The sequence below is a fragment of the Podarcis raffonei genome, chromosome 15 (genome assembly GCF_027172205.1).
Source record: "Podarcis raffonei isolate rPodRaf1 chromosome 15, rPodRaf1.pri, whole genome shotgun sequence".
NCBI lineage: Eukaryota > Metazoa > Chordata > Lepidosauria > Squamata > Lacertidae > Podarcis > Podarcis raffonei.
Genome location: NC_070616.1, coordinates 30,407,778 through 30,479,866, shown reverse-complemented (window position 1 = coordinate 30,479,866; position 72,089 = coordinate 30,407,778).

Genomic DNA, 72,089 nt, shown 5'->3' with positions numbered 1-72,089 from the left:
TAGACACTCTTCTTCTATACAGTGGTACCTCGGGTTACAGACACTTCATGTTACAGACGCTTCAGGTTACAGACTCCGCTAATCCAGAAATAGTACCTCAGGTTAAGAACTTTGCTTCAGGATGAGAACAGAACTGTGCAGCAGCGGCATGGCAGCAGTGGGAGGCCCCATTAGCTAAAGTGGTGCTTCAAGTTAAGATCTGTTTCAGGTTAAGAACAGACCTCCAGAACGAATTAAGTTCTTAACCCGAGGTACCACTGTAATGATACAGTGGTACCTCAAGTTACAAACGCATCAGGTTACAAACTCCGCTAACCTGGAATAGTTACCTTGAGTTGAGAACTTTGCCCCAGGATGAGAACAGAAATCATGTGCACAGTGGCAGCAAGAGGCCCCATTAGCAAAAGCACACCTCTAGTTAAGAACAGTTTCAGGTTAAGAATGGACCTCCGGAACGAATTAAGTTCGTAACTAGAGCTACCACTGTAATAATAATTTATTATTTATACCCCACCCATCTGACTGGGTCTCCCCAGCCACTCCTGTTATCTACTCCTTGGCTGCCCACGTGGGAGGAATCAGATTCCCTAAAGCCTGACACCTTGAATGGAATAGTTACCACCACATCTGTTGCTCTCACTCTACTCCAGAAAACCCACCCACAACATTAGGCTAGCAAAACATTATCAGTCATTAGAGGTGAAACCGAGCAACCCAATTCTATCCTGCTTCAGTCTTGCTGCCACTCAATCATACTGCCATTCCAACCTGTTTTGTGCAGATTCTTTTAAATAACACACAAAACTTCTGCATTTAGATAGTATGCATTTTGTGGGCAGCTTTCAGAGTATCCCCAGTCTAACCTGAGAAGGTCTAGGGCCAACTTGGGCCAACTCAAATCCAGGTCCCAAACCAAACTGGAGACCTTGTGCAGGATTTAATTAGGGCATTAAACCATAATTGCCTCACACATTACTTGGAGTGGCATGGAGTAAACCCCAGAGGTGGCAAGAACAGCACCACTGAAGTTAACATATAAACCAGGCCAGAGGATGTGATTTTCAAGGGCAAATTACCTTGAATTTCTGCAGTCATGTAGGCTTCTGCCTTCCTAGTTAAGCCAGGCAGACTTTTCATCCATCTACTCTGAGCAGGGGGACCTGTCTAGGACTTCAGAAATAGATCTTTTGCATTATCTTCTTTCTGATCCTTTTAATTGGACCTGTCAGGGATTGAACCTGGGATGCACTACATGCAACAGTTGCACTCTGCTGTTGAGCTATGGTCCTTTCACCTTCTTTAGAGGAGAGCACAGCTTGTCTTCCTCCGCCTTCCAAAACACAAATCACTATCCAGTGTGGAAGGTTAGGTGTCAACTCTTCACACCTCTCTTACCCTCCTACATTAAGAAGAATGCATACAATAAAACAGATCTCCCATGATCTGCTCCTTTTTCCTCCTGGGATATTTCCCCTTTCATAAGAGTTTGGTAATGAGCCAATGCGGGACTGTACAGTCTCAGGTAAGGCTTGGATGAACTGTTAAGAATAACATCAAACCACCACCATGAACATGAAAGCAAGCAGCTCGCTAGTTCCCAAGAGCCTGGATGAGACATACTGTTCCTTGGTTTTATTTTACAGATGTCTCTGCGCTCACCAGGCTGATCTCTAAAATGTTAAAGCACCACGAGAAATGATGTTCTGGCAAGATTTTGATATCTGGGTGTTTTTCCCCCTCCAGTCCCAAGTGGTTTGAAATAACTTTCTACGTTTCTTCTTCTTTGGGTGTACTGCCAAATACTCCCAGTCCCCCATGGGGCTCACCAGACAGTTGTTCAGAGTTTTACTGGAATGCATTTCAACTTCTATAGGTCAGCTATTGCACCAAGCAAGCAGACATTCAAGAGAAATTTATGACACTCCCTGGCCCCAGTTGGACTGGGCACACAACGGAAATAGGAATAAACTGGTTCTTCATCTTTAGAGACGTGCAGGTGAACCTGTTGTTCAGGTTGTGAACAAGTCATTTCATGAGTAGTGGAGCTCTTGAAACTCTTACTTGGTCAGTCTTAAGAACATAAGAAGAACCTACTGGACTGGGCCAACGGACCATCAGGGCAGCATCCTGTTCCCATATTGGCCAACTAGATGCCTATGACAAGCCTCAGGAAGTCTCTCCACTTATGATTTGTAGCAACTGGCATTAGGGCTGGCCCCATATAGCCAAGATGTCTCAAAAGCTAACCTTTCCCCCCTGAATCTGAATTGTTTGTGTGCCTAGTCTGACCATGCAGCCAAACTCCATCATCTTTGCACATACTCAAATGTTGTGCATTTTGTGACTCCTTAGCTGCTGAAATAAATGAAAATGTCAGCTGTTTGCATAGGCTCAGCAATATTTCACATTAACCCTTTTGTTACTCTTGGCCAAAGAAACCAACCTGTTTAAAAGCTTGGATCTAGAACCAAGAAACAATCATTCATGATGGAAGATTCTGACACCTCTTGTTCAATGTTTCTTTCTCACTCATGGATAGACCTTCTTTCCCCCACTTTGTGGCTCCATGTCAGTCTATCACTGTAAACAAAGTATGTGTGATAATGACCAACCAGAGAAGGATGAGACATGACATTGTGATGCACAGGGTGGATAAAGAATGTCCGATTATGCATGACACATTCTGGAGGTGCACTATGGTAACATTCATGGATAAAAATTCAAAAATGCTTTGAAAGGTCATCATGCAGGAGAACTGTCATCCAAGTTTATTAATATTAGGCTTGCGAACCAGCTGCCAGATTCTGAACCAGAGCCCTGAAATTTGGTACATGTAAACTCCAAGATGGGACGCGGGTGGCGCTGTGGGTTAAAGCCTCAGCGCCTAGGACTTGCCAATCGAAAGGTCGGCGGTTCAAATCCCCACGGCGGGGTGCGCTCCCGTCGCTCGGTCCCAGCGCCTGCCAACCTAGCAGTTCGAAAGCACCCCCGGGTGCAAGTAGATAAATAGGGACCGCTTACTAGCGGGAAGGTAAACGGCATTCCATGTGCTGCGCTGGCTCGCCAGATGCAGCTTTGTCACGCTGGCCACGTGACCCGGAAGTGTCTTCGGACAGCGCTGGCTCCCGGCCTCTAGAGTGAGATGAGCACACAACCCTAGAGTCTGGCAAGACTGGCCCGTACGGGCAGGGGTACTTTTACCTTTACTTAAACTCCAAGATACCGTGATAACCAAAAGCATCAGAACGGGGGACATTTATGTCATAAACAGACAATGAAAAATGTGATTGGGATTGGGAAACCTCCTCCCCATTTGCCACCACCACAAGAAGCTCCCATAAAAATCTTTTTTAAAAAAATGATTTAAAAAATCAGTACAATAATACAAAAACAACATACAAACCAACATGTATATTACATAAGCATGCTTATATAGATAACACACACACACAAAAGAAAATGAAAGAACCACTGTGGGACACAGTAAGAAATTACACTGTCCCACTTATGTTATCTCACCTCACTAAAAGGAAACATGAGAGACAGATGGCTAAAGTCCTCCCAAATTGGAATTAATATACGAGAGACAAAGGATGCGGGCTTCATGAAACTGGTCACTTTTTATTTCAACTTTGGGTAGTTTATATTGCTGGGTAAGTTTGACAGAGGGATGCAGGTGGCGCTGTGGGTTAAGCCACAGAGCCTAGGACTTTGCTTATCAAAGGTCAGTGGTTCAAATCCCCGTGACAGGGTGAGCTCCCGTTGCTCGGTCCCTGCTCCTGCAAACCTGGCAGTTCGAAAGCATGTTGAAGTGCAAGTAGATAAATAGGTACTGCTCCGGCGGGAAGGTAAATGGTGTTTCTGTGTGCTGCTCTGGTTCGTCATGCTGGTCACATGACCCGGAAGCTGTACGCCGGCTCCCTCGGCCAATAAAGCGAGATGAGCGCTACAACCCCAGAGTCGGCCACGACTGGACCTAATGGTCAGGGGTCCCTTTACCTTTCACCTTTAAGTTTGACAGATAAAGTTTCCAGCCATACCGGGTCATACCATCATTGAAGGGTAGGTTGTTATTCATGTTCCCAGGAAATGCAGTCTTCATTTGTGCAGTTGTGAAGAGATGGATAGTTAGCAATTTACAGAGAATACCTTTATTTGCTCCTCACACAAATAAAGATGATGGAACCTGTCCCAAATCTAGTTCAACTTCAAAGTGTAAAATATCAGAAATAAGTCTTAGAACCTTATCCCAAAACTTACTATCCTACACTCCCACCAAAGGTGTATGTGTATACCTTGCATAACAGCAGAAGCTCACTTTTGAACTGAAAGGGTTGTCTAGAAAAGGTTTGACTCAGCCTGAATTAGAAGTGGAGCCATGTTGCTGTCAAGGGTTAAATGTCACCCTGGAACTACTCCTTTAAAGCTTTGCAAGGGATCCTGCAGTGTACCACTGGCTACTTCAGATAACACACTGTAGAAAATCACCCATTGGCTTATTTTTTTTAGCTAGTTTCCCTGACCTGCAGAGTAACCTGTTTATACTGGGAATGCAAGCCATGGTTCAATGTGGATTGAAAGTAGATTCAAGTAGATTCTTTGAATGACTCTGAATGCATTAAAGGGCATTAAAGGGCTGTAGCTTTGCATGCCGAATGGCCTAGGTTCAATCCCAAGCATCTCCAAATAGGGATGGGAGAGACTTGTTTGAAATCCTGGAGAGTTTCTACCTGCCAGTGAAGACAATACTGAGCTAGATGAACCCTTCATCTGATTCAGTATACGGCAGTTTCCTGTGAACCTTTGGACCTGGGGTCCTAGGTTAAGCTCTCTAGATCTCCAACTTGTTTATTAAATAAAAAAAAAGCAAAACCCAAGCACATATCAAAACCTGGCTCATAGCATTCTGTTGTCCTTATTGGAATTCATTATGCATGGTGCTAGAGGATTATTGGCACCGAAGGGAATGAGCACGTAGTTGATACATTACTGTGGCTCCCTGTGGGATACAGCTGCTACCTTCAGCTCATCGGGGATGGTTTAAAAGCCAGCAAAGGACTATGTCGTAGTGTAACATAACTCCTGCAGCAGGAGCCTGCAGGGTTGATTACCACCTCCTTCTTCCCCACAAGGTTGCTCGTCGATGCTGACTCAGCACTTTTGAACTTAATGATGATGTCCCTGGGGAAATCAGCACAGTGATTGATGGGGATCTTGGGTGGGAAAGGGAAGAAAGAGATGCCTGCCCCATTCATCGCCTCCCCTTCCCCCTCCCGCCTACTTCTTCACTGCATCACATTCCTGACTAAAGGTTGCGGCTAATGATTCAGACTCTGAATTCATTGGCCTGGTTGTACAGTGCCAAGGGAATCAATGAAAGTGTTCTGGGAGCCTTGGCTCAAGGCAACAGCAGGAGGGATAGCCAGAGGAAGGAACTGCATAGCCCTTCAAGATATATCAGGCAGAGCTCTCTCTGGGCAAGACCTTTCTTAGGCAAAGCCAGGTGCTCAGGAAGAATCAGTCGCTCCCCTGTTCCTTGCCTGAAAACTCCTGGGCCTGCTGCTGTTGCTCTTAGGTGTGAGCCATACAGCAAGGGTAGTCAACATGCTGCCCTCCAGACAGTGCAGGCTAAAAACCCCTCAGCCACAGCCAGCTAGCTCAATGGTCAGGTGATGGGAAGCAGCACATGAGCTACCACTGTCATATAGGGTAGCCAAGTGGCTGTCTCTCAGTGACAACTGAACAGTTCACCTGGCTCACCTTCAGTCAGTCTTCAGTGCCTTATGCATTCTTTCTCCTGATGGGCTGTCCAAGACAGTTCTGTCCTTTGAATGTACCATTTTGGCTACCATCAGACTGCCTGAGCACTGACTGTGGGACTTCAATTTGCTCAATTGCGTGATGCCATTGTGACCTCAGGTGATTAGCAGGTAAGCAACCCTGCTCATCACTCAAATTTGGCTTGTAAAGATAGATCCTGATAACGAACTGGCATGTGGAGCCCAAAAGGTTCCTCACCCCTGATCTAAAGAGGAGTCGCACACACCTTGCAGAGAAAGAGGGAAAGCTCTGAGAAACCCTGTAATGGAGAATCTTCACTTACCCAGTTGCACTGCTATGCTCCCTTTCCCAATAGCTGTTCTGGAACTCCTGAGAATTGATTGCTGCCTTGGAACGTGACTTCCATCAGTTTAGAGCTTTGCTTTTGGCCTGCTTGGATTGACTGGCAGATCCTGCCGGGTCCTGTTCTGGAGCCCCACTGTGTAAAGTCTCAGCCTTGCCTGACAGCCTGCTACACACACCTGCTCACTTGATTACTATTTGTGGCCTCCTCTGCCTCTTCTTTGCTAGTCTGCTTCTCCTACGGGACTCAGCTGAGACTGCGGGACATAGGATGCTGGTTCTGTTTCAAAGCTGCAGACAGAAGAATGGAGAGCACTGGCAGGATGGATGCAGTGGGTGTGGTGCTCAAGCACTGACACATTCCATTCTGCTTCCTCTATCCCAGGGATGGGGAACTGAGGCCCAGGGCTGAGTGAAGCTCTCCAGGCTTCTCTATCTGGCTCTGAAGACTCTTTCCAAGACACACCTCTTTCCAGGACATGCCCCTATCCTCAAACTGCACCCCTCAATGGCCCAGCTCTGCCCCCTCCTCAGTGTGTTGAACACGTCCTTGATCTGTGATATCATACTCTCCAAAATTTCCCCAATGAAAATAGGGATGTCCCATTCCATAATGATAATTTTACTATTTATACCCCACACATCTTACTTAAGCACATCAAAGTGCAAGTAGATAAATAGGTACCGCTCCAGCGGGAAGGTAAACGGCGTTTCTGTGCGCTGCTCTAGTTCGCCAGAAGCGGCTTAGTCATGCTGGCCACATGACCCGGAAGCTGTATGCCGGCTCCCTCGGCCAATAAAGCGAGATGAGCACCACAACCCCAGAGTCGGCCACGACTGGACCTAATGGTCAGGGGTCCCTTTACCTTTAACTTTTACCCCACACATCCTACTGCCCAGCCGCTCTGGGCAGCTTCCAACATATATAAAAACATAATAAAACATTTAAAAACCCTTCCCTGTGCAGGATTGCCTTCAGACAGCTTGGGGGTTGGATAACGCCATACATTTCTCCAATGAAAATCCTATCATACCCTCCAACATTTCGCCAATGAAAACAGGGACATCCTAAGGAAAAGTGGGACATTCTGGGGTCAAATCAGAAACCGGGATGGCTTCTCTAAATCAGGGATGTCCCTGGGAAATAGGGACACTTGGAGAGTCTGTGATATTGCCTCTTGCTTGCTGGATGGAGGCTAGAAAAGTGGCGGTTCGGGGTGTATGTAGAAACCTCTGAATTTTACTATTCAAAGGTGACAGGTGCACCTCATGCTCTGGCCCAGCTCACCACTGCCATGTGGCCCCCAGAAGGCTGCCTATGAAACAATGCGGCCCACAAGCTGCAAAAGATTCCCCAGCTGTTTTACTGCATTAGAACCAGAACATTAGAGCCATTCTACCCATTAACTAAGGGATGTGGGTGGCGCTGTGGTTTAAACCACTGTGCCTCTTGGACTTGCCGATCGGAAGGTTGGCGGTTCGAGGCTCTGCAACGGGATGAGCTCCTGTTGCTCAGTCCCTGCTCCTGCCAACCTAGCAGTTTGAAAGCACACAGTACAAGTAGATAGATAGGTACCGCTCTGACGGGAAGGTAAATGGCATTTCCGTGCACTGCTCTGGCTTTGCCAGAAGCGGCTTAGTCATGCTGGCCACATGACCAGAAAAGCTGTCTGCAGAAGCAGACAAACACCAGCTCCCTCAGCCTATAAAGTGAGATGAGTGCCACAACCCCAGAGTCGTTCGCGACTGGACTTAACTGTCAGGGGTCCCTTTACCTTTACCTTTACCTTTACCCATTAACTAGAAAGAGGAGGCAGCAGACTGAGGCTGTAGAATACTGCAGTGTACTGTTTCAGCTCCAAATAAAGGAAGGCCATATTTTTAATGGCCTGAAGATGGAATGCTTCGTGCATGCCTTAAAAAGCATGTCAAGAAGCAAAGCCTTGGGACACATACGCCCTCCCAGAACTTTACTCCAGTCTTCTACCACATTTTGCCAAAGTGCTAAGAAATCACTCTTATCAGGGGAAAGGGCAGGGAAATGAAATGCAGATGTGCCCCTTCGTAAAAAAAGCAAAATAAAAACCCAACCCCTCTACTTATTGTTGTAAATAGGACTTAGGGAAGTGAGGAGAGCAATGTACAGTGGTACCTCAGGTTAAGTACTTAATTTGTTCCAGAGGTCTGTTCTTAACCTGAAACTGTTCTTAACCTGAAGCACCACTTTAGCTAATGGGGCCTCCAGCTGCCACTGCGCTGCTGGAGCACGATGTTCTCATCCTGAAGCAAAGTTCTTAACCCGAGGTACTATTTCTGGTTTAGCAGAGTCTGTAACCTGAAGCGTATGTAACCTGAAGTGTATGTAACCCGAGGTACCACTGTATATCCTCCAACATGTCCAGCCCAAACCCAGGATGCGTGTCTTCCGGGCTACACTCCCAGACAAGTCATTTGACCTATGCAAGATCACGACCTTGAAAAAATAGAGGCTTTTTTTTCAGGGTGAGATTGTGGCACCCAAAATGGCTGTTGTGCTCTCATGTGAATAAACAAGATGTCCCAGCTTTCCTGGGACAGTTGTGGGGTATGACAATGATGTGTTATGTCCTTTCCATTAAAAATAGACTGTTTTACATGGCCGCTTTCTTCTGTTGTTTAGTTGCCCCTGCCACTTTGGCGTGCCTCAGTTTACCAGATGGCATCGTGGATTTAACTTGGCTGACCCCATAGGAGTAGTTGCTGCATAGCCTGATTAGTTAATGTTTTATAAAGTGCCTCAAAACCCTCTGTCGGAAAGCAGTCTTCATAATTAGACCATATTAATCCTTTCAACGACCCACTGTGCCGTGCATTCAGCTTCTTTTCCGGGATAATGAAATGGGTGTGTTTTTTTGCTCTGCCTTTCTGAAGTGGCTGGAAATTGCCACAGCCTGTTAGGAATACATTTGCCTCCTTCCTCCTCCCTGCTCCCCAATCTGCCTGCTCCCTTGCCCTTCAGAACGAAGTCCTGAAGCATATGCCTGTCCTCCATGTTTATGTGTACATTTTTTTGAACAGTCAAAACTGTTTCTCAAGGAGCATTCCCTGTGGCTTGGAAAGCAAGATTAATCAGCCCTTCCTGGAGAGGTTCCCTCATCTGTGCATTCGCTACAAAACACCCCTCTCTCTCGTGAGAGCCAGTGTTTTGTTACATGCAATTAGGCCACACACGCAATGCTGCATGGGAGCTCTTAAACTCACATCGGGGGATTGTGGCCTGTTCTCCAGGAGGGAAAGACATAGCGGTTGAGAAGACAGCTGGGGATGCAGATGTAGGCTGAGCGAACTTCTCTGAAGACCCACTTATAGCCCCAAAGAGTCTCATCCCAGTGGGAGTTTTGAGAGCTGCAGCTGCAAGGCTAAACAATCAGGGAGGACTGCTTATGCAAGAGCTGCTGAAGTGAGCTAGCATGCTATCTCTGTTCTGAGGTGGGTGTTCTGAAATCCAAGTAAGATCTACTGATTAACATCAGGTGCCTAGTACCACAGCTCTCCCTATGTAATAACAATAAAAATTAGTAATTGCAGCCTTTTGCACTATGTAAATACAGTGGTACCTTGGGTTAAGAACTTAATTCGTTCTGGAGGTCTGTTCTTAACCTGAAACTGTTCTTAACCTGAGGTACCACTTTAGCTAATGGGGCCTCCCTATTCATTCTTGCAAAAGTGAAAGCGTGTCTGTATTTTGGAATGGTTAAATTTTGCAAATAGGGTGCCAAAGTGTCAAAATGACTAGGTGGAAAATAATCATACCATGGGCAAAATTTCCTTATTGTGGTCAAATGATTCTGTCACTCAGTATCATGTCTAAGGAAATTATTTGCTTTACTGAAACCCAGTGTTCATAACTGTTGTGGTGATAAACCAGAAAAGTAAAGTTTTTGGTTGACTATTTTAGTCCAAGTGCTCTCATGACAATCTTGCGATACTAAGGGTAGTAGACCAGTGGGGTTTAAATTTAGGCGAAGCCAATAATTAAACGTCCTACACCAAATCTGTAATTCAACAGAGGGGAGATTAGCCTCTAAGTGTAATGAAGCATTTGGAACACAGGATGGAACAGGAAAAAAATTGCCTTAGGAACTTAGATGGAACAGCTTCTGTAGATCCAAGGTGAGTGCCGGTCCAGATCTGAGCCCCATATAATAACGGTGCTAGGGGTTTAGCTTAAACACTTCAAGTGCTGATGGTATGTGATTGCCACCTTTTGTATAAAAAAGCATGTCAGAATTTTTGGATGTGAGGGTGAACTGGCTGCGACATCTGTCATCCCATTGATTGCCAGGGTTGATTCGGCTGATCTGGCTGGCTTGGTGAGTGTCCAATTCCTTCCTCACCGTTCCATGTGTGTCCCTTCCAAAGCTGTGCGCTTGGTGGAAGAGGACGGCCACCCCAGATGGAAGGAGTATACCGTTCTGTGGTCAAGGGTATACGATAGCTGCGCTCTCCTACTAGTACCTCCAAACTCCAGGGTCAATCCATGGCAATTAAAAAGAAAATGATGTAGAGTGATTATGGGAAAAACTTGTTCCTGATACCCTAGAAGTGTTGGTGGAAGTGGTGGCTGGTGCATATTGGGACTAGTGGAGTAGAAGGCTGGAAGCCCAGACAGTAGGTGATGCCAGAACCCATGACTGGCAAAGCCAAATAATTCTAGTTTTGTTCCCATCTTCTCTGTGGAGTTCTACAAAGGCAACACTGAAACTAAGGAGGAGGAAGAAATTGAAGGCAGTGCCACCCCCTGGACTGGTTGTAAGTAAGAAGGCAGGCAGGTGGGAATTGGCCGAGGGCAGACTGTGGTTTTTGGAGCACTGCTCCATTTGCCTTAATACAGCAACCTCCACTGGGATGGTCAGAGTAGACAATACCTAGAGAGATGGGCAAGTAGCCAGGCGTAAGTATCCGGCAGCTTCCTCAGATATCTAACAGACATTGCTCTTTAGGCTTAGGGCCAGGGAAGGGGAAAAGGAAATACAAATACATTAAACACTAGGGACTGCCATGGGATGGAGGGAATAAATTTAGCTCACATTTAAAGGTGAACCTACCCAATCAGCACTTTCCAAAACAATACAGGAACTGAAAAACACAAATCCTTCAAAATTTGCCCTTCCCCCAATTTTGCTGTGTAGTTTTCCATCCAGGTAAGCCAAGTAATGTATACAAAAAAATGCATATACTAAGGTAAAGCTTCTTGCACAAAGCCCCCTGTCCTTTGTTCTCTTAATGGTCCATCACCCAGGTAATCACCTCAACACACAAGCTAGCCTGGATTACTATATTTTAACACTTGCTGGATCCAGGGATTAGATGGATCTCACTTACAGCCTACTTCTCCCTTCTCAGATTGATAACAATAAGATCCGAGAACTCAGTGCGTGTGTCTGATCCACTGAGCATGCTCACATGCTCTGAATGTAATATTACTGCTTACATTTCTATCCCATCCTCTCTCCAAGAATCATAGAATAATAGAAATGTAGGTTTGGAAGAGACCCTGAGGGTCATCTAGTTCAACCTCCTGCAATGCAGGAAATCTCAATTAAAGGGGCAGGGCAGCATAAAAGATTTTCTCTCTTACACCCTCCATTATATCGTCATAACAACTCTGTGAAGTGGGTCAGAATGAGGGACTTACTGAGGCATTCCTGCTCCTAGCTTCAAACTCTTAACTACTTCACTACAGTGACTTCCACATCCAAATACGGCAGTATGATAATGCTCTAGGCTGGATCCGTCTTGGTGTCTCAGGACTTTCCCATTCCATTACAAGACCTTTGCAGGAGATGCACATACCTGCAGCTGTTGTTCTCGAGTGTTGTCACAGAGTTCATTTTAATGTTTTCAGTGCTATTTTTGGTCCTTTCACTGTTGTGGTAGATCTATGAGAATGCCTGAAACGTCCTTGACAGTGGAAAGGTGTCGTATGCGTTGAATATACAGATAAACAAAGATCCTGTTTATACAAACAGCAAAAATGGAGTGGCAAAGTTTTCATCCACTGTATTATCTCAGTTGTAGCGGAAGTGTGGGTGGTTGCATGCAGTGAAGGCTCTGGGTTTTGGAAGGGCTGGCTTGGATGAGAAACCATCAAAGGGTCCCCTTCCCTCAATGAGCCAAGCCCCCTCACTACCATCGTCACTGGCTGCTTCTGCTGCTCTTCTTCATCATTACTGATAGCACCTGCTAATTTACCATGTAGAGAATCAGTGAACAAGCAAGAACTCTGCTTGCTCCCTCTTTGCAAGAGTGAGGGGTTGGTTCAAGAAGCAGCCTGTGAGGGTCCAGAGGGCTCTCGACAAATACCTGATCATGCTGACTTGTGAAAACCCCATCAGCATTTGAAAAATAGAGCATTTGGATGCAGTGTGTGGTGGAGCAAAGGTCTCTGGTTCAACCTCCAGCATCTGCAGCTAAGGATGGGGGATACCTATAAAGTGGTACCTCTGTTTATGAACTTAATCTGTTCCAGAAGTCCGTTCTTAAACCGAAACCATTCTTAAACCGAGGTGTGTTTTCCCTAATGAGGCCTCCCACCACCAGTGCCCTTCCACTATTTGGATTCCGTTCTTAGACTGAGGTAAAGTTCACAAACCGGGACACTACTTCTGGTTTTGCGGAGTTCGTAAACTGAATCGTTCGTAAACAGGACTGTTCTTAAGTGTCCTGTTCTTAAGTGTCCACTTTATTCCCTCTTAAAAGAATAAAGACATGAGAGTAAAGTAACAAAAAGTTTACTCACATTTCAGTTCACGATATGATCCCTGAAAGGCAGGCTTTACTTGGTAGTTACACAAAGAAACTGTGAGTTAATCTCATAGGGAGACTGAACTCATGTGCTGCTGGCTGAGAGCCAGCAGACAGCAAAAATTACATTAATAGAACACAAAATGGCTGCAGGAGAGTAGCATGGCAGCAAAAGATAGAACAAGACAACAGCAGTATCAAGTCGAACTGGAGACTGAGAAAATGGCTGCATGACTCAGCTCTTTTAAGGAGTCAGGCAGGGCCACGCTCATCTCCCAGATCACATGCAGGAGGAGGAAACTCCAGACCAGTGGAACAGGAAGTTACACTGACTGGATGTCCCCCTGCCTGTGCCCACTCTAGGGATATAAGGAATGTTGCATTTGACTGCACCAATAGATTACATCTCACAGTATTTGTACGTGCAGAGATCTTTGGTCAAATGAAAGATTTTTTTAAAAGTTTTTTTTAAAAAATGCAGCCACTGACTTGCAGCCCAAAGTGGCCATTCCACATCACTTGATTTGGCTAAATTTCTGAAGTTGCCCTAAGCCACAACCAATCAAGCCACATGCAGGCAAAGAGCATTCTGTTCACTGTATCCTTCCTGAGAGACATCATATTTCCCCCCGGTACGTGATAGATTTTTGTCCTAGCGTGGGTCACCGGAAGCCCAACACTGACGGGTTTCATTTAATTTCAATTACTGGCCATTGAAACATTTGCTCTTATGCACCAAGCCTTTTCCAAAAAGCCATCAATGACAACCCATTACAGTGTCATTATTTATTGCAGAGCACGTTAATTTTACAAGACCACAGGCCAATGACTCTCGGCTTGGCTTTAGTGAAAGGAATAATTCATTGGCTCTTTTATGTTCGCCGACATAACAAGCACCTGTGTTCAGCAACCTCTGGCAGGGAGGACTCTTGAGTGAGGTTTGAGTGCAGGGAAGAAATGGACAGATATGCGTAGACAGTGATTGGTGCAGCGGGTGATAATCACAATGATGAGATGTTTACTGGAAGACAAGGTGTCATCTCTGATGCTCAGATTCTGATGGCAAGGGGCATCAGAGAAAACATTCAGATCTCACACTCTTAGGAAAAAGAAAAGCCTGAGATTTCCTAACAGGTGTGGTCCTTCCTGTTTTGCTACCTGAGGTGAAGCAGGAATTGTCATCTCCTGCCCCCACCCCGATTCTGCTGCCGTACCTCCACCAAATTTGGCGGGAGCCAGGATGTTCCTTAAATCACTGCCACTTGCTCAGCTTCTCTGTCTGAGGCGATGAAAACGAGTGGCAGTGATGTGTGGCGGAATACCATGCACTGGAATGCCTCTCTCGGCTCTAGAAGAGGGACGGGCAGAGCCCTGACTCTTTCGCTTCTACCACTGAGGCACGCACTTCATCCTGCCTCATGGGTAGGCTGCTCTGTCTCCCAAGAACATAAGAGCCCTGTTGAATCAGGCCAAAGGCCCACCTAGTCCAGAACTCTGTTTTCATAGTGGCCAACTAGATGCCTATGGGAAGTCCACATGCAGGACCTGAATGTAACAACACTCTCCCCATTTTCCAGCAACTGGGATTCAGAATAGGGCTGGGGGGGATGCATTTTAAGGGAGCCAACTTAAAGTGATAAAGGAATTCTGGGAAATGATATACGTTGAATTGAAAAAAAAATGTTTATTTTTTAAAAAATTCTTTTTATTGAGTTTCAGTTAAATCATCCAAGAAAAAGAAAAAAACCAAAAGAAAAAACAAAAAGCGAGACAACAGTTTCAGAAAAAAGAAAAAAAACAAGAAAGAAAAAATATCCATACATCACACCCCAAAAAAAGCATCAATTTCTGTTACAGTTCTTTATCTTATTCTTTAAATCTTTATATCTTTAGGTATTTAGATCTTTCTTCTACGCACCTATTGACCTCCTTCTCTCCTGATTTCAGGCTTCTTAATACAAAGAGATTTTCTTTTTCTGCAGCTAATAATTTTTGATGGTTTGCGCATCGTAAGGTTTATATCAAACCTGCTATAGTTCTTAAGTTTCTGTAATTTTCTTCAATATATACCATAAATTTATTCCAATCACTAATAAACTTTGTATTTTTTTGGTTTCTAATTTTTTGTGTCATTTTTGCTATTTCAACATATTCAAATAATTTTATTTGCCAATCTCTAACCGTTGGGGTATTCGAACTTTTCCAATTTTGTGCAATTAGTATTCTGGCCGCTGCTGTCGAATATTGAAATAATGTCCTATCTTCTTTTTTAATTTCATCCCCAATAATTCCTAGTAAAAAGGCCTCTGGTCTTTTAGGAAAGGTATATTTAAATATTTTTTTTAACTCATTGTAAATCAAATCCCAAAATTTCTTCATTTCTTTGCACATCCACCACATATGGTAGAAGTTGCCTTCTTTGATTTTGCACTTCCAGCAGGCCTTATCTCCTGTTGTGTACATTTTTCCTAATTTAGCTGGTGTGATGTACCACCTATACATCATCTTTTCTAAATTTTCTCTGAGTGTGACACATGCCGTGAATTTCATTCCATTTCCCCATAATTTCGACCACTTTTCATATTCTATATTGTATCCCAAGTCCATTGCCCATTTTGTCATGACCTCCTTTATTTCTTCGTCTTTAGTATCCCATTCCAATAATATATCATACATGTTTAAAATAACGTTTGTTTAAAAACCAGAAGCCTTTTTGTTAGGAATTGTAGGTGCAGAGATACTGAAGGAACTGAAAAGATTGTTTATGAATGCTACAACAGCTGCAAGGATGCTCCTTGCCCAGAGATAGAAAGATGACTAGGGCAGACTGGCAGATGAAATTATTGGACAATGCAGAGATGGCAAGATTAACCAGGAAAATCAGAAATCAGGAGGATCAAAACTTCAACAAGGAATGGAATAAATATATAATGTACTTGAAAGACCACTGTAAACACTTGAATTCTTTGGCAGGCTTCAAATAACTCTTGCAATTACGCATAGACTTTGGATACAATGGAGGATGATAAGCTAGACAGATCCATGATATGCAGTTTAAAAAGTTAGTTAAAGAACCCACGAAGAGGAGGAGGGAAGTCTTGAGATTCGAAAGAATCTTGGGTAGAGTTTAATATTTTTGATAATACTACTTGTGTGAATGAATTTGTAAAAAATGAAATAAAAATTATTTCAAAAAATAATAATTAAGGGAGCCAACTTAATTCACACTTTCTGAAACAATACACAAAAGGAAACACAGCCATACTTTTCTCAGTTTTGTAACACAGTAGCCCCACCAAACATTGCATACAAAAATGCATATAGATGCTAAAAAATGTATATGTGACTGAAAACAGCATACAAAATTGCATTAAAGTGAAATTGCATTACGGAAATGTTTAGACTGGGCAAGATTGCATAGCAAATTGTGTCTAGTTGGAGAAATCACACTAAAATCATGATGAATTTTCATGAGGACTTTTTAAGAAAGGAAAAGGCAAAATACAGAAAACTAAACTTAGGACTAGAAACATGAGAAACTGAGAGAAACCAAACTTGACAGATTCAACCATCTTGAATTCAGATGTATGCTGTCTCTGATGCTGGAGGTAGAACACAACCATCAAAACTTGTACCCCTCTGATATTCCCTGTAGTCCTGGAATCTGTAACCTTCTAAAGATTGTTTCAGAGTCATCCTGACTCTGCTGATACCAAGGGTATCTATAAATAAGTCTGAAATTAAATAATTGTAACAAAAGGGGGGGGAAACTGCTATGGAAAATCGCAAATATTTTTTGTTGCTCTCCATCACCATCTGGTGTTGCATGTGAAGAATGAATTCAAAATGCTGTTTTTTGACTAATATGGCTGAGTCCCAAGTCAATTAATCATGGATGCCTGGTAGATGTACTCATGAGATCCATGTGTTTGCCAACATATTTATCACATTCATGCTTTACACTTGAAATGCCTTAGGGCTATAGCTGAAAGTGTAATGTGCAGACCCAAGATTTGGCACTGTTGAGAAGGTGTTGGGGTCCAATCTTGCCCAAACCCCCATGCTGAGGGAATCCGGAAGCACGGGGAAAGCAAGACAGACACACACACCCCCAGAAGACCATAGAATTGCCCATGCTTCCAATGAACCGACTGTTCTTGCAGAACTTCCCAGCCTTGATGTATTAATCATAGTACTGGAGGCCTCCACACCAATTGCATGGCTCCCAGCCAGAACTTGCCCCTGAGTCTGGGCAGCACATCTGAAGTCTTGGGCACTTGCTAAGCTTTGTTCTCCTCCCCTGAATGCTGCTTTGGATCTTGACTATTATCTCATTTGACTAGACCATTTCTTTTGGCCCACATGGACTGACAGCCAGTTCCCCACAGATTCCAGAATCTGCCTGCCTGGAGCTTGACCCTTATCAAGGTTTGACATTTCCCCCAGAGCCCATCTAGCTTCATAACAAGCAAAAGGGAAGATTGTGCTATGGATATAAAGCCAATGCTGGACTGCACTCCCTGATGACCACCCATAGTGCTGAGCATTGATTGGCACCTGGCAGGCCTAACTGAGTACTAATGTCCTGTCTATCTAATGGAGAGCATTGGGAATAGCCAGCCATTTTACTTTGTTAGTTCCGCTTTCCACTATGTAATGCTTTGTTTATGGGATAATATAAGTTCAATTAAATCAGCCCAAATGGAGTACAAAATGTACAAAATTGGATTTTGGGAAGTGTGCCAAAGGTGGGAATAAATGGAGATGATGCACAGACTGAAACAAGGTCAGAGATAAGGCATAAGTTAAAGTCAGAGGAAACACCTGTTAATTTGTTTAATTCCCCCCCCCCCTAATATTTATACATCTTGGAGGATCTGATCCCTGACTTGCCAGCCTCTTCCTCTTGGTCTAGGAGGGCGGACTCTGACTGACCAGCTATGAAAGCTGAGGTAGCTGAACAGACTTTTGGGTTGGGGTATTGTTTAGCTCCTGGTGAAAAAAGTTAGAATCGTAGAATTGTAGAGTTGGATGGGGCTGCAAGGATCATCTAGTCCAACCCCCTGCAATGCAGGAATCTTTTGCCCAACATGCGGCTCAAACTCACAACCCTGAGATTAAGAGTCTCATGCTTTATTTAGAGATGCCTCAAAATACTCTGATGCCATCCCATTTACTACATGATTCCTGTCTGGTTGGCATTACCCATCCAGAAAGGAGGGTGTCCTGTCCTTCCCTGGCTGAGTTCAGAGGTCAGAGGGAAATGGGCTACTCTCGTGGTATCTCTTAGCATGGCGGCATAGCAACAGATGTGGCAGAGTCACGTTCAGGCCAGGCAATGTCACATTGAGGTGAGGCAAAGTCAGAACTCTGAGCAGAGCACTGGTTGCTTTCTTCAGCAAGCTGCAAAATGAACTGCGGCCATTGCTGCTTTGCCATGGGGATAATGAGGGCAGCCCTGGAAGTGAGGCTTCTGAATCTGAAGAGAAAGCCATGTCTTTTGGTCTGGAAAGATCTGGTAGCGGAGATGGAGATTCCTCATCTATGTCATCCTCTGAGCAAGTTATGACCTCACATTGAAACCGGCATCTATTCAGTGCAACCCTAATTCTGTTATTCAGTCAAATCTGTTTTTAAAAATGTTGTTTTCTAATCCCTGGGGACATCAACCAGAACTTTAAAAAGTGAAGTCTCCCATCCTGGTTGAGGTTTTTGACATATAACATCCATCCTACAAAGGGAGAACTCAGGAGCTCTTGGCCGAAACATCACGATGGAATATAACAACACTAGTTCTCAAGCTGTGAGATATGTCTTCTTTTTTTCCCCAGACGCAGGTGGTAGTTGCTAAGGAAGGCATGAATAGGGGTTGAAAATACAGGTTGGGAAGAATATAGGTCTTGAAGAAGGAAGAGGGAAAGAGAGGGAAAATAACAGCCTGAGAAAATGAGATAATGTTCCTGAGAGCGTATGAAAGTCACTTCTCAGAGTATATTTGGTACTGAATTCAGCCTATTGCAGTATCAAGCTACCTGCCTAGTGATCTTTCCTCCACTAAATCAGGTTGCATTCATATGGAAAATTGTCAGAGAAGCTTTGAATGACCAGAAAGGTGGGGATAACAGGAAGCTCAATGGGCCTCTCTCATCCTCTTTGGACCTTGTTTTCTCGACTGGGCAGGAAGAAGGTGATCTGAAAGTAGGGGATATTGACATCAGTATCTTGTCATGATCAGATCACTTCCTGTTGAGTTTTAGGCTTTCAGCACCTTTTTCTCTCTGTAGAGGTGGGGGATCTATTAGTATGGTCTGCCCTTGGAGGCTGATGAATCCAATGAATTTCTAGGTGTCTCTGGGGGATTTTCTGGTTGATGTTGAAGCCCTGGCGGACCTCTGGAACATTCAAATGGCTTGACCCATTGACACAATTGCCTCTGAGAGCAGTCTCCCACTTTGTGGATCCTGTTTGGCTCCCTGGTATACTCCAGAGCTTAGGTGAGGAAAGAAGCTGGGAGATGGCTTGAACATGAGTGGAGCAGAAATCCAGTTGAATGCAATCAAACACTGGTGAGGGCACATCATCAAGCATACCCAGTAACAGTGAAGGTAGCAAAGAAGGCATACTTTGCTGCTTCCATTGCATCCTCATTCTGCTGCCCAGTGGAGCTTTTTTTTATACTCTGGTCCCAAGGAGGTGACTGATTTGCAAAGCATTTTGAGGATAAATTGCTTGCATCCACCAGGACCTTGACTTCACTGTTATAGCAGTTGAATCTCAAGAGGTGTCCAGAGCACTGTCTAGTCCTGTTTTATTGGATGAGTTTCAGTTAGTAAGTCTTGAGGATATGGACAAGGTGCATAGATCAGTCAGGGCTACCACTTACATTCTGGACCTTTGCCCCCCTGATATGAATTAGCAGGGAGGGGACAGCTGGCTGGGCCAAAGAGGTGATTAATGCCTGCTTGCGAGATGGGGTGATCTCTGCCTGCTTGAATGTGGCAGTGGTAAAACCACTCAAGAAACCTTCCCTGGATTCAGAACATCTAAGTAACTATCGGTCAGTTGCCAGTCTCGCCTACTTGGGCAAGGTTATTGAGGAGGAGGTTGTGGACCAGATCCAGGCACTTATGGAGGAAACTGATTTTCTAGATTCATTTCAATTAGGATTTAGATCTGGTTTTGGCCACTGCTTTGGTCACCTTGTGTGATGACCTCTGTTGGGAGACAAGGGAAACGTGCTCCTATTAATTCTTCTCAACCTCTCTTTTGTCCTACACCTCTTTCCCACCATGCAGCCATACTGTCCTCTTGAAAGACTCTTTGCTGGATGATGTCTTCTTGAAAGTAAGAAGAGAGGGGCATTTGAGCTGGAAAAGGACAAGGCTAATGGAAAAGGGCATTCTATTAATAACTCAGGGGGATGAGAACTCATTTAACGTAAAGGTGAGCTACCGTAAATTGCCGATTTGCACTGGGAAATGTCTCGTAATATAATGAAACTCACTTAAATGGCATTCCCCCTAATGGGAGATGGTCTGTGGCTCCGAGCTTGGAGCATCTCAGGCGGAAAAGAGATGAAAAGTTTCTAAAAGGAGGAAAACATTCCAAAAAATTCAAATGGGTCCAGGCCTTCGTGTAGCATCTCGTAAGAAACGCAAGAATTCCTCCAACCACTGAATGAAATAAAATGGTCACTTCCTAGTTCAGAGATGCAGGATCCAGGAAGACTGGGAAATAAAAATGGAACAGAAAATGAAAACCAGACCAAGGGGACAACTAGAATGTGGGCAACTAGAATGTAAGATGAGCCTTCCTGGAGAAGACCAAAATCTTAGCTAATCAAGATGCTTCAAAGAAGGTCACACACAATCCATGAAGGTTGTAGACTTTCTCTACCATTGATTTTTACTAATTAGGTTTTCATTCAGTATGGACAAATTTAGGCATCTCTCTATTTTTCATGTTTTTTCACTCTGAAGTAGACCTCATCATATTTCCACACATCTGAATTTTTAAAAAACATTTCTCATGAAAATTTGGCAACATTTTAGTGTATATTTCTTCTAGTATATTTTTCCACCTTTGCTGCATCAAGCAGTTGGTCCCTTACCTTTCCCGCCCCGACCTGGCCACAGTGATCCATGCAACGGTCATCTCCAGGCTTGACTACTGTAATTCGCTCTACGCGGGGCTGCCCTTGAAGCTGTCCCAGAAACTCCAGCGGGTACAGAATGCTGCAGCAAGGCTCCTCACGGGGTCTCTGCCATGGGAGCATATTCACCCAGTGCTTTTCAAGCTGCACTGGCTCCCGGTGGAGTACAGGGTCAGATTTAAGGTGCTGCTTTTGACCTTTAAAGCCCTTCACGGCCTAGGACCCTCGTACCTACGGGACCGCCTCTCCTGGTATGCCCCACGGAGAGCCTCAAGGTCCATAAATAACAACACCCTAGTGGTCCCAGGCCCTAAGGAAGTTAGATTGGCTTCAACCAGAGCCAGGGCCTTTTCAACTCTGGCTCCGGCCTGGTGGAACGCTCTGCCTCATGAGACCAGGGTCCTGCAGGATCTGATTTCTTTCCGCAGGGCCTGTAAGACAGAGTTGTTCCACCTGGCCTTTGGCTTGGAGCCAATTTGATTCCCTCCCTCCCTCCCTCTCTTTCTTTTTTCTTTTCCTTCTCCTCCTGCGATGAGGCTACATTTTAATATTTTAATGTTCCATTATTTTAATGTAGTTTTTTATTTTTGTTTTTAAGTTGTAATCATTCATCTTGTTTTTATTATTGCTTGTAAGCCGCTCTGAGCCCGGCCTTGGCTGGGGAGGGCGGGGTATAAATAAAAAATTATTATTATTATTATTATTATAGTATATGCATATGCATATGCACATTTCTGCTAGAAATTCCCCCAAATTCTCTCTCTCTCTCTCTCTCTCTGTATATATATATATATGTGCACACTTTCCCCTGGTGTGCAAATTCTTTGGTTGAGGAACTGCACTACAAAAATAAGAGAAGTGCAAATTTTCAAGGAAAGCTGCATTTTGGTTTGCATTTTTTTTTGGGGGGGGGAAGAGAAGTGCAGATTAGGTAGGTTAATATTTGAATGTGAACTGAATAGAATTTCTCCCCTCTACTGCCTCTGAACATGGATGTTTAATACAGCCATCCATGACCAATAGCCATCAATGACCAATAGTCACTGACTGCCCTCTTCACCTTGAGTTTGTGGGACCTCGGACCAACTATGGCATTCCAAGCCTCTTTATCTGGCCTTTAAGGTTCTCCACAGCCCTCCTAGCAACCCATTTTGTACCCTCCTTGAGTATTTTTAACAGGTTGGAATGTGTCTTGAACATTGATAATGCCTCTTGCAGTGCCTAGATGGAGGATAGAGAGGTGTAAGTTTGTGTAGAAACTACCCTACTGTACAAAGGCAGAATTTGGATCTGTTGGCTTGTCAGTTTCTGCCTCTGGCCCCAACCTTATTGGTTTGTTGCCTCTGGAAGGTTGCCCAGAAGGGAATGCAGCTCTTGGACTGAAAATATTCCCCTCTACTTCTCTCTTAAAGCTGTGGCCTTCACTACACCCTCTGGCAGTGCCTTTCAAACAGGAATGACCTTCCTTTGTCCTGTCTTAACAGATGACTGCAGTGCGTGCTCCAGCATGTGCAAAGGCACCCAAAACAACAAACAAAGTGAGTCTCATTTGCTGTTTACCAAACTTTCCCCAACCCCTTTACTTCCCAATCCAGGCAAATGGAGGCTCCAACCCCAGGAAGCCCCATTGCACTAAAGGCCAACCAGGGACAATTTGCTTTACCCTGTGTTCAACTCCTTTCCTTTCCCCATTAATGCCTTGTTGTTGTTTAGTTGTTTAGTCGTGTCCGACTCTTCGTGACCCCATGGACCAGAGCACGCCAGGCACCTCTGTCCTCCACTACCTCCCGCAGTTTGGTCAGACTCATGTTTGTGGCTTCGAGAACACTATCCAACCATCTCATCCTCTGTCGCCCCCTTCTCCTTGTGCCCTCCATCTTTCCCAGCATCAGTGTCTTCTCCAGGGAGTCTTCTCTTCTCATGAGGTGGCCAAAGTACTGGAGCCTCAGCTTCACGATCTGTCCTTCCAGTGAGCACTCAGGGCTGATTTCCATAAGAATGGATGCGTTTGATCTTCTTGCAGTCCATGGGACTCTCAAGAGTCTTCTCCAGCACCATAATTCAAAAGCATCAATTCTTCGGCGATCAGCCTTCTTTATGGTCCAGCTCTCACTTCCATACATCACTACTGGGAAAACCATGGCTTTAACTATACGGACCTTTGTTGGCAAGGTGACGTCTCTACTTCTCAAGATGCTGTCTAGACCTGTCATTGCCCTTCTCCCAAGAAGCAGGCGTCTTTTAATTTCGTGGCTGCTGTCACCATCTGCAGTGATCATGGAGCCCAAGAAAGTAAAATCTCTCACTGCCTCCATTTCTTCCCCTTCTATTTGCCAGGAGGTGATGGGACCAGTGGCCATGATCTTCGTTTTTTTGATGTTGAGCCTCAGACCATATTTTGCGCTCTCCTCTTTCACCCTCACTAAAAGGTTCTTTAATTCCTCCTCACTTTCTGCCATCAAGGTTGTGTCATCTGCATATCTGAGGTTGTTGATATTTCTTCCGGCAATCTTAATTCCAGCTTGGGATTCATCCAGCCCAGCCTTTCGCATGATGTATTCTGCGTATAAATTAAATAAGCAGGGAGACAAAATACAGCCTTGTCGTACGCCTTTCCCAATTTTGAACCAATCAGTTGTTCCATATCCAGTTCTAACTGTAGCTTCTTGTCCCACATAGAGATTTCTCAGGAGACAGATGAGGTGATCAGGCACTCCCATTTCTTTAAGAACTTGCCATAGTTTGCTGTGGTCGACACAGTCAAAGGCTTTTGCATAGTCAATGAAGCAGAAGTAGATGTCTTTCTGGAACTCTCTAGCTTTCTCCATAATCCAGCGCATGTTTGCAATTTGGTCTCTGGTTCCTCTGCCTCTTCTAAATCCAGCTTGCACTTCTGGGAGTTCTCGATCCACATACTGTTTGAGCCTTCCTTGTAGAATTTTAAGCATAACCTTGCTAGCGTGTGAAATGAGTGCAATTGTGCGGTAGTTGGAGCATTCTTTGGCACTGCCCTTCTTTGGGATTGGGATGTAGACTGATCTTCTCCAATCTTCTGGCCACTGCTGAGTTTTCCAAATTTGCTGGCATATTGAGTGTAGCACCTTAACAGCATCATCTTTTAAAATTTTAAATAGTTCAGCTGGAATACCATCACTTCCACTGGCCTTGTTATTTGCAGTGCTTTCTAAGGCCCATTTGACTTCACTTTCCAGGATGTCTGGCTCAAGGTCAGCAACCACACTACCTGGGGTGTACGAGACATCCATATCTTTCTGGTATAATTCCTCTGTGTATTCTTGCCACCTCTTCTTGATGTCTTCTGCTTCTGTTAGGTCCTTACCACTTTTGTCCTTTATTATGGTAATCTTTGTACGAAATGTTCCTTTCATATCTCCAATTTTCTTGAACAGATCTCTGGTTCTTCCTATTCTGTTGTTTTCCTCTATTTGTTTGCATTGCTCGTTTAAGAAGGCCTTCTTGTCTCTCCTTGCTATTCTTTGGAAATCTGCATTCAATTTCCTGTATCTTTCACTATCTCCCTCGCATTTTGCTTGCCTTCTCTCCTCCGCTATTTGTAAGGCCTCGTTGGACAGCCACTTTGCTTTCTTGCATTTTCTTTTCATTGGGATGGTTTTCGTTGCTGCCTCCTGTACAATGTTACGAGCCTCCATCCATAGTTCTTCAGGCACTCTGTCCACCAAATCTAAATCCTTAAACCTGTTCGTCACTTCCACTGTGTATTCATAAGGGATTTGACTTAGATTGTATCTTACCGGCCCAGTGGTTTTTCCTACTTTCTTCAGTTTAAGCTTGAATTTTGCTATAAGAAGCTGATGATCTGAGCCACAGTCAGCTCCAGGTCTTGTTTTTGCTGACTGTATAGAGCTTCTCCATCTTTGGCTGCAGAGAATATAATCAATCTGATTTCGATACTGCCCATCTGGTGATGTCCATGTGTAGAGTCGTCTCTTGTGTTGTTGGAAAAGCGTGTTTGTGATGACCAGCTTGTTCTCTTGACAGAACTCTATTAGCCTTTGCCCTGCTTCGTTTTGATCTCCAAGGCCAAACTTGCCAGTTGTTCCTTTTATCTCTTGATTCCCTACTTTAGCATTCCAATCCCCTATAATGAGAAGAACATCCTTCTTTGGTGTCACTTCTATAAGGTCTTGTAAGTCTTCATAGAATTGGTCTATTTCAGTTTCTTCAGCACCAGTGGTTGGTGCATAAACTTGGATTACTGTGATGTTAAAAGGTCTGCCTTGGATTCGTATCGAGATCATTCTATCATTTTTGAGATTGCATCCCAGTACAGCTTTCGCCACTCTTTTGTTGACTATGAGGGCCACTCCATTTCTTTTACGGGTTTCTTGCCCACAGTAGTAGATGTGATGGTCATCCGAACTGAATTCGCCCATTCCCGTCCATTTTAGTTCACTGATGCCCAGGATGTCAATATTTATTCTTGCCATCTCATTTTTGACCACCTCCAACTTACCCAGGTTCATGGTTCTTACATTCCAGGTTCCTATGCAATATTTTTCTTTACAGCATTGGACTTTCCTTTCGCTTCCAGGCATATCCGCAACTGAGCGTCCTTTCGGCTTTGGCCCAGCCGCTTCATCAGCTCTGGATCTACTTGTACTTGCCCTCCGCTCTTCCCCAGTAGCATGTTGGACGCCTTCCGACCTGAGGGGCTCATCTTCCAGCGTCATAACTTTTATATGCCTGTTGTCTTTGTCCATGGAGTTTTCTTGGCAAGGATACTGGAGTGGCTTGCCGGTTCCTCCTCCAGGTGGATCACGTTTGGTCAAAACTCTCCACTATGACCTGTTCATCTTGTGTGCCCTGCTCGGCGTAGTTCATAGCTTCTCTGAGTTCTTCAAGCCCCTTCGCCACGGCAAGGCAGTGATCCATGAAGGGGCATTAATGCCTATTTAAGGGTAATTTCCCACCTCTGATTTTTTTGAAGTTGTTTTATTCCCTCTGCTTTGACATTCAAGGTTAATTCAGTGCTATTTTCTCTACTCTGGGTCTCTGGAAAGGCTATTGGAAGTGGCAATTAACTGCACCCTGTTGCAGATAAAGCAAGGTCTCCTTTTGCGGGATGGGGAGCGGAGAATATTGCCTTACAAAGGGAGAATGCAAGTTGTTAGAGTTAAATAAAACTGAAGTAAGAGCTGGAGCATCCTGCAGAAGCCAGTTACTGCCATTACATATATAGTCACCAGGCCTCAGAAATACTACAGGGAAGCTGTGGGTGCATGTTTAGGGTTAGTTTAATTTTTACCATCTCTCTCTCTCTCTCTCTCTCTCTCTCTCTCTCTCTCTCTCTGTGTCTTTTTGCATTGTACCTGAAAGCCAGACATTTGGAGTGATGCTGTGGGATTTCATCTCAACTTCTATACAGTGGTACCTCGGGTTAAGTACTTAATTCATTCCAGAGGTCCGTTCTTAACCTGAAACTGTTCTTAACCTGAAGCACCACTTTAGCTAATGGGGCCTGCTGCTGCCGCCGCGCCGCCAGAGCACGATTTCTGTTCTCATCCTGAAGCAAAGTTCTTAACCCAAGGTACTATTTCTGGGTTAGCGGAGTCTGTAACCTGAAGCGTATGTAACCTGAAGCGCCTGTAACCCGAGGTACCACTGTATGTCTAGCTTTTCAAGCTGATAAGAACACAAGAGCATAAAAAGAGCCTGCTGGATCAGGTCAATGGTCAATGCAGTCCATTATTCTATTCTCATGGTGGCCAACCAGAAGCCTGTGAGAAGCCTGCAAACAGGACCTGAGCCTCACTCCAGTGGTTAACATCAGCTAGTATTCAGAAGCATCACTGCCTCCAGCTGTAGAGGAAGAGCTAGTAGCTATCAATAACCTTCTCCTCCATGAATTTGTCCAATTCTTTTTATAAGCTACCCAGGTTGATGGCCATTACTGTCTGCCGTGGGAGTGATTTGCATCGTTTCACTATGTTCTGTGAGAAGAAGTACTTTCTTTTATCTTTCAGCTTCATTGGATATCCATGAGTTCTAGGGTTATGAGATGGGGAGAAAAAACTTTTCCCTATCCACTTTCTTCATGCCATGCTAAATATTATACACTTGAATGTTACGTGTGAATAACATTTTATGAGTGCACAGCTCAAGGAAGGCTCATTTCACCAACTTTGCTAAAAGCGCACTATGCCAGATGGTCGTTACAGGAACAACTGTTTATAAATTGGTGTCTGAGGTTTGATTTTTCCCTCTTACCTCCCTGTACCTTTTTCCTTGCATGTAGTTTTTTTTTAAAGATTGTAAGCCTGAGGGTAGGGACTGTTTTGTTTTTATTGTGTGTAAGCCACTCTGAGAGCCTTTTGGGCTGAAGAGTGGGGTTGTTGTTGTTTAGTCGTTTAGTCGTGTCCGACTCTTCGTGACCCCCTGGACCAGAGCATGCCAGGCACTTCTGTCTTCCACTGCCTCCCGCAGTTTGGTCAAACTCATGCTGGTAGCTTCAAGAACACTATCCAACCATCTCATCCTCTGTCTCCCCCTTCTCCTTGTGCCCTCCATCTTTCCCAACATCAGGGTCTTTTCCAGGGAGTCTTCTCTTCTCATGAGGTGGCCAAAGTATTGGAGCCTCAGCTTCAGGATCTGTCCTTCCAGTGAGCACTCAGGGCTGATTTCCTTCAGAATGGAGAGGTTTGATCTTCTTGCAGTCCATGGGACTCTCAAGAGTCTCCTCCAGCACCATAATTCAAAAGCATCAATTCTTTGGCTATCAGCCGAAGAGTGGAGTACAAAGGCTCTAAAACAAAACAAAACAAAACAAAACAAAACAAAACACACTTCTCTTATGTCACCTCTTACTTGCCTTTTCTCTAAACTAAAAAAGCCCCAAATAGTGCAAACTTTCCGATTCCTTTGATCATTTTGGTTGCCCTTTTCTGAACCTTTTCTCAGCTCTACAGTACAATTTTTGAGGTGAGGCAACCATAACTGTGCACAGAATTCCAAACGTGGTCACACCACAGATTTGTATAACAGTATTATCATATTGGCAGTTTTATTTGCAGTTCCTCTCCCAATGAACCCTAACATGGAATTCACCTTTTTCACAGCTGCTGCACACTGGGTTGAAGTCCTTATTGAAATTTGTCCTCTTCTACCTCTTGTTTGTTTCATTTCATTTAGTATGCTTCAGGTGGGGAGTCATGTCTGGTCCTGGGTGATTCTAGGGAAACAGAATATGGTCTAAATCAGAGATGGGGAATCCTTTCTTCCCAAGGGCAGCATACCTTGCCTAGTTCTGAACTTGTACCAGACATGTAGTCCTCAGAAGATGAACTAGACACCCCATAGATTGAGGACCTTGAGGAGCAGCCATGGCTACCTGGATCCAATGCTGAGGGTACCCTTGAAGGGCCCTTCAAGTTGGTTCCCTGAAACTGTCAGAGGAGGGGGTGGAGCCACCGCTACCTCAGTACTTGAGAGAGCCAGCACCAAAAGGTTTGGGTCCAAGGTGAAGAGCCTCAACAACATGGTATATACCTATGGATCGAGAGTCTGCAGTCTTCTTATGAGTAAGGGGTCTGCTTGTGAGTAAGCAATCTCTGAAACTCATTCACTTCCAGTAGCTATGGTTAGCAAGTAGTTTTGGAAGCCAGAGTGTAGAAGGTCTACTGGGGCGTGACACAGCATTGTCTTAGGGGCCATTTCCCAATGGTGCATAGGGTCAGAGGCAAAAATGGCTGGAGCAACCAATGTAACATGTTAGTGTAGCAGGTGATGTTCTAGCCATGCAATACCCAGAGGTTTTGTCACTGTTCAATGACACATACTAGCCAGGCAAAAGAACTCAAGGCGGGCAAGAAGCCTGCCTTTGACCTAGCCTAATATGTAGATTTTAGGCGCTAGGCTAAGTCTTCTTTAAAAACATACACATGTATAATGCTGTTATCAATGCTTATTTGCAGTTTTAAATCTGCTTTATTATCATTTGATTCCTTGTTAACAGCTTTGAAACACTAGATTGAAAGGCAGGATTCAATTTTTAAATAAATAAATATGCAAAGAGGTTATAAACACAACTTGTTTCTTTTCCCAGTCTATGAGCAAAAGGTCTGCAGATCCACTTCTGGCACAGCTTGCTGAACTTTTGAGCACCCAAAAATCTATTGAATATTGACTTTCAGAAGTGACTGTTGATAATCCCCAATAAAATTCTAAGTATGTTCAAAAACAGCTGTAGTCATCCCCATGTTACAGACATTCATCAGTGGATGCGGGCAACTGTGACTGATGTATCTATGATTTTTTTGGGAAATTCAGAAAATTGATTGGAGGATTTTCGACATTCACACTTCAGCAGCGACATTCTGCAAATTTTGAACATTCTTTGCAGCACATTTCTATTATTCACACATCATTATTTTAATGTGAGCTCTGACCATGGTTAAGGTGTAATGTGTAAATTAGTTTCTGGCAGTGACAAAGGCCTTCTACAGTTCTGGTGAAAGATAGGAATAATATGAGCTGGTCTCAGTAATAATCTTTGGTTTGCTTGCATATCTCATGCTTAGGGTTTCCATGATGGATTAGCATCATCAAGCAGGACTGGGGAACCTTTTTCAGCCCAAGAGTTGCATATTCTTCTGGGCAACCTTCCAAGGGCCATGTGGTCAGTGGTGACTGGATCCACCTTAGGGTGTGATGGAAGGCCAGTAAATGGTGTCACCTGGGGAGAGGTCTGAGGATCAGATGGAGAGTCCAGGAGGGCCACGTTTGCCTCCACCTCTGAGGTTTCCCATCCCTCATCTACCAAGATCCTTGTCCTAGTAGGAGACTATCAACCCTGCTCCGCCTCCCCTTGGTTAGCGGCTCCTGTTTTTGCAAGCTGAGGCTGTGCACAACCCCCTAACCCCCAACCATTCCCCTGGTCTGTTTTGACACAATTTGGTTTGGGATTTGGCCAAAGCTGGTGCATGGCCCTAGTGCAAGCTGTGGGAAGAGCAAGGAGAGGGAGCAACAGCATCTACATGCCTTGCCCTCTGCTTCTGGGCAAATTGGGCTCAGAGGGATTGAGCAAGAGAATGGGCAATGGTGACAATGGGAAGGAACTGGGCGGTACAGGAATGGCATCCCACTGAGAGCCTCTTGCCAAAAGGGGCCTTCCCCTCCCCATCTGTAGCTAATGCTGGACACAGTGCATGTTCTTTGGAGATTGGAATGACCAATCTCCTTGTCTGCCAAGGGCTCTCTATCTGAATCTGGGTTCATTTTCCACATTAGGCAGTTTGTGATGCTGTGAATCAAATGCTTTAACTCCTGTAAGAATTTGGCTCATCTCTTCTCAAAACTGAGGACACTTTCAAGAGCAGTAAAATGTAGCTAGCTGCGAATTGGTACTACAGATGATCTTGGAGCCAATGTCATGATGTGTAAATTTTTGCAGCTAATTCACTCTCTGCTTTCTGACTTGGCACATCACAAAATCAAGCCACTAAGCATAAGAAACTGTGCTGCTGGATTACACCAAGGTCCATCTCATTCAGCTTTCTGTTTCCAACAGCAGTGAATACCAGTAAGTACTTACAAGCAAGGTATGAGTATAATGATTCACCTCTGTTTTCCCTGGCATTGAGTATTCACAGTAGAGGTAGAAGATAATTTCATTCTGTCCACATTTTTAAGTAAACTGAACTAATTCACACCTCCAGGACGATGCACAGATTGAAACTTAATTATCCTCTGAACTTCTTGCAATATACTTATTGGCTCAAAAAATGTTCAAGAATGCATAAAAATTACATATTATGGGGCAAAATACATTACAAATATGTACATTGAGGTAAAATACATATTTAAATGCACATTTTGTAATAAAATTCACATTTAAATATGTACATATACATTTAAATATACATTTGCACATGTATTTAGATACGGTATATATTTGATTATAAATTTTGTACAGTTTTTGAAAAATAAATCACAGGTGAATATGGAAAAGGTGTAGATTGGACTTATGAATAAACACATGCATATTACAAAACATTGAATAGATCACCTCCATCTGTATGCTTGTTGCCTCTAATAGCTGCCTTGACTTTGCTCATCAACCATGCTGGCATCCTCTTGGCTATGGTGGTACATTTTCTGATCTGTGATGTACATTCTAGCAGGGCTTCTGTTACTGCAGTTTTGAACAATGCCCAAGCATTCTGGAAATATTTGACCCACTTGGCTATCATGAAAGGAGAAAGCATTTTTTATTTTAAAAAAATCAGTTTTTAGAATTAACAATATAGTGGTCACTCATACTTGTAGATCATTCTCCTGTTCTTCCACCCACGCCAGTACTTTTGCATGCAATAATGGCATGGCAAAATAGCAGAGTAGCACTATGGGCACAGCTTGTTTTTCCGTTCCCCCCTCCATACCTGCTACTAAAATCATCTCTTGTGATTTCTTCTGAAAGCTTTTCCATTGCTGCAGAGAAGAAACGCTCATATCAGCAAACAGATGGCAGCTGAGGCATGTAGCATAAAATATATTTATCAAGGCAAACAGCTGTAGCCCATTCCGTTCTGAAGATTTCTATTAAAAGTTCTTTGGAGCCACAGGCAGAATCAAGCCAAAGGGGCAAACGGCTCTTACAGAGACTTCTTTCTTTCCAAAAGCCTCTGCTTTCCTGTTCACAGGCTCAGTGAGAAAGGGAACAACTTGACTGTGTTTGTGATGTTTAAACGTGATACAAGAATGAGGGGAGAACCTGGTGGCAACAGGGATACAACCCTGGTACCCCTGGAAAGTTGGCAGAGACCAAAGATCAGACTTGCCTATCAGCAAATTCATTCCCATGCCCTGTTGCAATGCATTATCACAATTCCAGGTTCCGTGATCATACATTTCCAAAAAGAAAAATGAGCATTCACTGAGAGGGCATGAGCAAGATTTCAAATTGCTTGCCTCCCACGACACATTTGCCCAGGCAGGCGCATTATGTGTCCCATGAGAGCAGCAATATATTAAGACTGTAGAATGGTGATGGGATAAAATTGGGCCAAATCTTTATTGATAGCAGCAGGCAGGGAAAGGGTTGACATGGCATTGGGTCCCGGGATCAGTTCATTATTCGAAAAGCCCCATGTTGATGGAATGGGTCCGCTGGGTTTGGACTGCTCCAAACCTGTTCCATAGGAGTTGAACAGTGTTTAACCTTGCTGTGGTGAAAGCCAAATAAGCAAGTTCTAACCAAAAACTAACCAAGTGCCAATCAGGTGTGGGGTGGGAATCATGTCTGGCCCAGTGACCCAAAATTGCTCAGTGAACTCTCTAACCTGAGGGTGGGAAGCTCTCAAGACAAAATGGCCCTGAGCTCCAGGGAAACCAGCCTTATATAGTCCTTCCCCTCTGCTTTGCAAAGGCTCATGGGACAGCTTTGCCCAGTATTTTGCTGCAGTAGGGACGCGGGTAGTGCTGTGGGTTAAACCACAGAGCCTAGGGCTTGCCGATCAGAAGGTCGGTGGTTCGAATCCCTGCAATGGGGTGAGCTCCCATTACTCGGCCCCAGCTCCTGCCAACCTAGCAGTTCGAAAGCACATCAAAGTGCAAGTAGATAAATAGGTACTGCTCTGGAGGGAAGGTAAACAGCATTTCCGTGCACTGTTCTGGTTCGCCAGAAGCGGCTAAGTCATGCTGGCCACATGACCTGGAAGCTGTATGAGCACTGCAACCCCAGAGTTGGCCACGACTGGACCTAATGGTCAGGGGTCCCTTTACCTTTATAGGGACGCGGGTGGTGTTGTGGGTAAAACCTCAGCACCTAGGACTTGCTGATCGCATGGTCGGCGGTTCGAATCCCCGCAGCGGGGTGCGCTCCCGTCGTTCGGTCCCAGCATCTGCCAACCTAGCAGTTCGAAAGCACCTCCGGGTGCAAGTAGATAAATAGGGACCGCTTACCAGCGGGAAGGTAAACAGTGTTCCGTGTGCTGCGCTGGCTCGCCAGATGCAGCTTGTCACGCTGGCCACGTGACCCGGAAGTGTCTGCGGACAGCGCTGGCTCCCGGCCTATAGAGTGAGATGAGCGCACAACCCTAGAGTCTGGCAAGACTGGCCCGTACGGGCAGGGGTACCTTTACCTTTACCTTGCTGCTGGACAATGGGGTCCCATGCTTATTGGGCATGGAACAGGGCTTAAAAGGGGATTGGTTAAGGAGGAATCTTCCATTCAGGCATGGAAGCTTTAGTCTGAAAAGCTCCATTCAAGGAATGACTGTACCTAATGTGGAAGCTGCCTTGTTACATGTCCCCTGTGTTACAGAGGCTCAACTTGCCTCTAGCAAAAGTTGGGCATTCAGTGTCATGGAATACTCTTCCAGCAGGGATCTTTGCTGTTGACTTTCAGGCATCTGTTGAAGACATTTTTATGTTGACAGGCCTTTAAATTTTTTGATAGGACTAGCTAGTTGTTTTAATGGTCATTTTGTATTGAGTTTATGTTTAATAGCATTTATGTATATTGTTGTACACGGCCTTCGTATTTTACCTAAGATGGTGGCATTTGGGAAGTGCAAATGATATTTGTATTAAGTATGTCAATGCTCTTTAATCCGTATTTGTAATTTTATTATTGTATTTTTACGGTAACCTTCTTCTAAATAATTTTAGGACTTGTTAGTGGGAAGCAATATGCAAAAATAATAGCCTAACCTAACCCTAAGATCACCGAACGTTCAGGAAAAGTGTTTCAATGCAGGACCAGGAAGCCTGTGACTCTTCAAATGTTGTTGGACTCCAATTCCCATAATCCTGGGTCACTCGACTTTCAGGCTGAGGTTGATGGGAGTTGTTGTTGTTATTGGAATCCAGCAACATCTGGGAGGACCATAGATGTTTCATCCTTGTTTTAAGGTGACCCATGAATCTTCTTCATGGTTATCTCTATGGCTTCATGCTGCTGTCTCCACTGTCAGGGGCACTATGCTTTTGAATACCAGTACCTGGAAACAGCAGGAGGGGATAATGCTGTTGTGCTCAGATCCTGCTAATGGGCTTCCCAAAGGCATCTGGTTGGCCAGTCTGAGAAAAGGATATTGGCTTAGATGGGCCAATGGTCTGATCTAGTAGGGCTTTTCTTATGTTCTTATGAGATACAGATTTTATGCATACAGCTGTGGTTATGAGAGCTTACAGGAAAGTTAGAAGCTTCAGCAATGCAGTTTCTGAACATAGTCTAAAGACCTAAGCTTTATTTGTCTGAGGCTTCATTCCAGATCAATGGGTACCAGCTCTTGACTTCTGGTTTGCTTCCAAAGGACTGGCAACACTGCTTTCCAACTGTGTTTTACAAATCCCAGCTTTCTGCATCATCTTTGCCTACCACTACCCTTCTACCAATAACTTTCTTTCTAATGAGCTGTAGACCTCAGTGCAACATTCACCTCTTGGTTTAGAGTCTGAGGCTACAGAATTTTAATCTGGGTTGTTTGAAGTACCCATAAAAGTTTAAAGTATGTGCAAATTTAAAATGCAAGCCTCTCCTTCTGCTCTCTCAAACAAGTCCATTTTTTATATATAAAAAAAATAAGGAGGGGAGGAAAAGCATGGGATCACAGGCAGCATATGCACCAAATAATATATTCCTGGCAGCTGAAGTTTCTAATTGAATACATTTTCCCTAGCCAACTCTTGTACATTTCATCCCAAAAATTCAGACTTCTATTTTCAGTCTAGAGAGCAGAAGTGGGATGAGAAGTTTGCCCTAAAAATGCGCTCAGCGGAATGAGGAGACCATATGTGTTCAGAGATATTAAGAGTCTGTCGCCAACCTTTCTGAAAAGTGAAAGTTGTATGGAACCTCAACATCCCCCCTCCCCTCATTTCGCCCTCTCTCTCTTGCAATGGGTGTTAGCACTAATTGGAAGTCGGCAATTGATTTTTATAACCTGAAAGATGAGAAATTGTGGGCTGTGTAAAACAGAGCAATGTGTCGGCAGAGACTGCCACTTGCCTGGGGTGAGATTGTCAATCATAAATGACTGTGGAGGGCATCATTTTTGTGACTGTGCCGCATGATGCAAAGCAATATCCAAGGAGCACTCCAGGATGGTCAACGGCTGGAGGAACTTTATGAACCTCACAGGCAGAATGAGTATTCACAGCAGGTCCAAAGAAGAAGCAGCATAGCTCATTCTCCGCTTCTCCCTAGTAAAGTCTACTGATGCAGAGCACATGGTGTGACACCATTGCACTCTTGAGTTTCCACAACCCTGGAAGTAACAAGCAATGAAGCTGTGCATGGGAAGGAAACTTTAGAGCAGTGTTTCCCAAACTTGGGTCTCCAGCTGTTTTTGTACTACAACTCCCATCATCCCTAGCTATCCCCTCCCTCTCCCCTTCCCACAAACACATTTAAAAGGTTATAGGATGCAGGGTCTGCGTTGGCTGAATTTTCATCTGATTTAAAAATAAATAAACCACTAACTGAATTTTAGACTGCAAAAATGAGAAACTGAGATAAACAGAAACTGACAGATTCATCCATCCCCACTGGAAACTTCATAGTAGAAACTGCAGGAATTAAATCACAGATTCCAAGGTACATGTGTTTGCTTTCAGCAAGGCAACCACAAATACATTCAGCCATTCACCCTGGCCAATCTGGGAATGAGATGCAAAATAGAAAACAAGAAGATGCATACCCTCCCAGTTCCCAGAAAATGGGCAGTCAGCCATGCCTACAGTAGTTCCCATGGACAGAATACTGCTGTCTCTAATTGCCCTCCAAAACAGGGAAAGGAGGGTGAATATGTCTTTTTTTTTAGTAACAAAAGGGGGAGGTCTGCCCCTGGCTATATGGGCAACAGCCCAAACCTCATCAGATACACAAGGGAGTGGTCTTCAACCATGACATTTACATGCAATGAGTTTAAAAGGGATATTAACAATGACTAGTCCACGTAAGACACAATTGAACTGTGCTGTTCTCTGTCAATAAGTAATAATGGCCAGAGGTATCATTTTACCACACACAAAAATAGGATTACACAAATATATGGAACAATTGGAACACCAGTAACAGTAAACTACTAGGAATCTTGTGTGAGCCACTGAGATATTTAAGGAGGTACTCCTTCCTAACACCTGGGAGCAAAAGGCAGGGAATAGCGAGCATGGATTGTATTGCTACACTGCAAAGGTATACTGGTGTTATAGCAGTTGTGGCTTCCCTCAGAGAACACTGTAGCTGAGCAAAAGTCAGAGTATTCTGTTAAGAGATTCCTCCCTCCACAATATCAGGAGGGATGGAAACAGGAACTCTTTGCCTGTATGATAAAGTTCTGCAGCTTGACATATCGTCCAGGGAAGAGATGTGATCGTGGGCTCTTGACTGGCCCCACCCACCAAGACTGGCCATTGGTTCCTCCTGGATAGGAGGGATCATAAAGGGCTTCCTGTTTGGACTTGGACTTTGCCCAGGCAGTAACATTCTTCCTGCTCCTGGTTTAATTTGGTGCGTTCTTTGATTCTAACTCCGGGTTGGAGTCCCTCAATATCTGGAGGGCAACACAATGGGTAGCCCTGCACTAGAAGTTCTTCCTGCTGGTTGCCAGAATTATACTGTAGGTCAGCACTGCCTACCTAGTGAATTTATCTGTGGATCCCTGACTATAACAACCTTTTGGTGTCAGGCTGGTTTGTTGGCTTGTGGAACAAGCAATGTATTTCTATGTGTCTACTCAGCAATAAGTCCCACTGAGGTCAATGGTTCCCAGGTCAGTGTGTATAGGATTTCAGCCTAAGATTATCTTAGGCTGCTCTGACCAGCCTTCATTTTGTCTCACTCTAAACTAAACAAAAGTGGGTCTCACAGCAACATATTTCCAGCAGAGTGAATAATAGGATCTAATCTTCTTTCTCAATATCCATAATGGTTCCAAAAGTTGAATATGATATATTTAGTAGTACTAGGGTCTGAGATAGAAATCATAACACATTTATCTTAATTATTGCAGTTTGACCTATCCAAGAAAACTTCCACCCACACCATGTTTTAGGGCCTGTGAGATTGTCTTAACAACCTTTGATTGTGATAATTGTTTAACATTTTCACATCTTGAAATAGAACTCTAAATATTTAATGCCCTAATGCCTATACACTTCCAAAATGTGTTACACAATTTGGAAATGCCATGTTCAGTTATGCAGGTTCAAGCCCATTATTTCATATTTGGATTCATTTATTTTATGGCCTGAAAATGGACTGCATTGTTAGGCTAATTCTACAGGAACTGAAGGAGACGTCAAAGAACTGTAACTAACAACGTCAAGAGTAATAGCATAATTTTAATTTTTACCTTTCATGCCATGGTCCCAGGAGACATCATTAAAATAACAAACCAATAACCCTGTATGGGACAGCAGCATATCACTACATTGCAGGGGGTTGTGCTTGACGATCCTCAGGGTCTCTTCAAACTCTACAATTCTATGATTCTATAAAACAATAGCTAGCTAGCTATATTTTCTTATACACGCAAGTCCCTCTGTCCACATGCCCACTATCCAAAAATTCACTTATCCACACATAAAGAATTATGTCCAAATCTCACTATACGCTCTTCAGATTCACATATCTGCACAGTCAACTTCCTTACTAGTTTTTGTTTATGTCTGGATACCATTGGACACCATTTTGAATCAAGATGGCACACGGAACTGTTCCAAACTGTGATGATTTGGACACGTCTGAATATATCATTGCCCATTTTGGCATGACAGAAGAAGGAGCAGCTTTCTGCCTTTGTTTGGATGCCATTGGATGCTATCTTGAATCAAGGTGGTGGACTGAACCTTTTGAAACTGCTCAACTTTTAACCAAATTTGACAGGAGAATAACAGGGCTGTGCATCTAATTTGGCTGAAGCCCAAACCTAATTGGGCTGATTCAGGTGGCTCCAGACTTGACTTAGTCAAGTGGAGACAGTCCTGGCTTATATCACCTGGAGTGATGCAGACCTATCAGGGTATGGGGTGTTGGGCAAGAAGATAGAGAAGCATGTAGTTCCTGCAATGAATAGAACACAGATTTCAAACAGCCCCGCACTGGGCATTGACTGCACATGTGTCTTCCCATCAGGAGAATACATGTGCACAGTCAAACTGAGCAGGATTGAACCTCCTGCTCATCAATTGGTGAGCAGAGGGTACAATCTTACTGACTGCAGGGGTTGGCTTTGCCAGTGTGTTACCCACACATATTACACTGCTACTCCACAAAGCTCCGCCGAGCTCAGAGGGAGAGTTGGGATTACTCTGTAATGAAATAAATCAGTTAATACATAATTTGGCTGAGTTTTCATATTACTGTATTCATTATTCTATGTTCTTGCTGCTGCTTTGGGCTTCCTTTTTAAAGAAAAAGTAGAATAATGATGATTAATCAAATAAATGGCTACAGTCTGACGCCATCATCCAAAAGAGGGTCCACACTTTATAATAATAGTATTGAGAGTGGATGAGAGATTTGTGACTGATTTGGTTTTTGTGAAACATGAGGTGCCTTGACCTGATCCCCACATCCAAGACTAAAGTGTGGTTTGGAATTATTTATCCTTTTGATTTTGCACTTGTCAAATTTTCTGATACAATTCTTGGCTCAAAAATATACAAAAACACATTAGCATTTATTCATTCATTCAAAGGATAAGAGGCGGATAGCGACCAGAGAACTTATTTATTGAAAAATGGAGCAATTCCATCATGTTCTCTTACACTAAGACACAGGATAACGCACAAGCACACAGTCTGTAGGAAACAATATAGTAATGGTTTCACCTCATTTATGCTTGCCAAACTGAAATATTAACGTCCTTCTTTCTCCTTGTGTGCATGTAAGTGTACACATACATATGTATGTGTTTTTATATTAGTGTTTAAATTTATCTAGAAAATATATCTCGTATCAGTTCTTACTATAATTAACTATTATCATCTGCTTCAGAAAACAAAATTCAGTTACAAATAAAACCATCAATAACAGAAATTCAGATTGCCTCCTCCTTCCCCAAACACCTGAGCAGAGAGGCAAAACATGTTCATTTCAGGATAAAACACATGTGTAAATGCATATGTTGTGATGAAATACATATTCACTTCATATTCAAATGCAAATTGTTGTGCAGATTATTATTATTATTAGTTTTTAAGTTTGAGAGATTTGTTGCACAGGCACAGGCAGAAATGCTCTCTCAGATGAAAAGTTCTGATGAGCAGCCTGAACAACCCAACCTTACACAGGAGTCATCTGAACTCTCTCCTTTAAGTGTTTTGGGAACCACATCTTGAAAGTTCCTTTTAAGTGAGATAAGTGGTTGACAAGGCACAGCAGTAAGGGGAATTTACTCAAGGTATTTATCCTTCCCTGGAGGAGTCTGAATCTCTCCCAGGTAACCTATTATCTCATTACACCTCTAGTAAACAGCTCTGCTTCTTGAAGAACAAGAAGAAGAAAGCACCCCGCTGGTACCTATGTGTATCTCAGGCTGCTGGGAGCATTAGGTCATCTGAGATGTTCGACAAAAACAAGGCAGGTGTTGGCTTTTTTGTCTTTGGAGCACTAGTTTTTCTGTCCTTTCTTTCTAGGTATGTAATGATGGCAATAAGCAAATACCTCCCAGGACTCAGCTAAGTTGCTTTGCTATGATCTGTAAAGATGAGGATGTCTGTGAGTTTACAGGTTGCTCTTGAAGCCATATCTACATCTGGTTATGGTGTGTGTGTGTGTGTGTGTGTGTGTGTGTGTGTGTGTGTGTATGTAAGAATATAGGGGCAAAAGCCAAGTTCTCCTTGTGGAATGTCAGCTGGGGCTGAACCGAAATTGCTCAGAACATGTTTATCTGAGAAAATGTATGAGATTCTTCTTTTCCTACTTCTCCCAACCCCTAGGCCACTTCGTGGAATTTCCTCTGAATATTTCCCAACATTTTGGGGGTGGTGATGGCTGAAATTCCACCCCACCCATGGAACTCTGTGTGGTCTGGGGCATGGTGCAGGTTGCAAAATTGTAGTCCGCCTTTTCATACACTTGTTGCTGCTGCTGCTTGCATTGGTCATAGGTGGGGGACTTAGTGGGAAATAATCTGTGCTACTACCATAATGAATGCCCCCCCTAAAAAACTGCTGCAGAATTTTCCCTGTCCCTGAAGAAAGCTGGTGAAATGACCTCGACACAATTTCTCTGCCTGCGAATATGGTAGTGAATTTCGATAAGCCATTTCAAACAGCAGCAGTAAGCAGTACAGTATATGAATTATTAGAATAAATACAATTTGCACCCGGCTCTAATTTCCACCAGTTGATTTCCAGCATGGAATTATTTCATTGTGATAATTACTTATCCCTAGTAATGAATGCATTGGTGCTGGTGGAGAGGTATTCAGATATAAATATGAAATGCAAATACATGCATATTCTAATTACAGACCTTTCTCCTGCATCACATGCAAATGAAGTGACTGTTATTTGTTATGTGCTATCTGGCGTGAGGGTGAAAGCTCAGGAAAGTAATACCTATTTAGTTTAGCAAGATTGATAGCACCCCCAAGTGCTCATTAGTGCAAATAAATTTACACTGGAAACTTTAGTCTGGCATGGTACAACAATTTGTGCTATGAAAATGGAAGTCCTGTAGCAAAAACTAGAGGCCAAATCCTCAGGTGTGTGGATTATTTATTATTATTTATTTTATTTATTAAATTTGTATACCGCCCTTCATCCAAAGATCACAGGGCAGTTCATAACATAAATTACTGCTACTTCTACCAGCATTACTATTAATATATATTGTGCTATCATCATATATGACATTTCGCAGCATAATAATATAGAAGAATGAGTCCCATGTTTTTCATAAGCTCAGGCCCAGAAATGTTTGGGTTCTTGCAGTGAGCTGTAAATACAGATGGTCAAAGTGGAAGTTATCGCAGAGAGGTAAAAACTTTGAATGAACATGCTTTACCTCCTTGTGTTGCTGAGTTTGCAAAAGGGCTACTAGCTAGAGTCATACAACATCACATACAATTTTACAAATTGCCAAACATTCCAGAACTTGAATTCGATTTCAAATGTTGAATTCTCTGATTTTTCAACATTAGATCCTAATTCTTTTGGATTATCTTAAGCAGTAACAGACACAGTGCTTGAGGAATTTTATATTTTGCAAATTCTGACCTGATCTGCATTCCCTCAACTAATGTGTGGACCGGAACTTTGTTATCCACTGAATTTTGATTTCTGAATATTCTGATGCAGTTTATGACTCAAAACATGTTTCGGGATACATATGTGTTTTCCGGAGGAGAAAAACACCATTAAAATGTGTTAAAATGCATTTCTGAATTAGTCTATGTATTTTAAATAATGGAAATAATAATCTGCATATAACATTTAAATAAGTCAATATATTTTATGCACATTATGAGGATGATTTAAATTATATAGATTATTATTTAAACTACATAGACTAATTTGGGGTGTATGGGGTGTTAGGTGAAGGGTGGTACACCTGGTAGGGGAATACATCATGCTCCTTCTGGGGTAGTTTGTCCACCTTTGGTTCCCCAACCTGCACTCAGCTTTGACTTGTGGCAACTAGGAGCTATCAGTACACGACAGAAACCATACCCCAGGAAACAACTTCAACTGCTGTTTCAAACCAGGTGAGAGTAACTTAAGGATCTCAAACAGGTTTCAGCAGATTGAGTGGACAAGGCCAATAGTGGGTCTAATGGTCAAGGAAGCAGTCTCTGCACATTCTGTAGACAGAAGTGATGGGAAGATGGGGCTCATCAACCTAGGAAGGTAGCCTGTCTAGGAGGAAAACTCTGATCCTAAACCTCCTAAACCTTTGTGGGATATCTTCAGGAGAAGAGAAGACTAAGGAACAAACCCTACACTGATCTGGAGTGGAGTCCCTAAGATGGTTGGATGGTGCCTTGCACGCCTCCTTCCAGCAATTCCTGCAGTCAGGCTGGTGCCAAACATTTTGCTCTGTTTTCCTTTGGTCCACATTAATGAAGCTGAGAGGGCAGCCCAGGACCTGCATACATACTGCCCAGGTTTGTGCTCCTTGGAGGTCACTTGGGTGCTGTTAACACAGTGGTATGAATCCACCCCCAGTGGTGCACTCCATTGTCTCAAGTCAATGGATGGACAGATGGATGCCAGCAGCAACAATAGGCTAATTCAGAACCAGGGGGAAATGGTTTATGAATGCACACATGAGAAAGTGAAATAGACTAGCAAAAGACAGATTCTTCCATGCCAAGTTGAGCATTAGCTTGTTAAATACAGTGACTTGAATCCAAACATGGAGGTTGTTACAGGGATCTTTAGCAGCAAGAATGGAATAAAATGGGGCTGAAAGTGGCTGGTCTTTCAGCAGAGCTGATGGAAGAGGCCCTGCTGTCCCATCTCTGTCCTCTCTCACAGCCTGATGGAATAGCTGCTATAGGTGACAAATGAATGAGGAGCTTGATACAAATGCCTGTGAGAATTAAAATAAATACTTCCTAATTAAAGAGTGGCTTCCTCCCTCTCCCTTTGTGATAGATGTTTGCCATTTGACCGATACTGAAAATAAATATGAGAAGACTCTCCAGGGCTCTAATATTTTGACTCATCCTAATTTTTTTTCCACTAAAGAATTTATTTCAATTTTTCGAAAATAAAATAAAAGGATTTGAAGTCATTTTGCCCATATTTTGAAGTTTGCAAAGCCTATGTGGTGTTTGGTAGTGTGCGTTGCCTGGATTTTTTAAGGCTATTTTAATTAACATGCAGAATAGCTGAGCCCGTGAAAGATTTCTGTTCTGGAGTAGCAGCTCACACTGTTAGCAGAACATTATCTTGCTTAGCCTAATCGCCACTAATGTTGCTCAGGAAAATTAAATGAAGACATTAACACTTCATAATACTTTAGGTGAAACTGATTACAGAAAAAGCAAACGACCGGGCGGTTGCCGGAGAGAGAGAGAAAGTTGCAGAGAGGAAGATGAGCTCTTCGATAATGGGATCTCTCCAGATGAAACAAAGAAGCAAAATTAGCAGGCTTTTGTTTCAAGTTGCCTTTTTATGTCCGTCTATGAAGTTGCCTCTTGCCACTCTCAGCAAGGATGGAAGCAAGCAAAGGTACAGTAAGAAGGATGTGGTCTATCAATGGCCACCATCTACTGTGGGACTTGAAGGAAGAATCTGAGCTAGCGAATGGAAGCTGAACAATAAGGACCTCCAGTGGGGAACTGTTGACTCACCAAGGGTTAATAATAATAATAATAATAATAATAATAATAAAAATAATTTTATTTTTACCCCGCCCTCCCTGGCCAGAGCCGGGCTCAGGGCAGCTAACATCATAAAACTAACACAGTGTACAAAAAACATAAAAACATAAAAACAGGCTATCAGTTAATTAAAATACATCTTAAAATTAGTTCAGAACAAATTAAAATCTGGACAGATGGCAGTCCACAGGTAAAATTGAGAGTGGTTAATATTCTCCAGGGCCAAATGTTACCATTGGTCTTATAAAAGTCCTGTGAGCGGGCTAGGAGGCCTCTTTAATGCTTGTTCTTATACAGAAAGAAAAGAATCAGAATGAACCCCGACCAAAGGCCTGGCGGAACAGCTCCGTCTTGCAGGCACTGTGGAAAGATGTCAAATCCCGCAGAGCCCTGGTTTCTTGTGAGAGAGCATTCCACCAGGCCGGGGCCATGGCCAAAAAGGCTCTGGCTCTGGTCAAGGCCAGTCTAATCTCCCTGGGGCCTGGGATTTTCAGAGTGTTATTATTTGCAGACCTTAAGGTCCTCCGTGGGGCATACCAGGAGAGGCGGTCCTGTAGGTATGAGGGTCCTAGGTCGTATAGGGCTTTAAAGGTTAAAACCAGCACCTTAAACTGACACACTTCTGTCTTCCTCCTATTGTACCTCTGCTGTCAGAGTCAGTATGTCCCTGAATCAGTTATGTAGTATGGAGGGGGAGGGCTGCTGGGGCGACTGACCCAGGCACATTTTGTGGGGAAGCACACTGCTCATGCAATCTTCCCTGGGCCAACCCTGCGCTGCTTTGTGAGGCTGGCTTGGGGAAGGTGGTGTGAGGACATGCACCCTTCATTTCCAGCCTTACCCTCAAGGGACTGGGATCGAAGGGTGCATAGATCTGTTAGAATTCCTGCTCCATGACTGCAGTCATAGGATTGTTGTCTTTCGCATGACGGTATGTGTTTTGACTCCACAGAGTGGGAAGTGATGGAGACAGGATGCTTGTGTTACTGTCTTCTGTGAAGTGGGACTATTGTTCTTTGTTCTTTTTCTCTTTGCTGTCTGATGCTACAGAAAGAGGGAGCCATGTTGCAGTACTCTGTGTTTATACAGTATGTAAATAAAGTAGATTAGCCAAAATACTGAGTTGCTGAGGTCTGTCACGCATGATGTGCAAACTCTGCAGATCCCTAAGTGTGCTGGTGTCAGTTGGCATCGGTCGCTGTTATGTTCAGGCTGAAGAAAGCTTATGAAGCTCCCGAACGATCGACCAGGAGGGAGGGAGCATGCCAGTTGGGCATGTGTCTCTGCCAGGGTCCTACTCGAGTGTAGGCTGAACTCCTGATAGGATCTTCTTCCTCCTTCTGAGTAAATCCATGCTTCTGAGAATGCTGGCAATAGCCTCTTTTTGCTATTCAGTTATTGCTTATTCAGCCGATTAGCTTCCACTATTAAAAAACAAAACAAAACAACACAAAACACAACAACAACTGCCTTCTTTGCCACTCACTGTGGGCTTTGCTACTTACTAACCGGGCAGCAGCTGATTATATACGGGGAGTAGGAATACTTTTTACACCATTCTCCAGGAGTTTGCTTTTTTCAAGACGTGCAATGTTAAATAACCTTCCAAAAAAAAAAGGTGGCAGCTGAATCAAGCTTGTCAAAAATAGAGTCATAGCATGCCATTCCACACTTCTTTTTTGCACTTGAAGTACTTTAAAAAAGGACATATTGCAAAAAAACCAAACCCAACAACTTAGTTTAAAGCAGAAACAAAGTTTAAAAATGTGGCCTGTTGTTTCCTGGACAGTTTCATTAGATTTATTTTCATTATGTGTCAGATGGCAAGAGTCTCAGGGGAAGGAGGGGCCAGCCTTTCTTTAATTATTAAATGTTTATTTTATTTCTCACAGACACTTCTACCAGGCTCCTCCTTCAATTGTCACCTATAGCAGCTATTCCATCAGGCTGTGAGAGAGGATAGAGATGGGACAGCAGGATCTCTTCCATTGGCTCTGCTGAAAGATCAGCAACATTCAGCCTCATTTTATTCCATTCTTGCTGTTAAGTACAAAATCCCTGTAACAAACCCCATGGTTTTTTGGATTCAAGTCGCTGTGTTTTACAAGCTAACCCTGGGCTTCAGATGCATTCTGAAGACTTGTCTATTTACCCAGTCATTTACTTAATTGTTGAGAATAAACTTCCTCCCTCAGTGGACTGTATATGATGTTGATGTCTTCTTGCTCTTGTTAGACTTAGATACTTTTATATTATGTTTATATTGTTGCACTGCACTCTGGGCTTTTGTGTGTGAAAAGCAGGCTAGAAATCTCTTAAATAACAAAGTAAAATAAATAAATAAAACAATTTCTCCTCAAATAGCTGGGTTTATTTATTTAAGGCATTTTTATAACAATCAATCATTACCATTTCTAAGTAGTTTCGTGAATTTGAGGTTGAGCAACCTTTTTTCACCTGCTCTAAATTCATTTAAAACAACAACAACAAACGTATCATAGTGTAGACAAGTTCTGGAGATTTTCTGTCACTGGAAGATCTGTCGAACATAGGCAGCCCACACAAAGGTATCTTGATATCTTGACCCCATGAAAATGCAATTAATTTTCAAAGCCTTGCAGGGAGGTATTTCAAGATCCCTCATATTCATAATTTGGTGACTGTGTCCTTGTGTCTGTATTGACTTTTCTACAGTTAACATCTTCATTCACCCTTCAGTATATTGTACCTGGCAGGCGGTGAAGAGGTTTCCTTTATAGTACTCTAGATGATTCCCCCAGTCCCTTTACCATGCTGCACATGTACTCAAAGGCTCTTCTCTGAAACCCTGAAAAATGGCTGCCAGCCAGTGTTAACTTGTTCTGAGCTACTAGGGCCAATAGCTTGAATTGGTATAGCATCCAGTCCACCATCCTACTCTCACAGTGGCCAATCAGCTACCTGTAGAAAGCCCTCAAGGAGGACTTGCGTTGAACACCACTCTCCTCACTTGTGATCCCCAGCAATTGGCGTTCAGAGGCATATGGCGGTAGAACAATAGCTTGTAGCTATTGCTAGCTTTGTTGTTGTTGTTTAGTTGTTTAGTCATGTCCGACTCTTCGTAACCCCATGGACCAGAGCATGCCAGGCACTCCTGTCTTCCACTGTTTCCTGCAGTTTGGTCAAACTCATGTTAGTAGTTTCGAGAACACTGTCCAACCATCTCAGCCTCTGTCTTCTCCTTCTCCTTGTCCCCTCAATCTTTCCTAGCATCAGGGTCTTTTCCAGGAGTCTTCTCTTCTCATGATGTGGCCAAACTATTGGAGCCTCGGCTTCAGGATCTGTCCTTCCAGTGAGCACTCAGGGCTGATTTCCTTCAGAATGGATAGGTTTGATTTTCTTGCAGTCCGTGGGACTCTCAAGAGTCTCCTCCAGCACCATAATTCAAAAGCATAAATTCTTAGGCCATCAGCCTTATTTATGGTCCAGTTCTCATTGCTAGCCTTATTCTCCACAAATCTGCCTATTGGACAGAGATGTACTATTTCTCTGTTGCTTTGTCACCATTTCCCTAATAATGCCCTTGGCATGTTCTGTCTGGAACCCCTTCCTTTGGCTCCCTGACATCTAAGCAAAGGTGGAGCCAGCAATTCAGCACCTGTGACTTATCTCATCCTCCTACACCATCATGACCCCAAAGGCAGAAATGTCACATGTATAAGACTAGCAGTTTGTAGATTGTTTTAACCGGAAGTCATTCCTTGGCAAAAGAGCCAGCTCCTGACCCACCCCCACCCCCTTTTGCTAGCACAAAAAGAGCAGATTCTCACCACTGTGAACTTGCTGTCAAATCCTCCAGCAGAAATAAAGAGGTGGTAATACAGCACAGCCTGGAAGGAGGGAATGAGATTAAAGGCAAGCACTGGGGAACTCAGAGCTTGTGGGAAAAGAGGGGGGTGGGTAGAGAATTGAACAAGGTTTCAGTTGCCTGTAAGAAAAGCTGACAGACACAAGCCTTTGAGGTTGTTAAAATAAGAACCCTCATTACATCATGCTGTTATAATGAAAGCGAGCTTGGCAGGTTCTTTAATTTGGACTAGGATATTAATTTTTCTTTTGCTCTTAGAGGCCAAGCTAGGCAAGTTGGCAGGTACCTGATGTGTGCTTTGTGGCTCAGAGGTCTTAATTTACTGAGGGGAGATAGGTTGTTAGTGGGTGTTTTTCCACTCTAGAGTCTGGGATGGCAGTGAGCAATATATTTCATATGGACTGGCAGCTTGGTTAAGCTCCTTAATGAGCTTCATCATTATACAAAGCTAAAGACAACTGCATCATTTCCGAGCACATTTTTTTGTGTGGTCTATCAGCGTACCTTTGATAGAGATGGGAAAGAAAAGTGGTTCTGTTTACATTTAAAGATGAGCCTACCTGAACTCAGAAGGGCTAAAGGTACTTTCCCCTCCTCCAGTGAAGCACTAATCACTTCCTTGACTCACCCGGTCAACCCCGTATGGCTAGCTCTAAGAAGCCAAGGTGGGCAGGGGTCAAGGGAGCAAATGGTTGAATGCACTTTTTCCAGCACTTTGTCCACATCCTCAGGCCACAATAATCAAGTACAGATGAATCAGATAGTGCTCTGGAGCCCTCCATTTGACTTGCTGTAACTGTGGCATCCAACTCTTTCTGAAACTGAGCGGTTTTGTCCTTAAAGTTCCTCACAAAATTGTTTACAATAAGCTGCGAAGGGTGTCAGTGCAATGTTTTCTTGGCCACATGAGAAAAGTCCATTCACCACTCAGAAAAGCTCTTCCAGACAACTATTTGCTGATGTAATGGTGGCAGAGAGGTAAGCTTTCTCCATCACTGCTGTTACCAATGATGTAACCTCACCCATATTCGGCCAGGTTCTGACCAAAATTTTCACCACCTGCGTTCTTAGCTGCCAACCCTCCTGTTGCATTGCATGCAGCTTACTAGAGTACCAACATGGTCTATGTGCTCCACAGTGACATATTGTGTCAATGGTTCTACAAATCTCAACATTCCACAGTGAGACAAGAGGGTTGACATGTGTGCCAGCCATGTCAGTCAGACCCCCTCCCTGAGTATTTTAGGGATCCATCAGATTCCACAAGTCTTTGAGGGCAGAGCATCTTAATGCTCCACCCCACCCCAGAGAGTGGAGTAGCCACATATTCAGCCCAAATCTCACCAGGGATTGAGTCGTCCATGGCAACAGACTCACAATGAACCCACCACCCCACCCCAATCAATGGAGCATTACTAAAATGTCCAGTGGAAGCCACCCAGATTGGCTGGGGCAAATAATATACCATCATTGTTATTGTTATTAAGTTGGTGTTTTGTCCGGCCATATGTATTAGGCCAGTGATAGATTGAGATAGCCCATGGCTGTCATGAGATCCTGTTTGAGGCAGCCTTGGCATGGATATTGAAGTCCCCTAACTTTTGAATTATGGTGCTGGAGGAGACTCTTGAGAGTCCCATGGACTGCAAGAAGATCAAACCTATCCATTCTGAAGGAAATCAGCCCTGAGTGCTCACTGGAAGGACAGATCCTGAAGCTGAGGCTCCAATACTTTGGCCACCTCGTGAGAAAAGAAGACTCCCTGGAAAAGACCCTGATGCTGGGAAATATGGAGGGCACAAGGAGAAGGGGACAACAGAGGACGAGATGGTTGAACAGTGTTTTTGAAGCTACCAGCATGAGTTTGACCAAACTGTGGGAGGCAGTGGAAGACAGGAGTGCCTGGAGTACTCTGGTCATCAAGAGTCGGACATGACTAAACGACTAAACAACAACAAAACACCACTGTGAAATGGTTCTCTAACACTACAAATCATGCAAAAAGTGTGTATATTGGGGGGAGGGGAAATCACCCTAAATTTTGGTGAAGGTCTTTTTAAAAATTGCTAACTGTGGAAATGTGGAGAATTGAACTTTAGATGGGAAAACTGAGACAAACCAAATCTGACAGATTTATCCACCCCAACTTTTGAAAGCTGTGAATACCCTTATACCTCTTGTACTATGCAAATGTCCTAACACATTTCTCAGATTACTCTGTTCTTCCCTTACACAGTAACTTTCAATAATAATAAAAAAAATATGGAAGGGATTCAGCCAGCCACTGACTTTTTAACAGAAGAACCCTCCTTCCTTTCATTTTACAGCTTCTTCAGCTCTCTCTTGTCCAAAAGCTAGTTTATTTGGGGAGACTTCTACATAGCTGCATATTTCTTTTGCTTTGGGAACTAAGACATGCAATATTCATTGTTTCACTAATTTTATGTTGTATTCTTCTCTCTGGTTGATTTTCATGACATACATTTCTGTACATCTCTATGCACGTCAGTTGCCTATGAGACTTTCTCCCATGTAAGGATTGCATATATAGTATTGGTACCCTAAGAAGTTTACCAGATTTAAAATTTCTATCTACTTGCAGGAGCTGTACTAAAGCTGACACTCAGCAATAGGAAAACAAACAAGAATTGGTTCCCCTCTGTGTGGGAGGGGATGTAACAAAATAGGAACCAAGACCCGATGAAATATGGCTTTATTTGGCATTAATAACATTTGTTTTGTATTCTTTCTGTATTAGGTTGTTTTTTGCTGTAACATCTAATTCATGGTGTGGCTTTTGAGAATGTACTTTATTTTATGAAGTGATGGCTGTGAACCCTGGGTGGTTTTTTTGGTACTATCCCCCCACCCAACACACTTTTTAATTTACTGTATTTCATATTATTATTATTATTAATAATAATAATAATAATTTTTTATTTATACCCCGCCCTCCCCAGCCAAGGCCGGGCTCAGAGCGGCTTACAAGCAATAATAAAAACAAGATGAATGATTACAACTTAAAAACAAAAATAAAATACAACATTAAAATAATAGAACATTAAAATATTAAAATGTAGCCTCGTCGCAGGAGGAGAAGGAAAAGAAAAAAGAAAGAGAGGGAGGGAGGGAATCAAATTGGCTCCAAGCCAAAGGCCAGGCGGAACAACTCTGTCTTACAGGCCCTGCGGAAAGAAATCAGATCCTGCAGGGCCCTGGTCTCATGAGGCAGAGCGTTCCACCAGGCCGGAGCCAGAGTTGAAAAGGCGCTGGCTCTGGTTGAGGCCAATCTAACTTCCTTAGGGCCTGGGACCACTAGGGTGTTGTTATTTATGGACCTTGAGGCTCTCCGTGGGGCATACCAGGAGAGGCGGTCCCGTAGGTACTAGGGTCCTAGGCCGTGAAGGGCTTTAAAGGTCAAAAGCAGCACCTTAAATCTGACCCTGTACTCCACCGGGAGCCAGTGCAGCTTGAAAAGCACTGGGTGAATATGCTCCCATGGCAGAGACCCTGTGAGGAGCCTCGCTGCAGCATTCTGTACCCGCTGGAGTTTCTGGGACAGCTTCAAGGGCAGCCCCGCGTAGAGCGAATTACAGTAGTCAAGCCTGGAGATGACCGTCGCATGGATCACTGCATACTGGATTGTTATTTTAACTTCATAATAAAGAATTGGAAATCAAAAGAAGAAAAAGAAAACATACTAACATTAAGCTGCTTTCTGGGGGTGTAAATTAGCAGTGGCCCAAAGCTTTTGGCAAATTTTGTGTTGGTACTTTCAGAGTGCATGTGTGCCCACCCCATACACACACACACACACACACACACACACACACACACACACACACACACCATCCTTAAGCTCCAATAGCTTTATGGCTGCTTCAAGACACAGCAAGGCTCTTTTTAGATTTTAAAAGGAGCAAAAACTTGCAGAAGTCTCTGCTGCCTTCTATGATATGGTAGGTCCTTTGGCACAGAAAAATATATAAATTTATACAAACTCCTCCCCAACCCCACAAAAAAGTGGCAGAAAGTGTGGATGTTCCACAGCTGAGGCAGCATCCTTGGAAAATGGAATTTGCCCTTACCCCAGTCCAAATTACTCTTTTACTTTAGATTTGCCCTTAACTACAAATATTTGCAACAAAAATTGCTCTTCATAGGGTAGAAGTGCACTGGAAGCTATTTTCCAATCCCTTGCACTGTAACATGACTCACTAGACATCAACGATTCCTGAACATGTTTTATTCAGCTTTGCCAATGAAATATTCCACGACTTCTGAAGGCAAACTTTATTTCCAATGCTTTGACCGTATTGAGAAAACTTTCCGGCATCTCAGTCTCAGTTTGGCCCTGTACAGTTTAGAGCATACTTTACTTCTGAGGAATTTTTTAACAGGAAAAATTCTGGACTGTTTGATTAAGGAACAAAAAAAAATAATACAAAACACTCTGTGGGACCAGGCAGCTGTGATCCTGCAAGAGGAAGGGAAAGGAAGTATTAAAATATCAGGCTTTGAAACAGGGTTTTCTGATTCCACCATCTGCACAATTTAAAATAGTTTCTGCAAGCAGCAATTTCTACCACTGACCACCCCAAAGCAGTGTGTCTGTGTGTCTCTGTGTGTGTGTTCAGTGGTGGAGCTTCATGCTCTGGCACTGGGGGGTGGAGAGCAGGTGGGGGCGGGGCGCCCAGTGCGGGAGCAGCCATGATGGCACCCCACCAGGATCGCGCTGCCGGGTGCTGTGCGCTCCCCCCGCACTCCTCTTCCTCCGCCACTGTGTGTGTTTGTGTAAATTCACCTTCTACTTGGCAACAACCTTTGAGGCTGTTAATGATTTAGTGCTGACAAGCTTTGCTGACAAGATAAACCAATAGTCTTCCATAACAAAAGTAACACTATGGTGCTAATCTGTGTGAATGTTCCTCCAATATCATCTCAGCATCATTCCACTGATATGTGGCTGCACTTGGAGCACTTAGCCAGAGACAGATTTAAAGAGTTGTGACTGGTTCGGTCCTGCTGGGTGCTGAGTCTTGGGGGCACTGCAGAGGACTCTTCAGCTATGATGTAGAATGGAAGGTGAGAGATGAGGGCACCGAATTTTGGTGCTGCACAAGGCGCTGCTGAAATTTGAGACCCCAAAATCGGCCACTGACATAGCCTTGGTGGCCAAGTATGATTACCTGCCTTACACTACTTGGTGACTTGGAGCTAGGATAGCTCAGTTGGCAGAGCACAAAACCCTTAATCCAACGATCATGGGGTCAAGCCCCACACTGGGCAAAAAGATTCATGCAGTTCAGGGGCTTGGACTAGATGACCCTTGTGGTCATTACCAGCTCTACAATTCTATGAGCCAATTCATTGGCTCCCAGTACACTTCTGAGCACAATTCAAAGTGTTGGTGCTAACCTTTAAAGCCCTAAACGGCTTTGGTCCTGTATACCTGAAGGAGCTTCCCCAACGCCCATCGTTCAGCCCCATGAGGTCCAGCTCCAAGGGCCTTCTGGCAGTTCCCTCGCTGCGAGAAGTGAGGTTACAGGGAACCAGGCAGAGGGCCTTCTCGGTAGTGGCGCCTGCCCTGTGGAACGCCCTCCCAGCAGATGTCAAGGCAATAAGCAACTATTTTACTTTTAAAAGACAACTGAAGGCGGCCCTGTTTAAGGAAGTTTTTAATGTTTGATGCTGTATTGTTTTTAATATTTGGTTGGAAGCTGCCCAGAGTGGCTGGGGAAACCCAGCCAGATGGGTGGGGTATAAGTAATAAATTATTATTATTATTATTATTATTATTATTATTATTATTATTATTAACCTCAGCACTATGAACAGAAGAAGAGCCTGCTGGATTCCCATGCAAAACCCACAAGCAGGATCTGAGCACACAAGCAGGATCTGTGCTTTCCAGCAACTGGTATTCAGGAGCTTTACTGTCTCTGACTGGAGGCAGAGCATAGTCACTGTGTCTAGTAGCTACAGGGAATGTAGCATAAACACACCAGGAGTCAAACATCCCTGATAAAACCCAGCAAAGATCTTGCATCTCTTCCATCACAAGTCTTGAAGCACATATTAAGGACCATTTCCCTGCTTTGCACATCTTCTAAACTGCATGCACTGGAGATGTTTTCACGCAAGTGATTTGAAGTATTTACAGTCACGGCATTGCCCCCGGTAAGGCTTCTTTCCCCCTACCCTGGTTTTTGTCATGGTGATGGGACCTCGGACATGAAGAGATTAACACTCCACTCAGCCACTCTCCTTTCCCACGATGAACAGCGCTTTCTGTTTATCTCCTGAAAGCAGACACTTTGGATTTGGTCCCTAGGGGGATTTAGCAGGGCATCCTGAATCTAACTCTTCCTCTTTCTCCCTCCCTCCCTCCTTCACACTTGCTTGGCCTTAGACACAACACCATGGCTATGTGCATACTGAAAAGATTCTGCAGGGGGCATTTCCTCTCCCCTATGCCAAACCAGAGTTGCCTAGAGGGGATGGGGAGCCTCTGTGTTTGCCAGGTTGGCACAAGCTTGTCAGACTACAGCAGCTTCCATGGCTAGAAATGTTTTTGCCCTCTCCCCAAGTTTCTCCAAAATACAGCTTGCTAAGCTGGTTTCTGGGGAGCGATGGGAGAGACATTTGATTCAGTTTGCAATTAAAGTGAACTTGCCTTATTTGACTTTCGGGAAGGAAAAGTCAACCAAAACGAAGTCATACTTTGAACTTTTCTGAATTTTGCACCAAAGTTCTCTGGCCAAGGAACATGTACGGTTTAAAGACATACAAATGCATATATTAGTGAAAACAACATAGCAAAACAACATAGCATTGGGGAAATTTGTTTTTTTTTGGGGGGGGGAGGAAAGTCCATATTAGAAAATTGCATTTAAATAAATGTATATTAGAAGAGGTTTGGATAAAAATGTTGGGGAATTTTCACAAGGACATAAAAAAGTGGAAATGTGGAGGACTGATATGGGGAAAAGAGAGTAACCAAAATACACATATTCACCCATTCCTCTTTGTGGGTTGGACTTCTGCTGTATTTTCTCACCCAAAGCAACCTGCTTCCAAACTGCCACAGAACTTAAAGGAAAGCCTTCCTAAAGGTTTGCCCACCATCTCTGTCAACTATCAACCAGGAGGGCTATGTTCCCCATCTACTTCCAGATGCAGTATGGTTCTGAATACCAGTTGTTGGAAATCACAGCTAAGGAAGAGTGCTGTTGCACTCAGTGCTGCTTGCAGACTTCCCATAAGTATCTGGTTGGCCACAAATAAACCTCAACTCATTAGCCCATATTCAATTAATCATTGTGCTCAGACTTTGGTAGTCTCTTTGACATCAGCTAAAAAGGAAAGGTAGGGCTGGGGTCTTATCAGCATAGCACTGAAAAGGCGGGCCCCAAACTCCAGATATCCTTCTGCAGCAGATTCAGGCAGATATCTCGTTTGAATTTTTTAGGGCATCATTTTTCATGCATCCCTCTGCACTCTTTCCCTTCCTTCCTTCCTTCCTTCCTTCCTTCCTTCCTTCCTTCCTTCCAGACAACCCTTCTAAACCTTTTCAGGAAATCTCCTTCCTTTTGCTAGAAGCATCTCTGGCCACCTCTTGCCTTTGTATTCTTCCTGGCAGATCATGTTCAGGTATGGCATTTCACAGCTAGCTGATCTGTAATAGAATTCCTCCCCACCCCTTAACTGAAAGTTACTTTTCCTGGCTTTTGGTTCTGATTATCAGAGGCAAATCCTGCCCTGCATGTTAATGTGCCTGCATGGCACACGTCATCCCCATGTGTCAGCCAAGATCAGTTGCTGCTCACACAGCCCTCAGAAGCAGCTGGAGGCTGGAAGCAGGACACAGTCAGCTGAAGAGAGCTCTTAGCTCATGGAGCTCCTGAAATTGATCAGGCATGATGTAAAGCACATTTTTATCCTCTAAGGCTGGGATTTTAAAAGTGTCTGCTGCTGCTTGCTATAGGGATTTTCTTTAGGTCACTTTGTGTCCTTTCCTTTTTCTGTTTGACCTCCATTTTTTCCCTCTTCCCCATTGCCAAGGTCTCCCTCCATCCAGTCAAACGGTTTCAATTTCTTGCTTCTCTGAATCCCTTATTTCTATCTGTACCAAATAGCTCTACTATAAAACTATTGCAAAGGTGGGGGCCCCGTGGTCCTCCAAATGCTGTCAAACACCAACTCCCATCAACCACAACCAGCATGACAAATGGTCCAGGATGATGAGAGCAGAAGTCCAAGCACATTTGGAGAGACGCAGGTACCTCCCTGGGCTAATGGATCAAAACTCCCCCAGCAGTTTATGTGTAATAATAATAATAATAATAATATTTATATCCTGCCTTCCCCAGCCAAGGCCGGGCTCAGGGCGGCTAAAAAGCAGTAATAAAAACAAGATGAATGAATACAACTTAAAAACAAGATTAAATACAACAATTAAATTATTGAAACATTAAAATATTAAAATGCAGCCTCATCACAGGAGGAGAAAGGAAAAAGAAAAAAGAGAGAAGGGAGAGGGAATCAAATTGGCTCCAAGCCAAAGGCCAGGCGGAACAACTCTGTCTTACAGGCGCTGTGGAAAGAAATCAGATCCTGCAGGGCCCTGGTCTCATGAGGCAGAGCGTTCCACCAGGCCGGAGCCAGAGTTGAAAAGGCCCTGGCTCTGGTTAAAGCTAATCTAACTTTCTTAGGGCCCGGAACCACCAGGGTGTTGCTATTTATGGACCTTGAGGCTCTCCGTGGGGCATACCGGGAAAGGTGGTCCTGTAGGTACGAGGGTCCTAGGCCATGAAGGGTTCAGTCCATTGATTTGAGTGCATTTGTATGTATTTTAACAGATCTGAGGTAAAAAGAGTTTCAGGGTGCAAGGTTATCCATAACTGCTAGAATTAGGGAATGCTAGAAATTAATAAATGGTAGAATTGAGATAATATATGCAGTATTGAATGGAAGATGCCAGATGCCAGATTTAAACTGCAGGCTAAACTAGGAAATCGCCTGGGGAGAAGGGCCATCAAGGTATAATTACAGCACAGTGGCTGTTCATTGCCTCTCTGTCTGAGATCTGGGTAAATAGCAAAGTTAAGAGGAGGTTACAGGAGGCATGATGTCATCCAGGAAAAATGTGTCCTTTTGAAATCTAGAGGGTGGGGAAGAAGGGGAAGAACTGGATGAGCTGCTGCGAAGGCCAGAACCATCTTGGCTGGCTGACTGGCTGGGAGGCTCTCTCTGGCAGGCTGGGACAGAGGCACAGAGATGTTTGGGAATCCAATGCTAGACTTTTGTGAAGGATGGGCTTCTCCTGAGATGTCAATGCTGCAAACTCTCCCCAAAGTAGACCCAGGTATAAACATGTGTACAATAAACCATATGTCTTAAAGGCACAAGTCTCTGCTATGCCTTGATTTCCCAACAGAAACACAACCTTGGGTGAGCACCTGGAACCCCCTGGAATCTTGCTACAGCCTGGCAGTGATGGGGGGCTGTGCCCAACCTTTGTAATGCAAATATATATGCCAAGTGTGGTTTAAGGCAGGGATGCTTACCTAGTGGGTGGTTTCCAGTGCCTGCTGAGTGATAATGCTTCAGGAACTGAAATGGATGAAAGGCATTTGAAAGAGCAGATGGGTAGTGATGGGTTTATGTTCTCTTCCAGTTCCAAACTAAAGCAGTTCTTCAAGCTGGGCTAAGTTTCACTCATTCTCATACTCCCATGTAGACCAATATCAATGCAAAACAGAAACAGGGTGACATTGCTTGCCTTCTGCCATGGTTGGGTCTAGCAAAATTTAGATGTGTCATAAGCATTCTGGCTTATGTACAGAATGGTTTGCATTCTGTATTGTGTTCAGGCTTCTACTGAGATTCACAAATCTACCCCATAAAATATCCTATGGTCTTCCATACTTGAGTAACTTCTGGAGTTTGTGAGACTCATGGGTGTCTCTCTGTGATTAATTTAGAGGTTCTATTGTCCATGATACACTTGCCCTATCCAAGCATTCAGAAGAATGCCTGGGGATTTAAAATGGGGAAAGAACTGGGTAGCTACGTGCCAGCCTATTCTCCCAATGTTTCAGTGCATGGGTACTCCACCTCAATCCTTCCTGAAAGGTCTGAAAGAAGTTTGTACATGCATTTGGCATAACACACCTGCAAGCATTGGGCTCAACTCACTTGCATTATGGTCAGGAATCCTAAAACAGGATTCCCAGTTGCAGGGAGGCCTCTAAGTACATTCAACAAACATGCTTCCAAGTCACCTTTCGATCTTCAGCATGCAAAGGTCAGGTGCAGAGCAAACACCTCTGCTCACCATTAATAGGGAAAATAAGCATTCAGTGATGTGAATAGACTTTGTTCTACTTTGCCTTTTAGTGCTCCATCTTCCTAGAGCCTCACCACCACCATTTTGCCTAATATTGGGTAACCAGAGTTAAAGGTAGGCAGGATTAGGGATGGAGGTGAATTTCAATTCAGTTTGCATTTAAAGCTGAATTTATCAAATTTGTACTTTCCGGTACAATTTGAGAGCCAAAACAGGCAGCCTTTGCATTTCACTCTTATGCAAATCTTCCAAGGGAGCTTTCCAACCAAACAATGTTTACATAAATACAAATATTAGGAAGAAATTTTTTTCCTTCCAGTAGCACCTTAAAGACCAACTAAGTTAGTTCTTGGTATGAGCTTTCGTGTGCATGCACACTTCTTCAGATACACAAGAAATAGGAAGAAATGTGCATAGTAATGAAAGTGCTCATGGCAATAGCATACAAAAGAGTGCATATTTTTGCAAGCAGTTTCCCTAAAACAATACGTCAGTCAAAATTGCATGCAAAAGTATGTTTATTAGGAGAAATTCATCCTAAAATGCTAAAGTATTTTCACGAGGGTCTCTTTCTTAATGCAAATTATTGCAGAAATATGAAGGAGTTGTTATTAAATATACCAAGAAAAAAGCACACCAAGAACTCAGGCCAATTTCAGTAGTGGGAGTGGTCCCTACTCGCAAATCAATAGTCAATTGTAACAAAAACTAATCCATTCAAAAGTATGTATTCTGACAAGGATTACAAACTCAAATAGAGATTACAAACTCAAACACAGATTACAATCTCAAACTCCAAAAATGGAGAACGGCATTCAGTATTAAGAACTCTTGTATTTTTAATAGCTGGATACAAGAAAATTATAGTAGGTACAGTTTATCATGCAGGGGCAAGAATCAACTAAACCCTAAGAGGAAAAGTTACACCATTTGTGGCTTTTTAGTTGAGAAAGGTGCATAAAGGAGGACATAACAGAGGTGTCTAAGATTATGCGTGGTGTGGAGAAAGTTGATTAAAAGCAGTTGACAGAAAGACAGTTTCCCTCCCATCCTCATCTTACTGAAATGCTTGCAAGAGGAAGGTCGTAGCCATATAAATTTATTAAACAGATAACGGTACAGAAATATTTTGGGCACATGAGTTTTGATGGCGTGAAGTTGTTACGAAAAAGGAGCAATGCAGAAGCAAGCACCAGGTGGCTGGAATGGTAAACAGGATATGGATGTTATTGGATTGTCCCGTGGGAAACTGGGACTGTCTGTAAAGTGCTCTGAGAGCCGGATGTTACCTCAGAGCAGCACATGACCCTGTACTGGAAGTACATGGGTGGAGTTTTTTTTTCTCTCTCTGCAGTGGGAAGCAGAGTGTGCAGACATGTTTTCTCTGTACTGCTGAAAGACAGAAATAAAGACATGTAAATATATTTCTGTCTGTCTCATTCCCCCCCCCTGGAGATGGGAGGGGGAGTGGTGGTGTGTTCTCCTTCACGTTGAGGAGAATCGCCGAAGAGACCTCCTTTGATCTTGCCAGCAGACGCTGGCAGGAGGTCTTAAGGATTCAAGCCGGGCACCTGGAGGGTGGCCAAATTCCTCTGGACTAAGAGCTGAGCTGGAGGCTCTGACTTTTGGCTTGAATCCCGACAACTGGTAGCAGAACGATGGATATCTGATCTATGAGAATCTGCATGAGAGGTGAGAGGTCGATGAATCGTTGCCATCCTCTGCACCTAAGGAGATAAAGAAAAGCGTCTGCCTGCAGCCAGAAGCTGAAACAGACAGCTGGACACCGAGAGGAGTGTGTTTCAAGGCAACGGAGCCCCAGAAAAGGTATGCTGCATTTTGGGCTAGAGAGAAAAGTGAACGCAGAAAGGTTTAATTCTCTGGTTCACAAGAAAGAGCTGCATTTTAAGAAAAACAGCTCTGAAAGAGCAAGCTTGCATACCAGGAATTCCTGTGGTGAGATAAGGAGTTCCGTCCTGAGCAGGTTGCTAGGCAACGTCTGCCAGTTACAGAATGGCTAAAAGGGCCTGGGAAATCGAAAGTGTATCTGTGCAGCTGTGCAAGGGTTTTGAAAAAAACAGCCCAAAGGTTTGCCTGCCAGTGAAGCAGTAAACAAAGACTTTTGGAGTTTTACTGGCTTGAAAAGTGAAAGCTGGCTTGAGATTGAGTGTAAAGCTGACCCTTGGATTCAGCATGGATGCCAAGAAGGGGGGAGTGCCCCTGAATGCCGTGGTTCTAGATGAACACAGCCGGCATGCTGCACTGGAAGAAAAGGACAGGGGGAGGGAGGAACGGAGTTCTAATTCCCCCACCGATGAGGCTACTGGAAAGGATGCTGTAGCTTTGAATGCTGTGCAGTGTTACAGTTGTGGACAGGCTGGGCATCTTCAGCGGAACTGCAAGAAGCCACGTCAGCCAAAAGGAGCGAAGGGCCGCTCAGCAAAGCCTGAGGCGTCAGGCAAAGGTCATACCAAGCCTATGGTGAAACCTGCAAAGGCTTTGATGGCGAAGGGAACCACGCCAGATGTTGGGAACGCGTTTATAATTGACACAGCAGCGACGGTTCATATGTCCCCACACAGAGAACTCTTTTCATCGTTTAAGAAGCAAAGCTTCACTGTGACACAGGCCAACGGTCAGGAGCTGGAAGCGGCCGGCGTGGGGACTGTCTATCTTAAGAGTCTGGACTTGACAATAAACAATGTTTACTTGGTTCCTGAATTGAAGTTCAATCTGCTGAGTGTTTCGCAGATTGCAAAGAGAGGACTGAAACTGTCCTACGATGCTGAGAGCTGCAAGATCTACAAAGATGGAGAGTTATATCTTTCTGCCAAACAGAAGGATGGACTATATTTGTTGACTTTTGCACAAAGTGATTACATGGAATGTAATTCATCTGTGTCTAACCAAGTTTCTCTTGCAGGTGTGAGCAAGAAGAAGACCGGGGTCAACAGAGCATTTCAGCGGGTGTATGCTGATGTGATTGGTCCTCTAGAACCATCTAGAGGCAATGCAAGATATTATCTTGTGTGTGTGGATCATTTCTCTAACTATGTCTGGGTTTATGTGTTGAGAAAGCCAAAGGAAGCCTTAGAGAGGTTTCAGGAGTTTTGTGACAAAGTTAAGAGTATGCATGATGCTAACATTGATTGTCTATTCACAGACAAGAAGCAGATTTTTCTTTTACAGGATTTCCAAAGGTTCCTGCAGAAGAAGGGGATCAGACACAAGATTTCTGTTTCAGCGGAAGCGTGGAACAGGGGTGTCTGTATACGGGTGAACAGAGAATTGCAAAAGGGGATGGAAGCGCAATTGCTTAGTTCACATCTGCCACATGAGTACTGGGCCGAGTCTCTAATGTCGTTCTGTTATACGAAAGTGAGAAAGGTTTCAAAAGAGTTGGGAAGTTCTCCTTTTGAGAAACTGTTCCACAGAAAACCTTCTGTTGCCCATTTCAAGGTTTTTGGGTCTCATGTGAGAACAGAAGCTCCAGGTGGAGTAAAGAATGCCAGAGGCATTTTTGTGGGGTATGAAAAGGGTCTCTACAGAGTAATTTTGTCTGAATCTGGTCAGGTGATTCTCACAAAATTTCTAGAGAGTGTTCCTGAACAGGAGAGAGTGATAATACACACATTTCCCACTGAGGACGATTCAGATGATGATGATTTCACTGATTTCAGCTGTACTGAAAGTGATGACACTGATAGCTCGGAGAGCTCAGTTGTCACAGTCATTGAGAGGAAGTCTCACACAATAGATAGGCCTTCACAACTGAAGGATGAGCCACTGTTTACCATTGGAACTAGTTCTCCAAAGAGTCCTGAGACTGGACCAGTGAGCAGAGAGGATCAGCACCTCATACGTAGGTCTGAGAGAGTTACAAAGGGTCAACCACCCAAGAGGTACTCAAAAGAGTTTGCTAACTTAGCTGTTGCATGTGTTGCTGTTGTAAACAACCGAGGACAGGTTGGAGCTGTGTCTAAGTCAGAGACAAAGACACAACAGAGAGTTGCTAGCCAAGGTAATGCAGATGCACTCATTCCTTGGAAACCAGACAACCAGAGAGGTACACTGGGGAAACCAGTGGCGGGGAGTTCCAAGGGTGGAACTGAAACAACAGGGGAGTGTTATGTGTATAACAACTGTTTGTTTTCTTCTCTGGATCATGCTTTGCTTGCTGCAACACGCATTGATTCTTTTGGGGGAGGATGTTACGAAAAAGGAGCAATGCAGAAGCAAGCACCAGGTGGCTGGAATGGTAAACAGGATATGGATGTTATTGGATTGTCCCGTGGGAAACTGGGACTGTCTGTAAAGTGCTCTGAGAGCCGGATGTTACCTCAGAGCAGCACATGACCCTGTACTGGAAGTACATGGGTGGAGTTTTTTTTCTCTCTCTCTGCAGTGGGAAGCAGAGTGTGCAGACATGTTTTCTCTGTACTGCTGAAAGACAGAAATAAAGACATGTAAATATATTTCTGTCTGTCTCATTCCCCCCCCCTGGAGATGGGAGGGGGAGTGGTGGTGTGTTCTCCTTCACGTTGAGGAGAATCGCCGAAGAGACCTCCTTTGATCTTGCCGGCAGACGCTGGCAGGAGGTCTTAAGGATTCAAGCCGGGCACCTGGAGGGTGGCCAAATTCCTCTGGACTAAGAGCTGAGCTGGAGGCTCTGACTTTTGGCTTGAATCCCGACAGAAGTAACCATAGATGTTCAGTAAATTTAAGAAATAACTAATACCAAGGCAAGGAAAAACTTTTGTATATATAGAAAAGAAAAATATTTTCAGTGATCAGACAGGAAGTGAGTGGTCTTAGCAGAAGTTAATCTGATACATCAGGATATGGTTAGGACAGTTTATGGCCATCTGCAGAACTGGGAAGCATGAGCTAAGGTGAGATCATGAGGGAATTTTTACATGACATCATAGATGATGCTTCGAGGCTGGACCTAAGTCAGTTTTGAATGAAAAGTATGTCTGAAACACAGGAAGGTGTCTTCAGAATGAGAAGTCCCACCTCCAGATGTGTCAAAATCCTTCTTCTATTTTTGCAAGAATTTAAGCTCTGGCTATATGAGAAGAGTGTTTGTCAGTATTCCTAGCTAAATAATAAAAAAGTATAAGTCTACATTTGTCTGTCTGCTTGTTAGCTTTGTATCAACTCTGGCTCCATTTGATGTGTCTATTGATCTTTCTACTTACAGGTTTGGGGAGCTGCTGGTTGCTTCTGATCTGTAGCCCTTTTTGCAGCTCTTGAATAATCAATCATTTTAATCCTTAACACTAGATATAGCTGTTTTCTGATACAGGATACTTGCCTGCTTGGTATGTATCCAATACATCCCCCCCCCCCTTATGATGACATTTCCCTAGGTGAGGGACAGACAACTTGTGCATTCTTGGGATGCATCTCTGTTCTCCAGACAGTGTCCTGGGGCTGAGAGTGCTCAGTTCCATCATATATTTGGCACCCATCAAGCCGTAGCTTGGGGCAATGTTCAGCTATGTAGCATTGGCACAGAAGACCAAACTAGATGTGACGTTAACTGTGTGAATGCAATTTACAAAGCATAAATAGCAGCTACAGGAGATCCCAAACGACAATGGAACTCAACGGGTTGGGGAAGGAATTTTACCCCTGTTCTCTTGCCTGTGTTCTAGTCAAAAATCATGCCCCTTCGTCCCAAGTGCCAATTAATGCTGCTATTTCTATTAAGAGGGAATCCTCTATTGATGCCAGTAGAGGCTCCTCTCCCCAATGTAGACTACAGATTAAATGGCGCAAATTGGCAGGAACAAGTTGCTTCTTTTTTTTTGCTGATTAATTTTTATTGCTTTTCAATTTTTTAAAACAGATGAACATCAAATTAATGCAAATTTAATGCAAATTTAAAAGTTGACTTCCCGTCCCTCTGCCTTGATGTTTCACTTCCCGCTCTCAGTTGCTGCTCAGTATCACACATTTCCAAATTACATTTCAAGAAAATTAACCTATTTTAGCATTTTATCCCTATTTTTTTCTATTGTCCACTTCTTCATTTCCCATCAGCTGCTCTTTTTCAATTCCTGCTAGACTTTTACTTAACTATTCCCAAATATCAAGAAGAGTTACTCTTCACTTTGTCAGCCCACATATATCCTTAGTTATAAATCAATAATCCATGCATACAACCCATCTCTCCAACTATTTTTCCATCCATAAACATCTGACTGGTTCTAATAAGCACAAACTCCTCTGCATTCCCAGCATTCCATTCTTACTCACAGCACACAGATATCCCCAAGGCCTCTCATTTCCCATTGTTATGCAGCTCAGTGATATCAAATTCCCAGGCTTCAAAATAATCTCTGGACCATCCATTTTAACTCCGTCCCTGGCAGGGACAAGTGATTTGCCAACTCAAAATAATGAATTTGGTTCTCATTTACATATGATTGACTAAAGCAGGGCTGACTGTCCTGTGATCTTCCAGATGTCGTTGGGCTTCAGCTCCCATCATCCCTGACCATTAGTCATGCTGGGGGTGGGGAGATGGGAGTTGGAGTCCAACAGGTTCAACCCTTGGAGTGGGTGAATCTGTTAATTTTTGCCAAACTTAAATTCAGTTTCCCCCTTTCTACACCAGCTTGTCATTTTTATATTAAAAAATAGTCCTCCTGAAAATTCATCAACATTTTGGTGTGAATTTCTCCCAATATACACATTCTGGAAACCATATTTTGCATAGTATAGCCCATTTGATATGTTATGTTCATTAATATTTGTTTCAGCTATTTGTATACAGTGGTACCTCGGGTTACATACGCTTCAGGTTATATACGCTTCAGGTTACTCCGCTAACCCAGAAATAATGCTTTAGATTAAGAACTTTGCTTCAGGATGAGAACAGAAATCGTGCTCCAGCGGCGTGGCAGCAGCAGGAGGCCCCATTAGCTAAAGTGGTGCTTCAGGTTAAGAACAGTTTCAGGTTAAGTACGGACCTCCGGAACAAATTAAGTACTTAACCGGAGGTACCACTGTACTGGTTATTGAAGTTTCGAAGTTTCTAGTATACATATATGAACAAATTACTTGGCTGGAGAATTGCCTTGGGATTTTGGAAACCTGTGAATTTTGAATGATGGCTGTGCTTCAGTTTGTACATTGTTTTGTAAAATGCAAATAAGGAAATAATGATAGGTTTGTTTTCAAATGAAAATGGAATTGAATTTCTCCCTCATCCCTAGCCAACTCTAGATTTTTATTTTTTGGGGGAAAGAATACTTGAATGAGTTTCTTTAAACTACTAAGTGCATTTTTTTCATTAGCAAACTGAGAGAGGGAAAAGGGTTTAGAAGCAAGAGCAGTCTCTATAAATAAAAGCAATACACTGAGGTGCTAATGAAGAAATCGGTATTGGGCCTAATTGCTTGAAGCTGCGATCAAATTAGTAAATTATTATCAAATTAGTACAGATTATTGACAAAACGGTGCTAGGGCTCTGTTGAGTAAAGTTCCAGCTTAAATGTTTTTATTCAAATATTTGAGATCCAACATACTATACTAACACGAAAATAAACATCTTAGTATAGTATATATAAAACACAAGAATGAAAAGGCGATTGAGATTAATTTAACAAATGCTTAATCTGTTGGATATTAGATCAGTATAAGACCTGATTTTACATTTACGGTTAATTGAGTGTTTTTTCCTTCTTAAAATTCCTTCACTTGCTACTTGTGAAGTGCTGTTAAGAATTGCCACAGGAAGTGAAGTGTATATGCTGAATCTGTCAATTTCAGTTTCTATCATTTTTCTCCCTCTTCCAGTCTTAAATTCCTTTCTCCCATATCACTTTTCTTTTCTTTTCTTTTCTTTTCTTGCATCATGGTAACCACTGTCCTTTATTTTCAAGTGTATGCAGAAATGTAAAAATCGTAGACAAAATAAGCAATTTCTTTCTTTCGTAAAGAAATCCTCATGAAAATTCGTCCGCATTGTAGAGCAAATTTCTCCTACTATGACACAATTTGACATGCCATTTCTGCCTAATTTTCCCAGCAATTGTGCACTTGTGTATGTTATTTTCACTAATATATGCACTGATATTTATCATCTGGAGCATCACATGTTCCTCATCCCTACCATACCTCGAAGAAAAAACAGCCATGTGAGATGGCAGCCAGGTTATGGATGCACAGCATCTCAGCAGACCCCTTCTGGATTCCCTTGAAATGTTTCAAATGTTTTATACAAGGAGTAGGGAAGCTCAGCTCCAGGGATTAACTATGGTCCTCTAGACTTCTCTATCCAGCTCTCAGAACTCTTTCGAGGCCATACTTCCTCTCCAGGTGGCCACATACTTCATCGGCACTGCTCTTTGGCCTCCAAGAGTGCTTCCTTAGTACAGTTTACTTAATGCATCAGATTGTTTCCTTAATACAGTGACAATGTCTCATGCTTGTCTAGATGGAGGGATGGTAGAGAGATGTGTGCACCTCTGTATTTTACACGTCCCTGTTGTGCGAAGATAAGAGTAACATTTGCCTCTCTTCACACCCACTTTTACTTCTGGCCGTAGCCACAACTGGCAAGCAGCCCCCATAATGTTGTCCACAAGTGAATCATAGAATTGTGGAGTTGGTAGGACCATCTAGTCCAATCCCTTGCAATGCAGGAATCCTGCCCACAGCTGTCCCTGGGTGGGCTCAAACCAGCAACCTTCTGGTTAACAGCCAGATGCACTAACCCACTGTACCACTGGGGAAGAATGTGACCCTTGGACTAAAAAAGGTTCTCCACCTCTGTTTTATACATATGAGGATTCACAAGTTACCTCTGAAACACTGTTTTAAAGCTTTTTCTTTTCTTTTCTTTTCTGGTTGGGGTAGCACCAGCTTTTCCAGGGAGCTCTCTTCTACAAGGCCAGATTATTTGTCCATGTAGCTCAGTAATGTCTGTTCTGCCTCATGGCCGCTCTCCAGGGTCTCAGACAGAGAAGCACCTTACCCATCACTTGTTACCCAGACCTTTAAACTGGGGACACCAAGGATTGAACAAGTGGTGGCTGGTGCCCATTTTGAGTGGTAGGGTGGAAGGTAAGGAGGTCAACTGTGGGTGGAGCCAGACCCATCCTCCTCCCTGTTGAGTCCTACAAGGGCAGCACTGCAACTGAGGAGGAGAAAGTTGTAGGTTCATCCTTCTAGGTTGGTTCTAAGTAAGAAGGCAAGCAGTTGGGTGTTTCCTGAGGGCAGAGTGAGTCTGGTGGGGCAATGCACTATATCTACTACTGAGCTGCAGTCCTTCCTCAGAAGTGTGGTTGTCACTCAGAATAACCACTCACAACTGTTACCAACTTAGCACTTGACATGCACCCAGTGGATCATTCCATATACATGACCTGTTTTCTATTGTGTTTTTCTAAAAAAAAAAAATCTTTAAAGATGTATTTTTACTCTAATCAACTTTTTAAACTGTCTTAGATCTGCCCCCCTGACCTGCTAATACTATTTTTAGCTGCTTCTGCCATTATATTTGTTGATGAGTTGTGTTTAGAATTATGATTTTATTATTTTAGAGACAAAATCTCGTGTTTTAATGTGTTGTGAGCTACTTGGGAAGGGTAGCCTATAAATGAATGAATGAATGAATGAATGAATGAGTGAATGAAGGCTAGGTTTCTGCCTGGTACCTATGTCCTCTTAATAACACAACAATAATGTCACCCCATTAAAATGTCAGCAGTAAACACATGAAGTGCTCCATCGTTCTGAAATACCAGTGATGATTTCTCAGAAGGTTAGAGTTTCTTTGTCAATAACTTCCAACTGGTAACACATTTTTGCTCGCAGAAACCACATTGGCTACATCTACACAGTGGCCTCATTGCTCATGAAGTAACAATCCCAGACAATTACTCTGAAGCCCGAGGGAGCCCCCTGCAGGCTTGACAACTGCCTTGCAATGTGGGTGAAGCTCTTCTGTTTGCATTTCTTGCAGAGTGATGGAAGCCTTTGTCTTTCTAAGCGCTGCCAGAAGCCCTGTTCACTTGCCATTTGTCATTTCAATGTGCAGTTCCCTGTGGCAGAATTATATATATATATATATATATATATATTAAAAAACCCACTGCTTGATCTCGGAACAAATCCTCCTAAACATCTGCCCTGTTTTAAGTTCAAATGATAGGCAGCATGCCTTCTTAGCAGGAGCATAGATTACAGTACTTCAAACTCTCAATCCCTTTTCTAGAATACAAAACAACTGAGGTCTGCTTTGCACATTTAAAGAGACTAAGGACCAGACTATCCTCAAAACCAGCAGTTCTCAAAGTAACCCCCCCCCCACACACACACCTCATGGGCCACTTGGAAGCTGTTATGGATCTTAGTATCCTTTAATAAAAACTTCTGCTGTTGTTGTACTAATCAAAGCAAATGCCTAACTCACATTTCATAAGCACTAAATGCTTCAAGCGCTAAAATCCTGAAACTAATCTGGCCAAGCCCCAAATGTATTTTATGGAATTATTGGATATGTCTTTTGTTAACCTAGGCAACAAATAAATGTAAATAATAAGCAAACAAACAAACAAATGAAAGGCCATAAGAACATCACAGGGCAAAAACACATAAGCTAGGATAAGAGCAAAGCTGTAAATCATCAGCATCAATTTAAAAAGAGATAAAAATAGACTAATTCATGTCAAAACAATATTCAAAAACCCAGTAGAATAAAAATATCTTCACCAGGTGTTGGAAAGACATGTATACACTCTTTCTATACATACATATAATCAGAATGTTTAAAATATCTTTCAAAACACTCCATATACATTCAGTTATCTCTACAACCTTGAATAGAAGGGCAGGGCTTCCCCCCTCTTTCAAAATCACATTACAGATGTGAAGCTGTGACTGGGAGAACAATGGGCTTGGCTAAGGCTGAGGAAGGTGTAGATAGTTAGCTCACTTTGTCTTTTAGTGTGTGCCTGCCTGCCTAATTCACACTTCATGCCAAGATCCCCATGACCCACAGTTCCCTAATGCACAATAAACAAACAGACACAAGTATTTTGGTTTATGGCTTCAAATAGGCCATAGATGTGAGGTGTTTGGCTTTGGCATTTGGGGGAAGCCAGGCTATATCTTGACTTCCACCCATTAGCAAGGAGTCCAACTAAGGGTAAACCCCTGATAGGGGGAGCCCTGTGGCTTAATAGGCCCCCCCAAGGGGTCCCTATAGGGGTTGTGATATGGCCCTAGCCCAAGTCTGGGCATCAGACACAATCCACACCCCTGGATCCCTTTAACAGGATACCTTACTGAGGAGGGGCAGGCGAAGGCTACAACCTCCCCTTCATCCAAACAAAGGCTTACCCAATGCCTAACCACCACTTGAGTGAGAGATAGGGTCCTGGCCGGTCGTGTCACGCTAAAGTGTCCCATGGCCACACCCCCTCCCAGCACTGATTGGTCAGCGTGGCCACAGTGGGCGTGGCCCTGCCCAGCACTGACGATGCAGCCGGGACGATGCAGGAAAGGGGTGTTAACACTCTGACCCCCCAGCCTCGGCCAGATTACTGTTGGGTGCTTGGCTGCCCAGCTGCAACACCACCCACTGGGATAGGTGAGCGGACTTCTTGAAACATATCTGTTCTTGGAAAGTCACCCCTCTCTGAATTTTGCAACGCAGTTTTTGTAAACAGAGAAGAAATAAAATGCATATTTTAATGAAAATAGCATCCCAAACTCCTCACAATGTGTTATATTGGGGGAAATTGCATGCGAAACTTAGGCAAAATTGCATATGAAACCATGTATATTAAGGGGAAAGCCATACTAAAATGCTAATGCAGTTTTGTGTTTTGTGGGGACTTAAAAAAGAAACCCACAAAAGGATATGCAAATATCACAAACTGAAGATTGGAAAAATGAGAAACTGAAGCTGACAGATTTCCCCTGTCTACAGCATCCTTGTGAGTTTTGCAACTGAGGCGAGAATACCATGGAGGGAATTGGTTTACACTTTTATCCACTATTTGCAGCCAAGTCTCTGGGTTCATACCAGCTCCAATTTTTGAAATATGTAAACACTAAAGTTGCAAGATGAGGGGCAGTTCTGAAGAACCATATACAAAGGTAATCTATCTTTCTATGGCAGAAAAGTGGGTCCCTAACAGCTCAGTTATTTTACAACTGCATAATCACATGGATAAAGTTATCAGCCTGAAATCGCTGCAGCTTTCCCCTATTTCTCCCCAAAATAGCTTTATATAAGGCATCTCAGTGCTGTATATAAGCTTATTTCCGCCACAAATCCCATTAGATTTAGTCTGGGGTCTCTTTATTTTACAGTTTTCTTCAAACTGCCAAGATGAGTTTACAATATACAGAAACACAGGGGTTTGCTGTCTGAAGGTAAAGGTAAAGATGGCGCCTTCTGCAATTCTCTGTATAGAAGCCAAGAGGACAGTTGGATCTCACTGACTCCATCCACTGCAGCGGGGGCAGCAGATTAGCTGAGAGGGCACAGGGCTGACTATGTGGCACACATAACTCTGCCCGTGCCATCACATCCATTACTAAGGTGGCTGCCTTATTCAGCCTAATGGTAGGACCAGCACTATAAACATGTGTCCATGCCAAACCCATGCTAATGTAATGGCTTGGGGAGTGGGGGCAGGGCTGGTCTTTCCATGCATCAGGTTGAAGCCACCTGCTCTGAGTGGCACCATGAATGGGTAGTGTTGAAAGCAGAAACTGATGTCTGAATGCTATAGCAAAACTGAGTTTTGATTCAGTAAGATGAGGGAGTGTTTGCCACTCACTTGAAGCAGCTAAATGTCTTGGGGCATCATGCTAGGGAGGCAAAGGAAGAAGTCACAATGGAAGAAGTCAGGAGGAGAAATTCAGTTTTGGTTTTGCCTTCTGCAAAACAGTATGGGAATCAAAATAAGGAATCCTTCAAATTCCAAACTTTTTTCAGATTTTGCAGTTCAGTTCTCTAGCCCAAAAATGTGTACCCCACAACATATAAGGGAAAGTACATAAAAAGGCATATATTATGTTAGGGAGAAATTGCTTTCAAAAATGCAAATACTGTACTAGGGGAAATGGGCACTCAAAAAAAACAACTGATGCAGACATGTGGAAAACTGACTCTCTCTCTCTCTCTCTCTCTCTTGAAGGAGAAGCAGAAGCAAGCGGGCACGAGGTGGGCAGAGGCATATGCAGACAGAGGTTGGACAAGAGAGAGAAGCCCTGCTTGAGAGCAAGGGCTGGTTTGGGTCCAGAGAAAGAAAGAGAGAAAGAGATGGTGCTAGAGATTCCAGGATCCTGCCCTCAAGGAGAGGACTGCCTTTCCCGCTGTAAATCTATGAGCTCTCTCACTGAGTGCGGTGAGGCTTACTCCCGAGTAAACATGTGCAAGGGTGTGGGGGACCCTTCCTGGCTGCTGCCATCCCACCCATGCGGGGAGACGTGCGTGCACACACACACACACACACACTGCCCTGCGCGCTGACTCCTAAGAGAGAGAAAGTGCTGGTTTAGGTTTACTTGAAAGGAAGGAGTGGGTTGGATCCAGGGGAAAGGGCTTCTACAGGTTTCATCCAGTTCTTAAGGTGGTGCTTGAAGGCTGTCAACTCTGCAATTCAGTTTACCCAATTTCTGTTTCGAACTATGGGGGAAACCACTGTGGTTGACATGTGTCCCTGACTCATTTGAAAACCAGCAAGAGTCCTGGGGTACTTTAAAGACTTAACAAATTTATTATGGCATGACCTTTTGTGAACAACAATCCATGCATCATGTTCTGATTATTTAGGACCCTGTCCTCAATGTTATTTTCTTATGCTACTAGAAGAATTCAAGGTATGTATTTTTAAATATATATTATGATGAACTTTTCAGGTTTTATGGAAGTGACTATCATTTGTTATTATTCTTATCCTAAGCTCAGTCAAATATAATATGTTTAAGTTGAAGAACGACAATGGGAGAGTGTGGTAGATCACTGCCAGTTTTTGATATAGGATGGTAGATCTCAGGCTACCTGTGGCTGGACATGCCTGTGATAGAACATTGCTGGACCAGGTCAAAGGCCCATCTACTCCAGCATTTTGAGAATGCCACAAGAAGGAAATAAGTGAAATAGGTTTCTTCAAGGTTTATCCACCTCTATCATCAGCATAGCAATGAAAGCTGAGGCATCGTGGGAGGATGACAGACACCTTTATGAGGAAGTAGTGGTGGCAGGAACTCATGGATGTATCTAACCTTTTATCATGTGAAAAGCCCATCATGGCAGCTGTGAGAAAGTGCCCGTCACAGAGTTACTCTCTTAGATGAAACTGTGCAAAGAAAAACACATGCCCTTCAGCCAATTAGCAATTTATATGTCAAGCTAATGAACTTAGATCTTTCAGAAAGGTTACGAGCACAGGTGTTTTTAAGCTCAAATTGGCACTGTAGCCCTTAATCACACTCAAGGTGTATTAGCGTATTTATCTGTGAGAGGAATCAGAC